Genomic DNA, 71,769 nt, shown 5'->3' on the forward strand with positions numbered 1-71,769 from the left:
AAAAATATGAGGAGCATGAAACGGTCTGAAAATTGGAGGAGCATGAAGCGGTGTTGAAAAACATGAAGAGCCTGAAAAGGTGTGAAAAATATGAAGAGCTTCAAAAGGTGTCAAATATATGAGGAGCATGAAACGGTCTGAAAAATAGGAAGAGCCTGAAGTGGTATTCAAAAACATGAAGAGCCTGAAAAGTTGTGAAAAACATGAAGAGCTTCAAATGGTGTGAAAAATACGAGGAGCATTAAACGGTTTGAAAAATAGGAGGAGCATAAAACGGTGTTCAAAAACATGAAGAGCCTGAAAAGGTGTGAGAAATATGAACAGCTTCAAAAGGTGTCAAAAATAGAGGGGGAATGAAACTATCTGAAAAATTGGAGGAGTATGAAGTGGTGTTGAAAAACATGAAGAACATGAAAGGTTTGAAATATATGAAGAGCTTCAAAAGGTGTCAAAAATAAGAGGAGCATGAAACGGTCTGAAAAATAGGAGGAGCATGAAGTGGTGTTGAAAAATATAAAGAGCCTGAAAAGGTGTGAAAAATATGAAGAGCTTCAAAAGGTGTCAAAAATATGAGGAGCATGGAACGGTCTGAAAAAAAGGAAGAGCATGAAGCGGTGCAGAAAAACATGAAGAGCCTGAAAAGGTGTGAAAAATGTGAAGACCTTCAAAAGGTGTTAAAAAGAGGAGGCACATGAAACTGTCTGAAAAATACGAGGAGCATGAAGCGGTGTGGAAAAACATGAAGAGCCTGAAAAAGTGTGAAAAATATGAAGAGCTTCAAAAGGTGTCAAAAATATGAAGAGCTTCAAAAGGTGTCAAAAATATGAGGAGCATGAAACGGTCTGAAAAATAGGAGGAGCATGAAATCGTGTTCAAAAACATGAGGAGCCTGAAAACATGTGAAAAATATAAAGAGCTTCAAAATGTGTGAAATACATGAGGAGCATGAAACGGTCTGAAAAATAGGAGGAGCATGAAGGGGTGTTGAAAAACATGAAGAACCTGAAAAGGTGTGAAAAATATGAAGAACTTCAAAAGGTGCCAAAAATATGAGGAGCATGAAACGGTCTGAAATAAAGGAGGAGCATGAAACGGTCTGAAAAATAGGAGGAACATGAAACGGTGTTCAAAAACATGAAGAGCCTGAAAAGCTGTGAAATATATGAAGAGTTTCAAAAGGTGTGAAATATAAGAAGAGCTTCAAAAGGTGTGAAATACATGAGGAGCAGGAAACAGTCTGAAAAATAGGAGGAGCATGAAGCGGTGTTGAAAAACATGAAGAACATGAAAAGGTGTGAAAACTATGAAGAGCTTCAAAAGGTGTCAAAATATGAGGAGCATGAACTGGTCTGAAAAATAGGAGGAGCATGAAGCGGTGTTCAAAAACATGAAGAGCATGAAAAGGTGTGAAAAATATGAAGAGCTTCAAACGGTTGGAAATACATGAGGAGCATGAAACGGTGTTGAAAAACATGAAGAGCCTGAAAAGGTGGGTAAAATATGAAGAGCTTCAAAAGGTCTCAAAAATATGAGGAGCATGAAACGGTCTGAAAAATAGGAGGAGCATGAAGCGGTGTAAAAAACATGAAGAGCCTGAAAAGGTGTGAAAAATATGAAGAGCTTCAAAAGGTGTGAAAAAAATGAAGAGCTTCAAAATATGTCAAAAATATGAGGAGCATGAAAAGATCTGAAAATAGGAGCAGCATGAAACGGTGTTCAAAGACATGAAGAGCATGAAAATGTGTGAAAAATATGAAGATCTTCAAAAAGTGTCAAAATATGAGGAGCATGAAACTCTCTGAAAAATAGGAGGAGCATGAAGCGGTTTTGAAAAACATGAAGAGCCTGAAAAGGTGTGAAAAATATGAAGAGCTTCAAAAAATGTCAAAAATGAGATGAGCATGAAACGGCCTGAAAAATAGGAGCAGCATGAAACGGTGTTCAAAAACATGAAGAGCCTGAAAAGGTGTGAAAAATATGAAGAGCTTCAAAAGGTGTGAAATACATGAGGAGCATGAAACTCTCTGAAAAATAGGAGGAGCATGAAGCGGTTTTGAAAAACATGAAGAGCCTGAAAAGGTGTGAAAAATATGAAGAGCTTCAAAGGGTGTCAAAAATATGAGGAGCATGAAACGGTCTGAAAAATAGGAGGAGCATGAAAAAGTGTTCAAAAACATGAAGAGCCTGAAAAGGTGTGAAAAATATGAAGAGCTTCAAAACGTGGCAAAAATATGAGGAGCATGAAATGGTCTGAAAAATAGGAGGAGCAAGAAGCGGTGTTGAAAAAGATTAAGAGCCTGAAAACGTTTGAAAAATATGAAGAGCTTCAAAAGGTGTGGAAAATATGAAGAGCTTCAAAATGTGTCAAAAGCGAGATGAGTATGAAACGGTATGAAAAATAGGAGGAGCATGAAGTGGTGTTGAAAAACATGAAGAGCCTGAAAATGTGTGAAATATATGAAGAGCTTCAAAATTGGTCAGAAATGAGAGAAGCATGAAACGGTCTGAAAAATAGGATGAGCAAGAAGGGGTGTTGAAAAACATGAAGAGCCTGAAAACGTTTGAGAAATATGAAGAGCTTCAAAAGCTGTGAAAAATATGAAGAGCTTCAAAAGTTGTTAAAAATGAGATGAGCATGACACAAGTTGAAAAATAGGAGGAGCATGAAACCGTGTTCAAAAACATGAAGAGCCTGAAAATGTGGGTAAAATATGAAGAGCTTCAAAAGGTGTGAAATACATGAGGAGCATGAATCGGTCTGAAAAACAGGAGGAGCATGAAGTAGTGTTTAAAAACATGAAGAGACTGAATAGGTGTGAAAAATATGAAGAGCTTCAAAAGGTGTCAAAATATGAGGAGGATGAAACGGTCTGAAACATAGGAGGAGCAGGAATCGGTTTTGAAAAACATGAAGAGCCTGAAAATGTGTGAAAAATATGAAGATCTTCAAAACGTGTCAAAATATGAGGAGCATGAAACGGTCTGAAAAACAGGAGGATCATGAAGCCGTGTTGAAAAACATGGGGAGCCTGCAAAGGTGTGAAAAATATGAAGAGCTTCAAAAGGTTGGAAATACATGAGGAGCATGAAACGGTCTGGAAAATAGGAAGAGCATTAAGCGGTGTTGAAAAACATGAAGAGCCTGAAAAGGTGGATAAAATATGAAGAGCTTCAAAAGGTGTCAAAAATATGAGGAGCATGAAACGGTCTGAAAAATAGGAGGAGCAAGAAGCGGTGTTGAAAAACATGAAGAGCCTGAAAAGGTGTGAAAAATCTGAAGAGCTTCAGAAAGTCTGAAAAATATGAGGAGCATGAAACTGTCTGAAAAATAGGAGGAACATGAAGCGGTGTTCAAAATATGAAGAGCCTCAAAAGGGGTGAAAAATATGAAGAGCTTCAAAAGGTGTCAAAAATATGAGGAGCATGAAACGGTCTGAAAAATAGGAGGAGCATGAAACGGTGTTCAAAAACATGAAGAGCCTGAAAAGGTGTCAAAGATATGAAGACCTTCAAAAGGTGTCAAAAATATGAGGAGCATGAAACGGTCTGAAAAATAGGAGCAGCATGAAGCGGTGTAATAAACATGAAGAGCCTGAAAAGGTGTGAAAAATATGAAGAGCTTCAAAATGTGTGAAAAATATGAAGAGCTTCAAAATGTGTCAAAAATATGAGGAGCATGAAAAGATCTGAAAAATACGAGCAGCATGAAACGGTGTTCAAAGACATGAAGAGCCTGAAAAGGTGTGAAAAATATGAAGAGCTTCAAAACGTGTCAAAAATATGAGGAGCATGAAACGATCTGAAAAATAGGATGAGCAAGAAGCGGTGTTGAAAAAAATGAAGAGCCTGAAAACGTTTGAAAAATATGAAGAGCTTCAAAAGGTGTGGAAAATATGAAGAGCTTCAAAATGTGTCAAAAGTGAGATGAGCATGAAACGGTCTGAAAAATAGGAGGAGCATGAGGGGTGCTGAAAAACATGAAGAGCCTGAAAATGTGTGAAATATATGAAGAGCTTCAAAAGTTGTCAGAAATGATAGAAACATGAAACGGTATGAAAAATAGGATGAGCAAGAAGGGGTGTTGAAAAATATGAAGAGCCTGAAAACGTGTGAAAAATACGAAGAGGTTCAAAAGATGTGGTAAAAAATGACGAGCTTCAAAAGGTGTCAAAAATGAGATGAGCATGAAACGGTCTGAAAAATAGGAGGAGCATGAAGCGGTGTTGAAAAACATGAAGAACCTGAAAAGCTGTGAGAAATATGAAGAGCTTCAAATGGTGTCAAAAATATGAGGAGCATGAAACGGTCTGAAAAATAGGAGGAGCATGAAGCGGTGTTCAAAAACATGAAGAGCCTGAAAAGGTTTGAAATATATGAAGAGTTTCAAAAGGTGTCAAAAATATGAGGAGCATGAAACAGTCTGAAAAATAGGAGTGTCATGAAACGGTGTTGAAAAACATGAAGACCCTGAAAAAGTGTGAAATATATGAAGAGTTTCAAAAGGTGTCAAAAATATGAGGAGCTTGAAACGGTCTGAAAAATAGGAGGAGCATGAAGCGGTGTGCAAAAACATGAAGAGCCTGAAAGATGTGAAAAATATGAAGAGCTTCAAAAGGTGTCAAAAATATGAGAAGTATGAAACTGTCTGAAAAATAGGAGGAGCAGGAAGCGATGTTCAAAAACATGAAGAGCCTGAAAACGTGTGAAAAATATGAAGAGCTTCAAAAGGTGTGAAATACATGAGGAGCATTAAACGGTCTGAAAATTAGGAGGAGCATGAAGCGGTGTTCAAAAACAGGAAGAGCCTGAAAAGTTGTGAAAAATATGAAGAGTTTCAAAAGGTGTCAAAAATAAGAGGAGCATGAAACGGTCTGAGAAATAGGAGGAGCATGAAGCGATGTTCAAAAACATGAAGAGCCTGAAAAGGTGTGAAAAATATGAAGAGCTTCAAAAGGTGTTAAAAATATGAGGAGCATGAAACAGTCTGAAAAATAGGAGGAGAATGAAGCTGTGTTCAAAAATATGAAGAGCCTGAAAAGGTGTGAAAAATATGAAGAGCTTCAAAAGGTGTGAAATACATTAGGAGCATGAAACTCTCTGAAAAATAGGAGGAGCATGAAGCGGTGTTGAAAAACATGAAGAGCCTGAAAATGTGTGAAAAATATGAAGAGCTTCAAAAGGTGTGAAAAATATGAGGAGCATGAAACGGTCTGAAAAATAGATGCGGCATGAAATGGTGTTGACAAACATGAAGAGCCTGAAAAGGTGTGAAAAACATGAAGAGCTTCAAAAGGTGTGAAATACATGAGGAGTATGAAATGGGCTGAAAAATAGAAGCATGAAGTCATGTGGAAAAACATGAAGAGCCTGAAAAGGTGTGAAAAATATGAATAGCTTCAAAAGGTGTCAAAAATATGAAGAGCATGAAACGGTCTGAGAAATAGGAGGAGCATGAAGCGATGTTCAAAAACATGAAGAGCCTGAAAAGGTGTGAAAAATATGAAGAGCTTCAAACGGTTGGAAATACATGAGGAGCATGAAACGGTGTTGAAAAACATGAAGAGCCTGAAAAGGTGGGTAAAATATGAAGAGCTTCAAAAGGTGTGAAAAATATGAGGAGCATGAAACGGTCTGAAAAATAGGAGGAGCATTAAACGGTGTTCAAAAACATGAAGAGCCTGAAATGGTGTGAAAAATGAAGAGCTTCAAAAGGTGTCAAAAATAGGAGGAGCATGAAACAGTTTGAAAAATAGGAGGAGCATGAAGCGGTGTAAAAAACATGAAGAGCCTGAAAAGGTGTGAAAAATATGAAGAGCTTCAAAAGGTGTCAAAAATATGAGGAGCATGAAACGGTCTGAAAAATAAGAGGAGGATCAAATGGTCTGAAAATTAGGAGGAGCATGAAACGGTGTTGAAAAACGTGAAGAGCTTCAAAAGGTGTCAAAAATATGAGGAGCATGAAACGGCCTGAAAATTATGAGGAGTATCAAACGGTGTTCAAAAACATGAAGAGCCTGAAAAGGTGTGAAAAATCTGAAGAGCTTCAGAAAGTCTGAAAAATATGAGGAGCATGAAACGGTCTGAAAAATAGGAGGAGCAAGAAGCGGTGTTGAAAAACATGAAGAGCCTGAAAAGGTGTGAAAAATCTGAAGAGCTTCAGAAAGTCTGAAAAATATGAGGAGCATGAAACTGTCTGAAAAATAGGAGGAACATGAAGCGGTGTTCAAAAATATGAAGAGCCTCAAAAGGGGTGAAAAATATGAAGAGCTTCAAAAGGTGTCAAAAATATGAGGAGCATGAAACGGTCTGAAAAATAGGAGGAGCATGAAACGGTGTTCAAAAACATGAAGAGCCTGAAAAGGTGTCAAAGATATGAAGACCTTCAAAAGGTGTCAAAAATATGAGGAGCATGAAACGGTCTGAAAAATAGGAGCAGCATGAAGCGGTGTAATAAACATGAAGAGCCTGAAAAGGTGTGAAAAATATGAAGAGCTTCAAAATGTGTGAAAAAAATGAAGAGCTTCAAAATGTGTCAAAAATATGAGGAGCATGAAAAGATCTGAAAAATAGGAGCAGCATGAAACGGTGTTCAAAGACATGAAGAGCCTGAAAAGGTGTGAAAAATATGAAGAGCTTCAAAACGTGTCAAAAATATGAGGAGCATGAAACGATCTGAAAAATAGGATGAGCAAGAAGCGGTGTTGAAAAAAATGAAGAGCCTGAAAACGTTTGAAAAATATGAAGAGCTTCAAAAGGTGTGGAAAATATGAAGAGCTTCAAAATGTGTCAAAAGTGAGACGAGCATGAAACGGTCTGAAAAATAGGAGGAGCATGAGGGGTGTTGAAAAACATGAAGAGCCTGAAAATGTGTGAAATATATGAAGAGCTTCAAAAGTTGTCAGAAATGATAGAAACATGAAACGGTATGAAAAATAGAATGAGCAAGAAGGGGTGTTGAAAAACATGAAGAGCCTGAAAACGTGTGAAAAATACGAAGAGCTTCAAAAGATGTGGTAAAATATGACGAGCTTCAAAAAGTGTCAAAAATGAGATGAGCATGAAACGGTCTGAAAAATAGGAGGAGCATGAAGCGGTGTTGAAAAACATGAAGTACCTGAAAAGCTGTGAGAAATATGAAGAGCTTCAAATGGTGTCAAAAATATGAGGAGCATGAAACGGTCTGAAAAATAGGAGGAGCATGAAGCGGTGTTCAAAAACATGAAGAGCCTGAAAAGGTTTGAAATATATGAAGAGTTTCAAAAGGTGTCAAAAATATGAGGAGCATGAAACGGTCTCAAAAATAGGAGGAGCATGAAGCGGTGTTGAAAAACATGAAGACCCTGAAAAAGTGTGAAATATATGAAGAGTTTCAAAAGGTGTCAAAAATATGAGGAGCTTGAAACGGTCTGAAAAATAGGAGGAGCATGAAACGGTGTGCAAAAACATGAAGAGCCTGAAAGATGTGAAAAATATGAAGAGCTTCAAAAGGTGTCAAAAATATGAGAAGTATGAAACTGTCTGAAAAATAGGAGGAGCAGGAAGCGATGTTCAAAAACATGAAGAGCCTGAAAACGTGTGAAAAATATGAAGAGCTTCAAAAGGTGTGAAATACATGAGGAGCATTAAACGGTCTGAAAAATAGGAGGAGCATGAAGCGGTGTTCAAAAACAGGAAGAGCCTGAAAAGTTGTGAAAAATATGAAGAGTTTCAAAAGGTGTCAAAAATAAGAGGAGCATGAAACGGTCTGAGAAATAGGAGGAGCATGAAGCGGTGTTCAAAAACATGAAGAGCCTGAAAAGGTGTGAAAAATCTGAAGAGCTTCAGAAAGTCTGAAAAATATGAGGAGCATGAAACGGTCTGAAAAATAGGAGGAGCAAGAAGCGGTGTTGAAAAACATGAAGAGCCTGAAAAGGTGTGAAAAATCTGAAGAGCTTCAGAAAGTCTGAAAAATATGAGGAGCATGAAACTGTCTGAAAAATAGGAGGAACATGAAGCGGTGTTCAAAAATATGAAGAGCCTCAAAAGGGGTGAAAAATATGAAGAGCTTCAAAAGGTGTCAAAAATATGAGGAGCATGAAACGGTCTGAAAAATAGGAGGAGCATGAAACGGTGTTCAAAAACATGAAGAGCCTGAAAAGGTGTCAAAGATATGAAGACCTTCAAAAGGTGTCAAAAATATGAGGAGCATGAAACGGTCTGAAAAATAGGAGCAGCATGAAGCGGTGTAATAAACATGAAGAGCCTGAAAAGGTGTGAAAAATATGAAGAGCTTCAAAATGTGTGAAAAAAATGAAGAGCTTCAAAATGTGTCAAAAATATGAGGAGCATGAAAAGATCTGAAAAATAGGAGCAGCATGAAACGGTGTTCAAAGACATGAAGAGCCTGAAAAGGTGTGAAAAATATGAAGAGCTTCAAAACGTGTCAAAAATATGAGGAGCATGAAACGATCTGAAAAATAGGATGAGCAAGAAGCGGTGTTGAAAAAAATGAAGAGCCTGAAAACGTTTGAAAAATATGAAGAGCTTCAAAAGGTGTGGAAAATATGAAGAGCTTCAAAATGTGTCAAAAGTGAGACGAGCATGAAACGGTCTGAAAAATAGGAGGAGCATGAGGGGTGTTGAAAAACATGAAGAGCCTGAAAATGTGTGAAATATATGAAGAGCTTCAAAAGTTGTCAGAAATGATAGAAACATGAAACGGTATGAAAAATAGAATGAGCAAGAAGGGGTGTTGAAAAACATGAAGAGCCTGAAAACGTGTGAAAAATACGAAGAGCTTCAAAAGATGTGGTAAAATATGACGAGCTTCAAAAAGTGTCAAAAATGAGATGAGCATGAAACGGTCTGAAAAATAGGAGGAGCATGAAGCGGTGTTGAAAAACATGAAGTACCTGAAAAGCTGTGAGAAATATGAAGAGCTTCAAATGGTGTCAAAAATATGAGGAGCATGAAACGGTCTGAAAAATAGGAGGAGCATGAAGCGGTGTTCAAAAACATGAAGAGCCTGAAAAGGTTTGAAATATATGAAGAGTTTCAAAAGGTGTCAAAAATATGAGGAGCATGAAACGGTCTCAAAAATAGGAGGAGCATGAAGCGGTGTTGAAAAACATGAAGACCCTGAAAAAGTGTGAAATATATGAAGAGTTTCAAAAGGTGTCAAAAATATGAGGAGCTTGAAACGGTCTGAAAAATAGGAGGAGCATGAAACGGTGTGCAAAAACATGAAGAGCCTGAAAGATGTGAAAAATATGAAGAGCTTCAAAAGGTGTCAAAAATATGAGAAGTATGAAACTGTCTGAAAAATAGGAGGAGCAGGAAGCGATGTTCAAAAACATGAAGAGCCTGAAAACGTGTGAAAAATATGAAGAGCTTCAAAAGGTGTGAAATACATGAGGAGCATTAAACGGTCTGAAAAATAGGAGGAGCATGAAGCGGTGTTCAAAAACAGGAAGAGCCTGAAAAGTTGTGAAAAATATGAAGAGTTTCAAAAGGTGTCAAAAATAAGAGGAGCATGAAACGGTCTGAGAAATAGGAGGAGCATGAAGCGGTGTTCAAAAACATGAAGAGCCTGAAAAGGTGTGAAAAATATGAAGAGCTTCAAAAGGTGTTAAAAATATGAGGAGCATGAAACAGTCTGAAAAATAGGAGGAGCATGAAGCTGTGTTCAAAAATATGAAGAGCCTGAAAAGGTGTGAAAAATATGAAGAGCTTCAAAAGGTGTGAAATACATTAGGAGCATGAAACTCTCTGAAAAATAGGAGGAGCATGAAGCGGTGTTGAAAAACATGAAGAGCCTGAAAATGTGTGAAAAATATGAAGAGCTTCAAAAGGTGTGAAAAATATGAGGAGCATGAAACGGTCTGAAAAATAGATGCGGCATGAAATGGTGTTGACAAACATGAAGAGCCTGAAAAGGTGTGAAAAATATGAAGAGCTTCAAAAGGTGTGAAATACATGAGGAGTATGAAATGGGCTGAAAAATAGAAGCATGAAGTCATGTGGAAAAACATGAAGAGCCTGAAAAGGTGTGAAAAATAAGAAGAGCTTCAAAAGGAGTGAAATACATTAGGAGCATGAAACTCTCTGAAAAATAGGAGGAGCATGAAGCGGTGTTCAAAAACATGAAGAGCCTAAAAAGTTGTGAAAAATATGAAAAGCTTCAAAAGGTGTCAAAAATGAGATGAGCATGAAACGGTCTGAAAAATAGGACGAGCATGAAGCTGTGTTCAAAAATACGAAGAGCCTGAAAAGGTGTGAAAAATATGAAGAGCTTCAAAAGGTGTCAAAAATATGAGGAGCATGAAACGGTCTGAAAAATAGAAGCAGCATGAAATGGTGTTGAAAAACATGAAGAGCCTGAAAAGGTGTGAAAAATATGAAGAGCTTCAAAAAGTGTCAAAAATATGAGGAGCATGAAACGGCCTGAAAAATAGAAGCAGCATGAAACGGTGTTGAAAAATATGATGAGCCTGAAAAGGTGTGAAAAATATGAAGAGCTTCAAATGGTGTCAAAAATATGAGAAGCATGAAACGGTCTGACAGATAGGAGGAGCATGAAACGGTGATCAGAAACATGTAGAGCCTGAAAAGTTGTGAAAAATATGAAGAGCTTCAAAAGGTGTGAAAAATATGAAGAGCTTCAAAAGGTGTCAAAAATTAGATGAGCATGAAACGGTCTGAAAAATAGGAGGAACATGAAGTGATGTTGAAAATAATGAAGAGCCTGAAAAGTTGTTAAAAATATGAAGAGCTTCTAATGGTGTCAAAAATATGAGGAGCATGAAACGGTCTGACAAATAGGAGGAGCATGAAGCCGTGTTAAAAAACCTGAAGAGCCTGAAAAGGTGTGAAAAATATGAAGAGCTTCAATACGTGTCAAAAATATGAGGAGCATGAAACGGTCTGAAAAATAGGAGGAGCAAGAAGCGGTGTTGAAAAACATGAAGAGCCTGAAAACTTGTGAAAAATATGAAGAGCTTCAAAAGATGTGAAAAATATGAAGAGTTTCAAAAGGTGTCAAAAATGAGATGAGCATGAAACGGTCTGAAATATAGGAGGATATGAAGCGGTGTTGAAAAACATGAAGAACCTGAAAAGGTGTGAGAAATATGAAGAGTTTTCACAGGTGTCAAAAATATAAGGAGCATGAAACGGTCTGAAAAAGAGGAGGAGCATGAAGCGTTGTTGAAAAACATGAAGGGCCTGAAAAGGTGTGAAAAATATGAAGAGCTTCAAAAGATGTGAAAAATATGAAGAGCTTCAAAAGGTGTCAAAATGACATGAGCATGAAACGGTCTGAAAAATAGGAGGAGCATGAAGTGGTGTTGAAAAACATGAGGAGCCGGAAAAGGTGTGAAATATATGAAGAGCTTCAAAAGGTGTCAAAAATATGAGGAGAATGAAACGGTCTGCAAAATAGGAGGAGCATGAAATGGTGTTCAAAAACATGAAGATCCTGAAAAGGTGTGAAAAATATGAAAAGTTCAAAAGGTGTCAAAAATATGAGGAGCATGAATAGGTCTGAAAAATAGGAGGAGCATGAAGCGGTATTCAAAAACATGAAGAGCCTGAAAAGGTGTTAAAAATATGAAGAGCTTCTCAAGGTGTCAAAAATATGAGGAGCATGAAACGGTCTGAAAAACAGGAGTAGCATGAAGTGGTGTTGAATAACATCAAGAGCCGGAAAAGGTGTGAAAAATATGAAGAGCTTCATAAGGTGTGAAATTCATGAGGAGCATGAAACGATCTGAAAAATATGAGAAGCATGAAGTGGTGTGGAAAAACATGAAGAGCCTGAAAAGGTGTGAAAAATATGAAGAGCTTCAAATGGTGTGAAAAATATGAGAAGAATGAAACGGTCTGAAAGATAGATGCGGCATGAAATGGTGTTGAAAAACATGAAGAGCCTGAAAAGGTGTGAAAAATATGAAGAGCTTCAAAAGGTGTGAAATACATGAGGACCATGAATTGGGCTGAAAAATAGAAGCATGAAGTGGTGTGGAAATACATGAAGAGCCTGAAAAGGTGTGAAAAATATGAAGAGCTTCAAAAGGAGTGAAATATATTAGGAGCATGAAACTCTCTGAAAAATAGAAAGAGCATGAAGCGGTGTTCAAAAACATGAAGAGCCTAAAAAGTTGTGAAAAATATGAAAAGCTTCAAAAGGTGTCAAAAATGAGATGAGCATGAAACGGTCTGAAAAATAGGAGGATCATGAAACGGTGTTGAAAAACATGAAGAGCCTGAAAAGGTGTGAAAAATATGAAGAGTTTCAAAAGGTGTCAAAAATACGAGGAGCATGAAACGGTCTGAAAAATAGGAGGAGCATGAAGCTGTGTTCAAAAATATGAACAGCCTGAAAAGTTGTGAAAAATATGAAGAGCTTCAAAAGGTGTGAAAAATATGAGGAGCATGAAACGTTCTGAAAAATAGAAGCAGCATGAAACGGTGTTGAAAAATATGAAGAGCCTGAAAAGGTGTGAAAAATATGAAGAGCTTCAAAAGGTGTCAAAAATATGAGGAGCATGAAACGGCCTGAAAAATAGAAGCAGCATGAAACGGTGTTGAAAAATATGAAGAGCCTGAAAAGGTGTGAAAAATATGAAGAGCTTCAAAAGGGGTCAAAAATATCAAGAGCATGAAACGGTCTGTAAAATAGGAGGTTCATGAAGCGGTGTTCAAAATCATGAAGAGCCTGTAAACGTGTGAAAAATATGAAGAGCTTCAAAAGGTGTCAAAAATATGAGGAGCATGAAACGTTCTGAAAAATAGGAGGAGCATGAAATGGTGATCAAAAACATGAGGAGCCTGAAAAGTTGTGAAAAATATGAAGAACTTCAAAAGGTGTGAAATTCATGAGAGCATGAAACGGTCTGAAAAATATGAGAAGCATGAAGTGGTGTGGAAAAACATGAAGAGTCTGAAAAGGTGTGAAAAATATGAATAGCTTCAAAAGGTGTCAAAAATATGAAGAGCATGAAACGGTCTGAAATTTTGGAGGATCATGATCGGTGTTCAAAAACATGAAGAGCCTGAAAAGGTGTGAAAAATATGAAGAGCTTCAAATGGTGTCACAAATATGAGAAGCATGAAACGGTGTGAAAGATAGGAGGAGCCTGAAACGGTGATCAGAAACATGAAGAGCCTGAAACGTTGTGAAAAATATGAAGAGCTTCAAAAGGTGTGAAATTCATGAGAAGCATGAAAAGGTTTGAAAAGTACGAGAAGCATGAAGTGGTGTGGAAAAACATGAAGAGCCTGAAAAGGTGTGAAAAATAAGAAGAGCTTCAAAAGGTGTCAAAAATATGAGGAGCATGAAACGGTCTGAAAAATAGATGCGGCATGAAATGGTGTTGACAAACATGAAGAGCCTGAAAAGGTGTGAAAAATATGAAGAGCTTCAAAAGGTGTGAAATACATGAGGAGTATGAAATGGGCTGAAAAATAGAAGCATGAAGCCGTGTGGAAAAACATGAAGAGCCTGAAAAGGTGTGAAAAATAAGAAGAGCTTCAAAAGGAGTGAAATACATTAGGAGCATGAAACTCTCTGAAAAATAGGAGGAGCATGAAGCGGTGTTCAAAAACAGGAAGAGCCTGAAAAGGTGTGAAAAATAAGAAGAGCTTCAAAAGGAGTGAAATATATTAGGAGCATGAAACTCTCTGAAAAATAGGAGGAGCATGAAGCGGTGTTCAAAAACATGAAGAGCCTAAAAAGTTGTGAAAAATATGAAAAGTTTGAAAAGGTGTCAAAAATGAGATGAGCATGAAACGGTCTGAAAAATTGGAGGAGCATGAAGTGGTGTTGAAAAACATGAAGAGCCTGAAAAGTTGTGAAAAATATGAAGAGCTTCAAAAGGTGTCAAAATGAGATGAGCATGAAACGTTCTGAAAAATTGGAGGAGCATGAAGTGGTGTTGAAAAACATGAAGCGCCTGAAAAGTTGTGAAAAATATGAAGAGATTCTAAAGGTTTTAAAAATGAGATGAGCATGAAACGGTCTTAAAAATAGGAGGAGCATGAAGTGGTGGTGCAAAACATGAAGAGCCTGAAAATGCATGAAAAATACGAAGAGGTTCAAAAGGTGTGAAATACATGAGGTGCATGAAACTCTCTGAAAAATAGGAGGAGCATGAAGCGGTGTTCAAAAACATGAAGAGCCTGAAATGTTGTGAAAATTTGAAAAGCTTCAAAAGGTGTCAAAAATGAGATGAGCATGAAACTGTCTGAAAAATAGGAGGACCATGAAGTTGTGTTGAAAAACATGAAGAGCCTGAAAAGGAGTGAAAAATATGAAGAGCTTCAATAAGTGTCAAAAATATGAGGAGCATGAAACGGTCTGAAAAATAGGAGGAGCATGAAACGGTGATCAAAAACATGAAGAGTCTGAAAAGCTGTGAAAAATATGAAGAGCTTCAAAAGGTGTCAAAAATATGAGGAGCATGAAAGGTCTGAAAAATAGGACGAGCATGAAGTGGTGCTAAAACACATGAAGAGCCTGAAAAGTTGTGAAATAATGAAGAGCTTCTAAAGGTGTCAAAAATATGAGGACGATGAAACGGTCTGAAAAATAGGAGGAGCATGAAGTGTTGTTGAAAAACCTGAAGAGCCTGAAAAGGTGTGAAAAATATGAAGAGCTTCAAAATGTGTCAAAAATATGAGGAGCATGAAACGGTCTGGAAAATAGGAGGAGCAAGAAGCGGTGTTCAAAAACATGAAGAGTCTGAAAAGGTGTGTAAAACATGAAGAGCTTCAAAAGGTGTCAAAACTATTAGGGGCATGAAGCGGTCTGAAAAATACAAGGAGCATGAAGTGGTGTTGAAAAACATGAAGAGCCTGAAAAGGTGTGAAAATTATGAAGAGCTTCAAAAGGTGTCAAAAATATGAGGAGCATGAAACGGTCTGAAAAATAGGAGAAGCGTGAAGCTGTGTTCAAAAACATGAAGAGCCTGAAAAGGTGTGAAAAATATGAAGAGCTTCAAAAAGTGTGAAAAATATGAGGAGCAAGAAAAGGTCTGAAAAATAGAAGCAGCATGAAATGGTGTTGAAAAACATGAAGAGCCTGAAAAGGTGTGAAATATATGAAGAGCTTCAAAAATGTGAAAAATATGAAGAGCTTCAAAAGGTGTGAAATATATGAAGAGTTTCAAAGGGTGTTAAAAATTAGAAGAGCATGAAACGGTCTGAAAAATAGGAGGAGCATGAAGTGGTGTTGAAAAACATGAAGAGCCTGAAAAGGTGTGAAAAATATGAAGAGCTTCAAAAGGTGTCAAAAATAGGAGGAGCATGAAACAGTTTGAAAAATAGGAGGAGCATGAAGCGGTGTAAAAAACATGAAGAGCCTGAAAAGGTGTGAAAAATATGAAGAGCTTCAAAAGGTGTCAAAAATATGAGGAGCATGAAACGGTCTGAAAAATAAGAGGAGGATCAAATGGTCTGAAAATTAGGAGGAGCATGAAACGGTGTTGAAAAACGTGAAGAGCTTCAAAAGGTGTCAAAAATATGAGGAGCATGAAACGGCCTGAAAATTATGAGGAGTATCAAACGGTGTTCAAAAACATGAAGAGCCTGAAAAGGTGTGAAAAATCTGAAGAGCTTCAGAAAGTCTGAAAAATATGAGGAGCATGAAACGGTCTGAAAAATAGGAGGAGCAAGAAGCGGTGTTGAAAAACATGAAGAGCCTGAAAAGGTGTGAAAAATCTGAAGAGCTTCAGAAAGTCTGAAAAATATGAGGAGCATGAAACTGTCTGAAAAATAGGAGGAACATGAAGCGGTGTTCAAAAATATGAAGAGCCTCAAAAGGGGTGAAAAATATGAAGAGCTTCAAAAGGTGTCAAAAATATGAGGAGCATGAAACGGTCTGAAAAATAGGAGGAGCATGAAACGGTGTTCAAAAACATGAAGAGCCTGAAAAGGTGTCAAAGATATGAAGACCTTCAAAAGGTGTCAAAAATATGAGGAGCATGAAACGGTCTGAAAAATAGGAGCAGCATGAAGCGGTGTAATAAACATGAAGAGCCTGAAAAGGTGTGAAAAATATGAAGAGCTTCAAAATGTGTGAAAAAAATGAAGAGCTTCAAAATGTGTCAAAAATATGAGGAGCATGAAAAGATCTGAAAAATAGGAGCAGCATGAAACGGTGTTCAAAGACATGAAGAGCCTGAAAAGGTGTGAAAAATATGAAGAGCTTCAAAACGTGTCAAAAATATGAGGAGCATGAAACGATCTGAAAAATAGGATGAGCAAGAAGCGGTGTTGAAAAAAATGAAGAGCCTGAAAACGTTTGAAAAATATGAAGAGCTTCAAAAGGTGTGGAAAATATGAAGAGCTTCAAAATGTGTCAAAAGTGAGACGAGCATGAAACGGTCTGAAAAATAGGAGGAGCATGAGGGGTGTTGAAAAACATGAAGAGCCTGAAAATGTGTGAAATATATGAAGAGCTTCAAAAGTTGTCAGAAATGATAGAAACATGAAACGGTATGAAAAATAGAATGAGCAAGAAGGGGTGTTGAAAAACATGAAGAGCCTGAAAACGTGTGAAAAATACGAAGAGCTTCAAAAGATGTGGTAAAATATGACGAGCTTCAAAAAGTGTCAAAAATGAGATGAGCATGAAACGGTCTGAAAAATAGGAGGAGCATGAAGCGGTGTTGAAAAACATGAAGTACCTGAAAAGCTGTGAGAAATATGAAGAGCTTCAAATGGTGTCAAAAATATGAGGAGCATGAAACGGTCTGAAAAATAGGAGGAGCATGAAGCGGTGTTCAAAAACATGAAGAGCCTGAAAAGGTTTGAAATATATGAAGAGTTTCAAAAGTTGTCAAAAATATGAGGAGCATGAAACGGTCTCAAAAATAGGAGGAGCATGAAGCGGTGTTGAAAAACATGAAGACCCTGAAAAAGTGTGAAATATATGAAGAGTTTCAAAAGGTGTCAAAAATATGAGGAGCTTGAAACGGTCTGAAAAATAGGAGGAGCATGAAACGGTGTGCAAAAACATGAAGAGCCTGAAAGATGTGAAAAATATGAAGAGCTTCAAAAGGTGTCAAAAATATGAGAAGTATGAAACTGTCTGAAAAATAGGAGGAGCAGGAAGCGATGTTCAAAAACATGAAGAGCCTGAAAACGTGTGAAAAATATGAAGAGCTTCAAAAGGTGTGAAATACATGAGGAGCATTAAACGGTCTGAAAAATAGGAGGAGCATGAAGCGGTGTTCAAAAACAGGAAGAGCCTGAAAAGTTGTGAAAAATATGAAGAGTTTCAAAAGGTGTCAAAAATAAGAGGAGCATGAAACGGTCTGAGAAATAGGAGGAGCATGAAGCGGTGTTCAAAAACATGAAGAGCCTGAAAAGGTGTGAAAAATATGAAGAGCTTCAAAAGGTGTTAAAAATATGAGGAGCATGAAACAGTCTGAAAAATAGGAGGAGCATGAAGCTGTGTTCAAAAATATGAAGAGCCTGAAAAGGTGTGAAAAATATGAAGAGCTTCAAAAGGTGTGAAATACATTAGGAGCATGAAACTCTCTGAAAAATAGGAGGAGCATGAAGCGGTGTTGAAAAACATGAAGAGCCTGAAAATGTGTGAAAAATATGAAGAGCTTCAAAAGGTGTGAAAAATATGAGGAGCATGAAACGGTCTGAAAAATAGATGCGGCATGAAATGGTGTTGACAAACATGAAGAGCCTGAAAAGGTGTGAAAAATATGAAGAGCTTCAAAAGGTGTGAAATACATGAGGAGTATGAAATGGGCTGAAAAATAGAAGCATGAAGTCATGTGGAAAAACATGAAGAGCCTGAAAAGGTGTGAAAAATAAGAAGAGCTTCAAAAGGAGTGAAATACATTAGGAGCATGAAACTCTCTGAAAAATAGGAGGAGCATGAAGCGGTGTTCAAAAACATGAAGAGCCTAAAAAGTTGTGAAAAATATGAAAAGCTTCAAAAGGTGTCAAAAATGAGATGAGCATGAAACGGTCTGAAAAATAGGACGAGCATGAAGCTGTGTTCAAAAATACGAAGAGCCTGAAAAGGTGTGAAAAATATGAAGAGCTTCAAAAGGTGTCAAAAATATGAGGAGCATGAAACGGTCTGAAAAATAGAAGCAGCATGAAATGGTGTTGAAAAACATGAAGAGCCTGAAAAGGTGTGAAAAATATGAAGAGCTTCAAAAAGTGTCAAAAATATGAGGAGCATGAAACGGCCTGAAAAATAGAAGCAGCATGAAACGGTGTTGAAAAATATGATGAGCCTGAAAAGGTGTGAAAAATATGAAGAGCTTCAAATGGTGTCAAAAATATGAGAAGCATGAAACGGTCTGACAGATAGGAGGAGCATGAAACGGTGATCAGAAACATGTAGAGCCTGAAAAGTTGTGAAAAATATGAAGAGCTTCAAAAGGTGTGAAAAATATGAAGAGCTTCAAAAGGTGTCAAAAATTAGATGAGCATGAAACGGTCTGAAAAATAGGAGGAACATGAAGTGGTGTTGAAAATAATGAAGAGCCTGAAAAGTTGTTAAAAATATGAAGAGCTTCTAATGGTGTCAAAAATATGAGGAGCATGAAACGGTCTGACAAATAGGAGGAGCATGAAGCCGTGTTAAAAAACCTGAAGAGCCTGAAAAGGTGTGAAAAATATGAAGAGCTTCAATACGTGTCAAAAATATGAGGAGCATGAAACGGTCTGAAAAATAGGAGGAGCAAGAAGCGGTGTTGAAAAACATGAAGAGCCTGAAAACTTGTGAAAAATATGAAGAGCTTCAAAAGATGTGAAAAATATGAAGAGTTTCAAAAGGTGTCAAAAATGAGATGAGCATGAAACGGTCTGAAATATAGGAGGATATGAAGCGGTGTTGAAAAACATGAAGAACCTGAAAAGGTGTGAGAAATATGAAGAGCTTTCACAGGTGTCAAAAATATAAGGAGCATGAAACGGTCTGAAAAAGAGGAGGAGCATGAAGCGTTGTTGAAAAACATGAAGGGCCTGAAAAGGTGTGAAAAATATGAAGAGCTTCAAAAGATGTGAAAAATATGAAGAGCTTCAAAAGGTGTCAAAATGACATGAGCATGAAACGGTCTGAAAAATAGGAGGAGCATGAAGTGGTGTTGAAAAACATGAGGAGCCGGAAAAGGTGTGAAATATATGAAGAGCTTCAAAAGGTGTCAAAAATATGAGGAGAATGAAACGGTCTGCAAAATAGGAGGAGCATGAAATGGTGTTCAAAAACATGAAGATACTGAAAAGGTGTGAAAAATATGAAAAGTTCAAAAGGTGTCAAAAATATGAGGAGCATGAATAGGTCTGAAAAATAGGAGGAGCATGAAGCGGTATTCAAAAACATGAAGAGCCTGAAAAGGTGTTAAAAATATGAAGAGCTTCTCAAGGTGTCAAAAATATGAGGAGCATGAAACGGTCTGAAAAACAGGAGTAGCATGAAGTGGTGTTGAATAACATCAAGAGCCGGAAAAGGTGTGAAAAATATGAAGAGCTTCATAAGGTGTGAAATTCATGAGGAGCATGAAACGATCTGAAAAATATGAGAAGCATGAAGTGGTGTGGAAAAACATGAAGAGCCTGAAAAGGTGTGAAAAATATGAAGAGCTTCAAATGGTGTGAAAAATATGAGAAGAATGAAACGGTCTGAAAGATAGATGCGGCATGAAATGGTGTTGAAAAACATGAAGAGCCTGAAAAGGTGTGAAAAATATGAAGAGCTTCAAAAGGTGTGAAATACATGAGGACCATGAATTGGGCTGAAAAATAGAAGCATGAAGTGGTGTGGAAATACATGAAGAGCCTGAAAAGGTGTGAAAAATATGAAGAGCTTCAAAAGGAGTGAAATATATTAGGAGCATGAAACTCTCTGAAAAATAGAAAGAGCATGAAGCGGTGTTCAAAAACATGAAGAGCCTAAAAAGTTGTGAAAAATATGAAAAGCTTCAAAAGGTGTCAAAAATGAGATGAGCATGAAACGGTCTGAAAAATAGGAGGATCATGAAACGGTGTTGAAAAACATGAAGAGCCTGAAAAGGTGTGAAAAATATGAAGAGTTTCAAAAGGTGTCAAAAATACGAGGAGCATGAAACGGTCTGAAAAATAGGAGGAGCATGAAGCTGTGTTCAAAAATATGAACAGCCTGAAAAGTTGTGAAAAATATGAAGAGCTTCAAAAGGTGTCAAAAATATGAGGAGCATGAAACGGCCTGAAAAATAGAAGCAGCATGAAACGGTGTTGAAAAATATGAAGAGCCTGAAAAGGTGTGAAAAATATGAAGAGCTTCAAAAGGGGTCAAAAATATAAAGAGCATGAAACGGTCTGTAAAATAGGAGGTTCATGAAGCGGTGTTCAAAATCATGAAGAGCCGGTAAACGTGTGAAAAATATGAAGAGCTTCAAAAGGTGTCAAAAATATGAGGAGCATGAAACGTTCTGAAAAATAGGAGGAGCATGAAATGGTGATCAAAAACATGAGGAGCCTGAAAAGTTGTGAAAAATATGAAGAACTTCAAAAGGTGTGAAATTCATGAGAGCATGAAACGGTCTGAAAAATATGAGAAGCATGAAGTGGTGTGGAAAAACATGAAGAGTCTGAAAAGGTGTGAAAAATATGAATAGCTTCAAAAGGTGTCAAAAATATGAAGAGCATGAAACGGTCTGAAATTTTGGAGGATCATGATCGGTGTTCAAAAACATGAAGAGCCTGAAAAGGTGTGAAAAATATGAAGAGCTTCAAATGGTGTCACAAATATGAGAAGCATGAAACGGTGTGAAAGATAGGAGGAGCCTGAAACGGTGATCAGAAACATGAAGAGCCTGAAACGTTGTGAAAAATATGAAGAGCTTCAAAAGGTGTGAAATTCATGAGAAGCATGAAAAGGTTTGAAAAGTACGAGAAGCATGAAGTGGTGTGGAAAAACATGAAGAGCCTGAAAAGGTGTGAAAAATAAGAAGAGCTTCAAAAGGTGTCAAAAATATGAGGAGCATGAAACGGTCTGAAAAATAGATGCGGCATGAAATGGTGTTGACAAACATGAAGAGCCTGAAAAGGTGTGAAAAATATGAAGAGCTTCAAAAGGTGTGAAATACATGAGGAGTATGAAATGGGCTGAAAAATAGAAGCATGAAGCCGTGTGGAAAAACATGAAGAGCCTGAAAAGGTGTGAAAAATAAGAAGAGCTTCAAAAGGAGTGAAATACATTAGGAGCATGAAACTCTCTGAAAAATAGGAGGAGCATGAAGCGGTGTTCAAAAACAGGAAGAGCCTGAAAAGGTGTGAAAAATAAGAAGAGCTTCAAAAGGAGTGAAATATATTAGGAGCATGAAACTCTCTGAAAAATAGGAGGAGCATGAAGCGGTGTTCAAAAACATGAAGAGCCTAAAAAGTTGTGAAAAATATGAAAAGTTTGAAAAGGTGTCAAAAATGAGATGAGCATGAAACGGTCTGAAAAATTGGAGGAGCATGAAGTGGTGTTGAAAAACATGAAGAGCCTGAAAAGTTGTGAAAAATATGAAGAGCTTCAAAAGGTGTCAAAATGAGATGAGCATGAAACGTTCTGAAAAATTGGAGGAGCATGAAGTGGTGTTGAAAAACATGAAGCGCCTGAAAAGTTGTGAAAAATATGAAGAGATTCTAAAGGTTTTAAAAATGAGATGAGCATGAAACGGTCTTAAAAATAGGAGGAGCATGAAGTGGTGGTGCAAAACATGAAGAGCCTGAAAATGCATGAAAAATACGAAGAGGTTCAAAAGGTGTGAAATACATGAGGTGCATGAAACTCTCTGAAAAATAGGAGGAGCATGAAGCGGTGTTCAAAAACATGAAGAGCCTGAAATGTTGTGAAAATTTGAAAAGCTTCAAAAGGTGTCAAAAATGAGATGAGCATGAAACTGTCTGAAAAATAGGAGGACCATGAAGTTGTGTTGAAAAACATGAAGAGCCTGAAAAGGAGTGAAAAATATGAAGAGCTTCAATAAGTGTCAAAAATATGAGGAGCATGAAACGGTCTGAAAAATAGGAGGAGCATGAAACGGTGATCAAAAACATGAAGAGTCTGAAAAGCTGTGAAAAATATGAAGAGCTTCAAAAGGTGTCAAAAATATGAGGAGCATGAAAGGTCTGAAAAATAGGACGAGCATGAAGTGGTGCTAAAACACATGAAGAGCCTGAAAAGTTGTGAAATAATGAAGAGCTTCTAAAGGTGTCAAAAATATGAGGACGATGAAACGGTCTGAAAAATAGGAGGAGCATGAAGTGTTGTTGAAAAACCTGAAGAGCCTGAAAAGGTGTGAAAAATATGAAGAGCTTCAAAATGTGTCAAAAATATGAGGAGCATGAAACGGTCTGGAAACTAGGAGGAGCATGAAGCGGTGTTCAAAAACATGAAGAGTCTGAAAAGGTGTGTAAAACATGAAGAGCTTCAAAAGGTGTCAAAACTATTAGGGGCATGAAGCGGTCTGAAAAATACAAGGAGCATGAAGTGGTGTTGAAAAACATGAAGAGCCTGAAAAGGTGTGAAAATTATGAAGAGCTTCAAAAGGTGTCAAAAATATGAGGAGCATGAAACGGTCTGAAAAATAGGAGAAGCGTGAAGCTGTGTTCAAAAACATGAAGAGCCTGAAAAGGTGTGAAAAATATGAAGAGCTTCAAAAAGTGTGAAAAATATGAGGAGCAAGAAAAGGTCTGAAAAATAGAAGCAGCATGAAATGGTGTTGAAAAACATGAAGAGCCTGAAAAGGTGTGAAATATATGAAGAGCTTCAAAAATGTGAAAAATATGAAGAGCTTCAAAAGGTGTGAAATACATGAGGAGTATGAAATGGGCTGAAAAATAGAAGCATGAAGTCATGTGGAAAAACATGAAGAGCCTGAAAAGGTGTGAAAAATAAGAAGAGCTTCAAAAGGAGTGAAATACATTAGGAGCATGAAACTCTCTGAAAAATAGGAGGAGCATGAAGCGGTGTTCAAAAACATGAAGAGCCTAAAAAGTTGTGAAAAATATGAAAAGCTTCAAAAGGTATCAAAAATGAGATGAGCATGAAACGGTCTGAAAAATAGGACGAGCATGAAGCTGTGTTCAAAAATACGAAGAGCCTGAAAAGGTGTGAAAAATATGAAGAGCTTCAAAAGGTGTCAAAAATATGAGGAGCATGAAACGGTCTGAAAAATAGAAGCAGCATGAAATGGTGTTGAAAAACATGAAGAGCCTGAAAAGGTGTGAAAAATATGAAGAGCTTCAAAAAGTGTCAAAAATATGAGGAGCATGAAACGGCCTGAAAAATAGAAGCAGCATGAAACGGTGTTGAAAAATATGATGAGCCTGAAAAGGTGTGAAAAATATGAAGAGCTTCAAATGGTGTCAAAAATATGAGAAGCATGAAACGGTCTGACAGATAGGAGGAGCATGAAACGGTGATCAGAAACATGTAGAGCCTGAAAAGTTGTGAAAAATATGAAGAGCTTCAAAAGGTGTGAAAAATATGAAGAGCTTCAAAAGGTGTCAAAAATTAGATGAGCATGAAACGGTCTGAAAAATAGGAGGAACATGAAGTGGTGTTGAAAATAATGAAGAGCCTGAAAAGTTGTTAAAAATATGAAGAGCTTCTAATGGTGTCAAAAATATGAGGAGCATGAAACGGTCTGACAAATAGGAGGAGCATGAAGCCGTGTTAAAAAACCTGAAGAGCCTGAAAAGGTGTGAAAAATATGAAGAGCTTCAATACGTGTCAAAAATATGAGGAGCATGAAACGGTCTGAAAAATAGGAGGAGCAAGAAGCGGTGTTGAAAAACATGAAGAGCCTGAAAACTTGTGAAAAATATGAAGAGCTTCAAAAGATGTGAAAAATATGAAGAGTTTCAAAAGGTGTCAAAAATGAGATGAGCATGAAACGGTCTGAAATATAGGAGGATATGAAGCGGTGTTGAAAAACATGAAGAACCTGAAAAGGTGTGAGAAATATGAAGAGCTTTCACAGGTGTCAAAAATATAAGGAGCATGAAACGGTCTGAAAAAGAGGAGGAGCATGAAGCGTTGTTGAAAAACATGAAGGGCCTGAAAAGGTGTGAAAAATATGAAGAGCTTCAAAAGATGTGAAAAATATGAAGAGCTTCAAAAGGTGTCAAAATGACATGAGCATGAAACGGTCTGAAAAATAGGAGGAGCATGAAGTGGTGTTGAAAAACATGAGGAGCCGGAAAAGGTGTGAAATATATGAAGAGCTTCAAAAGGTGTCAAAAATATGAGGAGAATGAAACGGTCTGCAAAATAGGAGGAGCATGAAATGGTGTTCAAAAACATGAAGATCCTGAAAAGGTGTGAAAAATATGAAAAGTTCAAAAGGTGTCAAAAATATGAGGAGCATGAATAGGTCTGAAAAATAGGAGGAGCATGAAGCGGTATTCAAAAACATGAAGAGCCTGAAAAGGTGTTAAAAATATGAAGAGCTTCTCAAGGTGTCAAAAATATGAGGAGCATGAAACGGTCTGAAAAACAGGAGTAGCATGAAGTGGTGTTGAATAACATCAAGAGCCGGAAAAGGTGTGAAAAATATGAAGAGCTTCATAAGGTGTGAAATTCATGAGGAGCATGAAACGATCTGAAAAATATGAGAAGCATGAAGTGGTGTGGAAAAACATGAAGAGCCTGAAAAGGTGTGAAAAATATGAAGAGCTTCAAATGGTGTGAAAAATATGAGAAGAATGAAACGGTCTGAAAGATAGATGCGGCATGAAATGGTGTTGAAAAACATGAAGAGCCTGAAAAGGTGTGAAAAATATGAAGAGCTTCAAAAGGTGTGAAATACATGAGGACCATGAATTGGGCTGAAAAATAGAAGCATGAAGTGGTGTGGAAATACATGAAGAGCCTGAAAAGGTGTGAAAAATATGAAGAGCTTCAAAAGGAGTGAAATATATTAGGAGCATGAAACTCTCTGAAAAATAGAAAGAGCATGAAGCGGTGTTCAAAAACATGAAGAGCCTAAAAAGTTGTGAAAAATATGAAAAGCTTCAAAAGGTGTCAAAAATGAGATGAGCATGAAACGGTCTGAAAAATAGGAGGATCATGAAACGGTGTTGAAAAACATGAAGAGCCTGAAAAGGTGTGAAAAATATGAAGAGTTTCAAAAGGTGTCAAAAATACGAGGAGCATGAAACGGTCTGAAAAATAGGAGGAGCATGAAGCTGTGTTCAAAAATATGAACAGCCTGAAAAGTTGTGAAAAATATGAAGAGCTTCAAAAGGTGTGAAAAATATGAGGAGCATGAAACGTTCTGAAAAATAGAAGCAGCATGAAACGGTGTTGAAAAATATGAAGAGCCTGAAAAGGTGTGAAAAATATGAAGAGCTTCAAAAGGTGTCAAAAATATGAGGAGCATGAAACGGCCTGAAAAATAGAAGCAGCATGAAACGGTGTTGAAAAATATGAAGAGCCTGAAAAGGTGTGAAAAATATGAAGAGCTTCAAAAGGGGTCAAAAATATAAAGAGCATGAAACGGTCTGTAAAATAGGAGGTTCATGAAGCGGTGTTCAAAATCATGAAGAGCCTGTAAACGTGTGAAAAATATGAAGAGCTTCAAAAGGTGTCAAAAATATGAGGAGCATGAAACGTTCTGAAAAATAGGAGGAGCATGAAATGGTGATCAAAAACATGAGGAGCCTGAAAAGTTGTGAAAAATATGAAGAACTTCAAAAGGTGTGAAATTCATGAGAGCATGAAACGGTCTGAAAAATATGAGAAGCATGAAGTGGTGTGGAAAAACATGAAGAGTCTGAAAAGGTGTGAAAAATATGAATAGCTTCAAAAGGTGTCAAAAATATGAAGAGCATGAAACGGTCTGAAATTTTGGAGGATCATGATCGGTGTTCAAAAACATGAAGAGCCTGAAAAGGTGTGAAAAATATGAAGAGCTTCAAATGGTGTCACAAATATGAGAAGCATGAAACGGTGTGAAAGATAGGAGGAGCCTGAAACGGTGATCAGAAACATGAAGAGCCTGAAACGTTGTGAAAAATATGAAGAGCTTCAAAAGGTGTGAAATTCATGAGAAGCATGAAAAGGTTTGAAAAGTACGAGAAGCATGAAGTGGTGTGGAAAAACATGAAGAGCCTGAAAAGGTGTGAAAAATAAGAAGAGCTTCAAAAGGTGTCAAAAATATGAGGAGCATGAAACGGTCTGAAAAATAGATGCGGCATGAAATGGTGTTGACAAACATGAAGAGCCTGAAAAGGTGTGAAAAATATGAAGAGCTTCAAAAGGTGTGAAATACATGAGGAGTATGAAATGGGCTGAAAAATAGAAGCATGAAGCCGTGTGGAAAAACATGAAGAGCCTGAAAAGGTGTGAAAAATAAGAAGAGCTTCAAAAGGAGTGAAATACATTAGGAGCATGAAACTCTCTGAAAAATAGGAGGAGCATGAAGCGGTGTTCAAAAACAGGAAGAGCCTGAAAAGGTGTGAAAAATAAGAAGAGCTTCAAAAGGAGTGAAATATATTAGGAGCATGAAACTCTCTGAAAAATAGGAGGAGCATGAAGCGGTGTTCAAAAACATGAAGAGCCTAAAAAGTTGTGAAAAATATGAAAAGTTTGAAAAGGTGTCAAAAATGAGATGAGCATGAAACGGTCTGAAAAATTGGAGGAGCATGAAGTGGTGTTGAAAAACATGAAGAGCCTGAAAAGTTGTGAAAAATATGAAGAGCTTCAAAAGGTGTCAAAATGAGATGAGCATGAAACGTTCTGAAAAATTGGAGGAGCATGAAGTGGTGTTGAAAAACATGAAGCGCCTGAAAAGTTGTGAAAAATATGAAGAGATTCTAAAGGTTTTAAAAATGAGATGAGCATGAAACGGTCTTAAAAATAGGAGGAGCATGAAGTGGTGGTGCAAAACATGAAGAGCCTGAAAATGCATGAAAAATACGAAGAGGTTCAAAAGGTGTGAAATACATGAGGTGCATGAAACTCTCTGAAAAATAGGAGGAGCATGAAGCGGTGTTCAAAAACATGAAGAGCCTGAAATGTTGTGAAAATTTGAAAAGCTTCAAAAGGTGTCAAAAATGAGATGAGCATGAAACTGTCTGAAAAATAGGAGGACCATGAAGTTGTGTTGAAAAACATGAAGAGCCTGAAAAGGAGTGAAAAATATGAAGAGCTTCAATAAGTGTCAAAAATATGAGGAGCATGAAACGGTCTGAAAAATAGGAGGAGCATGAAACGGTGATCAAAAACATGAAGAGTCTGAAAAGCTGTGAAAAATATGAAGAGCTTCAAAAGGTGTCAAAAATATGAGGAGCATGAAAGGTCTGAAAAATAGGACGAGCATGAAGTGGTGCTAAAACACATGAAGAGCCTGAAAAGTTGTGAAATAATGAAGAGCTTCTAAAGGTGTCAAAAATATGAGGACGATGAAACGGTCTGAAAAATAGGAGGAGCATGAAGTGTTGTTGAAAAACCTGAAGAGCCTGAAAAGGTGTGAAAAATATGAAGAGCTTCAAAATGTGTCAAAAATATGAGGAGCATGAAACGGTCTGGAAACTAGGAGGAGCATGAAGCGGTGTTCAAAAACATGAAGAGTCTGAAAAGGTGTGTAAAACATGAAGAGCTTCAAAAGGTGTCAAAACTATTAGGGGCATGAAGCGGTCTGAAAAATACAAGGAGCATGAAGTGGTGTTGAAAAACATGAAGAGCCTGAAAAGGTGTGAAAATTATGAAGAGCTTCAAAAGGTGTCAAAAATATGAGGAGCATGAAACGGTCTGAAAAATAGGAGAAGCGTGAAGCTGTGTTCAAAAACATGAAGAGCCTGAAAAGGTGTGAAAAATATGAAGAGCTTCAAAAAGTGTGAAAAATATGAGGAGCAAGAAAAGGTCTGAAAAATAGAAGCAGCATGAAATGGTGTTGAAAAACATGAAGAGCCTGAAAAGGTGTGAAATATATGAAGAGCTTCAAAAATGTGAAAAATATGAAGAGCTTCAAAAGGTGTGAAATATATGAAGAGTTTCAAAGGGTGTTAAAAATTAGAAGAGCATGAAACGGTCTGAAAAATAGGAGGAGCATGAAGTGGTGTTGAAAAACATGAAGAGCCTGAAAAGGTGTGAAAAATATAAAGAGCTTCAAAAGGTGTGAATTACATGAGGAGCATGAAAAAGCCTGAAAAAAAGGAGGAGCATAAGGCGGTGTTGAAAAACATGAAGAGCCTGAAAAGGTGTGAAAAATATGAAGAGCTTCAAAAGGTGTCAAAAATACGAGGAGCATGAAACGGTCTGAAAAATAGGAGGAGCATGAAGCGTTGTTCAAAAACGTGAAGAGCCTGAAAAGGTGTGAAAAATATGAAGAGCTTCAAAACGTGTCAAAAATATGAGGAGCATGAAACGGTCGGAAAAATAGAAGCAGCATGAAGCGGTGTTCAAAAACATGAAGAGCCTGAAAAGGTGTGAAAAATATGAAGAGCTTCAAAAGGTGTCAAAAATATGAGGAGCAAGAAATGGTCTGAAAAATAGAAGGAGCATGAAACGGTCTTCAAAAACATGAAGAGCCTGAAAAGGTGTGAAAAATATGAAGAGCTTCAAAAGGTGTCAAAAATGTGAGGAGCATGAAACGGTCTGAAAAATAGGAGGAGCATGAAGCGGTGTTCAAAAACATGAAGAGCCTGAAATGGTGTGAAAAATATGAAGAGATTCAAAACGTGTCAAAAATATGAGGAGCATGAAACGGTCTGAAAATTTGGAGGATCATGAGCGGTGTTCAAAAACATGAAGAGCCTGAAAAGGTGTGAAAAATATGAAGAGCTTCAAATGGTGTCAAAATATGAGAAGAATGAAACGGTCTGAAAGATAAATGTGGCATGAAATGGTGTTGAAAAACATGAAGACCTTGAAAAGGTGTGAAAAATATGAAGAGCTTCAAAAGGTGTGAAATACATGAGAACCATGAAACGGGCTGAAAAATAGAAACATGAAGTGGTGTGGAAATACATGAAGAGCCTGAAAATGTGTGAAAAATATGAAGAGCTTCAAAAGGTGTTAAAAATATGAAGAGCATGAAACGGTCTGAAAATTTGGAGGATCATGAGCGGTGTTCAAAAACATGAAGAGCCTGAAAAGGTGTCAAAAATATGAAGAGCTTCAAATGGTGTCAAAAATATGAGAAGAATGAAACAGTCAGAAAGATAGATGCGGCATGAAATGGTGTTGAAAAACATGAAGAGCCTGAAAAGATGTGAAAAATATGAAGAGCTTCAAAAGGTGTGAAATACATGAGGACCATGAAACGGGCTGAAAAATAGAAGCATGAAGTGGTGTGGAAATACATGAAGAGCCTGAAAAGGTGTGAAAAATATGAAGAGCTTCAAAAGGAGTGAAATATATTAGGAGCATGAAACTCTCTGAAAAATAGGAGGAGGATGAAGCAGTGTTCAAAAACATGAAGAGCCTAAAAAGTTGTGAAAAATATGAAAAGCTTCAAAAGGTGTCAAAAATGAGATGAGCATGAAACGGTCTGAAAAATAGGAGGATCATGAAACGGTGTTGAAAAACATGAAGAGCCTGAAAAGGTGTGAAAAATATGAAGAGTTTCAAAAGGTGTCAAAAATATGAGGAGCATGAAACGGTCTGAAAAATAGGAGGAGCATGAAGCTGTGTTCAAAAATATGAAGAGCCTGAAAAGGTGTCAAAAATATGAAGAGCTTCAAAAGTTGTGAAAAATATGAGGAGCATGAAAAGTTCTGAAAAATAGGAGGAGCATGAAACGGTGATCAAAAACATGAGGAGCCTGAAAAGTGTGAGAAATATGAAGAACTTCAAAAGGTGTGAAATTCATGAGGAGCATGAAAAGGTCTGAAAAATATGAGAAGCCTGAAGTGGTGTGGAAAAACATGAAGAGCCTGAAAAGGTGTGAAAAATATGAAGAGCTTCAAATGGTGTCAAAAATATGAGAAGCATGAAACGGTGTGAAAGATAGGAGGAGCATGAAACGGTGATCAGAAACATGAAGAGCCTGAAACGTTGTGAAAAATATGAAGAGCTTCAAAGTGTGTGAAATTCATGAGAAGCATGAAAAGGTTTGAAAAATACGAGAAGCATGAAGTGGTGTGGAAAAACATGAAGAACCTGAAAAGGTGTGAAAAATATGAAGAGTTTCAAAAGGTGTCAAAAATATGAAGAGCATGAAACGGTCTGAAAATTCGGAGGATCATGAGCAGTGTTCAAAAACATGAGGAGCATGAAAAGGTGTGAAAAATATGAAGAGCTTCAATAGGTGTGAAAAATATGAGGAGCAGTATACGGTGTGAAAAATAGGAGAAGCATGAAGCGGTGTTCAAAAATATGAAGAGCCTGATAAGGTGTGAAAAATATGAAGAGCTTCAAAAGGTGTCAAAAATGAGATGAGCATGAAACGGTCTGAAAAATAGGAGGAGCATGAAGCGGTGTTGAAAAACATGAAGAGCCTGAAAAGGTGTGAAAAATATGAAGAGATTCTAAAGGTTGCAAAAATGAGATGAGCATGAAACGATCTGAAAAATAGGAGGAGCATGAAGTGGTGGTGCAAAACATGAAGAGCCTGAAAATGCGTGAAAAATATGAAGAGGTTCAAAAGGTGTGAAATACATGAGGTGCATGAAACTCTCTGAAAAATAGGAGGAGCATGAAGCGGTGTTCAAAAACATGAAGAGCCTGAAATGTTGTGAAAAATTTGAAAAGCTTTAAAAGTTGTCAAAAATTAGATGAGCATGAAACTGTCTGAAAAATAGGAGGACTGTGAAGTGGTGTTGAAAAACATGAAGAGCCTGAAAAGGAGTGAAAAATATGAAGAGCTTCAATAAGTGTCAAAAATATGAGGAGCATGAAACGGTCTGAAAAATAGGAGGAGCATGAAACGGTGATCAAAAACATGAAGAGTCTGAAAAGCTGTGAAAAATATGAAGAGCTTCAAAAGGTGTCAAAAATATGAGGAGCATGAAAGGTCTGAAAAATAGGACGAGCATGAAGTGGTGCTAAAACACATGAAGAGCCTGAAAAGTTGTGAAATAATGAAGAGCTTCTAAAGGTGTCAAAAATATGAGGAGGATGAAACGGTCTGAAAAATAGGAGGAGCATGAAGTGGTGTTGAAAAACCTGAAGAGCCTGAAAAGGTGTGAAAAATATGAAGAGCTTCAAAATGTGTCAAAAATATGAGGAGCATGAAACGGTCTGGAAAATAGGAGGAGCATGAAGCGGTGTTCAAAAACATGAAGAGCCTGAAAACGCGTGAAAAATATGAAGAACTTCAAAAGGTGTCAAAACTATTAGGGGCATGAAACGGTCTGAAAAATACGAGGCACATGAAGTGGTGTTGAAAAACATGAAGAGCCTGAAAAGGTGTGAAAATTATGAAGAGCTTCAAAAGGTGTCAAAAATATGAGGAGCATGAAACGGTCTGAAAAATCGGAGAAGCGTGAAGCTGTGTTCAAAAACATGAAGAGCCTGAAAAGGTGTGAAAAATATGAAGAGCTTCAAAAGGTGTGAAAAATATGAGGAGCAAGAAAAGGTCTGAAAAATAGAAGCAGCATGAAATGGTGTTGAAAAACATGAAGAGCCTGAAAAGGTGTGAAAAATATGAAGAGCTTCAAAAATGTGAAAAATATGAAGAGCTTCAAAAGGTGTGAAATATATGAAGAGTTTCAAAAGGTGTTAAATATTAGATGAGCATGAAAGGGTCTGAAAAATAGGAGGAGCATGAAGTGGTGTTGAAAAACATGAAGAGCCTGAAAAGGTGTGAAAAATATAAAGAGCTTCAAAAGGTGTGAATTACATGAGGAGCATGAAAAAGTCTGATAAAAAGGAGGAGCATAGGGCGGTGTTGAAAAACATGAAGAGCCTGAAAAGGTGTGAAAAATATGAAGAACTTCAAAAGGTGTGAAAAATTAGCTGAGCATGAAACAGTCTGAAAAATAGGAGGAGCATGAACCGTTGTTCAAAAACGTGAAGAGCCTGAAAATGTGTGAAAAATATGAAGAGCTTCAAAAGTTGTCAAAAATATGAGGAGCATGAATAGGTCTGAAAAATAGGAGGAGCATGAAGCGGTGTTCAAAAACATGAAGAGCCTGAAAAGGTGTGAAAAATATGAAGAGCTTCAAAAGCTGTCAAAAATGTGAGGAGCATGAAACGGTCTGAAAAATAGGAGGAGCATGAAGCGGTGTTCAAATACATGACGAGCCTGAAAAGGTGTGAAAAATATGAAGAGCTTCAAAAGGTGTCAAAAATATGAGGAGCATGAAACGGCCTGAAAAATAGAAGCAGCTTGAAACGGTGTTGAAAAATATGAACAGCCTGAAAAGGTGTGAAAAATATGAAGAGCTTCAAAAGGGGTCAAAAATATATAGAGCATGAAACGGTCTGTAAAATAGGAGGTTCATGAAGCGGTGTTCAAAATCATGAAGAGCCTGAAAACGTGTGAAAAATATGAAAAGCTTTAAAAGGTGTCAAAATTATGAGGAACATGAAACGTTGTGAAAAATAGGAGCATCATGAAACGTTGTTCAAAATCATGAAGAGCCTGCAAAGGTGTGAAAAATATGAAGAGCCTCAAAACGTGTCAAAAATATGAGGAGTAAGAAACTGTCTGAAAAATAGGAGGAGAATGAAACGGTGTTCAAAAACGTGAAGAGCCTGAAAAGGTGTGAAAAATGTGAAGAGCTTCAAAAGGTGTCAAAAATATGAAGAGCTTCAAAAGTGTCATATATTAGATGAGCATGAAACGGTCTGAAAAATAGGAGAAGCATGAAGTGGTGATGAAAAATATGAAGAGCCTGAAAAGGTGCGAAATATATGAAGAGTTTCAAAATTGTGAAAAATATGAAGAGCTTCAAAAGGTGTCAAAAATATGAGGAGCATGAAAGGGTCTGAAAAATGGGAGGAAAATGAAACGGTGTTCAAAAACATGAAGAGCCTGAAAAGGTGTGAAAAATGTGAAGAGCTTCAAAAGGTGTGAAAAATATGAAGAGCTTCAAAAGGTGTCAAAAAATAGATGAGCATGAAACGGTATGAAAAATAGGAGGAGCATGAAATGGTGTTCAAAAACATGAAGAGCCTGAAAAGGTGTGAAAAATATGAAGAGCTTCAAAATGTGTGAAATACATGAGGAGCATGAAACATTCTGAAAAATAGGAGGACCATGATGCGGTGTTCAAAAACATGAAGAGCCTGAAAAGGTGTGAAAAATATGAAGAGCTTCAAAAGGTGTTGAAAAAGAAGAAGAGCTTCAAAAGTTGTGAAAAATATGAAGAGCTTCAAAAGGTGTCAAAAATATGAAGAGCATGAAACGGTTTGAAAATTCGGAGGATCATGAGCAGTGGTCAAAAACATGAGGAGCATGAAAAGGTGTGAAAAATATGAAGAGTTTCAAAAGGTGTCAAAAATATGAAGAGCAAGAAACGGTCTCAAAATTCAGAGGATCATGAGCAGTGTTCAAAAACATGGGGAGCCTGAAAAGGTGTGAAAAATATGAAGAGCTTCAAATGGTGTCAAAAATATGAGAAGCATGAAAGGGTCTGAAAGATAGGAGGAGCATGAAATGGTGATCAGAAACATGAAGAGCCTGAAAAGTTGTGAAAAATATGAAGAGCTTCAAAAGGTGTGAAATTCATGAGGAGCATGAAACGGTCTGAAAAATAGGAGGAGCATGAAACGGTGTTCAAAAACATGAAGAGCCTGAAAAGGTGTGAAGAATATGAAGAGCTTCAAAACGTGTCAAAAATATGAGGAGCATGAAACGGACTGAAAAATAGGAGGAGCATGAAGTAGTGTTGAAAAACATGAGGAGCCTGAAAATGTGTGAAAAATATGAAGAGTTTCCAAAGGTGTGAAAAATATGAAGAGCTTCAAAAGGTGTGAAATACATGAGAAGCATGAAACGGTCTGAAAAATAGGAGGAGCATGAAGCGGTGTTCAAAAACATGAAGAGCCTGAAAAGGTGTGAAAAATATGTGGAGCTTCAAAAGGTGTCAAAAATATGAGGAGCATGAAATGGTCTGAAAAATAGGAGGAGCATGAAGCGGTGTTGAAAAACATGAAGAGCCTGAAAAGGTGTGAAATATATGAAGAGCTTCAAAAGGTGTCAAAATATGAGAACCAAGAAACGACTGAAAAATAGGAGGAGCATGAAGCGGTGTTGAAAAACATGAAGAGCCTGAAAAGGTGTGACAAATATGAAGAGCTTCAAAAGGTGTCAAAAATATGAGGAGCAGGAAACGGTCTGAAAATTAAGAGCAGCATAAAATTGTGTTGAAAAACATGAAGCGCCTGAAAAGGTGTGAGAAATATGAAGAGCTTCAAATGGTGTCAAAAATATGAGGAGCATGAAACGGTCTGGAAAATCCGAGTAGCATGAAACGGTGATCAAAAACATGAAGAGCCTGAAAAGGTGTGAAAAATATGAAGAGCTTTAAAAGATGTCAAAATATGAGGAGCATGAAACGTTCTGAAAAATAGGAGGATCATGAAACGGTGTTCAAAAACATGAAGAGCCTGAAAGGTGTGAAAAATATGAAGAGCCTCAAAAAATGTCAAAAATATAAGGAGTATGAAATGGTCTCAAAAATAGGAGGAGCAAGAAGCGGTGTTGAAAAACATGAAGAGCCTGAAACCAGTGAAAAATATGAAGAGCTTCAAAAATGTGAAAAATATGAAGAGCTTCAAAAGGTGTGAAAAATATGAAGAGCTTCAAAAGTTGTCAAAAATGAGATGTGCATGAAACGGACTGAAATATAGAAGGAGCATGAAGTGATGTTGAAAAACATGAAGAGCCTGAAAATGTGTGAAATATAGGAAGTGCTTCAAAAGGTGTCAAAAATATGAGGAGCATGAAACGGTCTGAAAACTAGGAGGAGCATGAAGCGGTGTTGAGAAACATGAAGAGCCTGAAAAGGTGTGAAAAATATGAAGAGATTCAAAAGGTGTCAGAAATATGGGGAGCATGAAATGGTCTGAAAAGTAGGAGGAGCATGAAGTGGTTGTGAAAAACTTCAAGAGCCTGAAAAGGTGTGCAAAATATGAAGAGCTTCAAAAGGTGTGAAATTCATGAGGAGATGAAACGGTCTGACAAAGAGGAGGGTCATGAAGCGGTGTTCAAAAACCTGCAGAGGCTGAAAAGTTGTGAAAAATACGAAGAGCTTCAAAAGGTGTCAAAAATATGAGGAGCATGAAACGGTCTGAAAAAGAGGAGGAGGATGAAGGGGTGTTGAAAAACATGAAGAGCCTGAAAACGTGTGAAAAATATGAAGAGCTTCAAAAATGTGAAAAATATGAAGAGCTTCAAAAGGTGTGAAAAATACGACGAGCTTCAATAGGTGTCAAAAATGAGATGAACATGAAACGGTCTGAAACATAGGAGGAGCATGAAGCGGTTTTGAAAATCATGAAGAGCCTGAAAGGGTGTGAAAAATATGAAGAGCTTCAAAAGTTGTGAAAAATATGAAGAGTTTGAAAAGTTGTCAAAAATATGAGGAGCATGAAACGGTCTGAAAAATAGGAGGAGCATGAAACTGTGTTCAAAAACATGAAGAGCCTGAAAATGTGTGAAAAATATGAAGAGCTTCAAAAATGTGAAAAATATGAAGAGCTTCAAAAGGTGTGAAAAATAGGAAGAGTTTCAAAAGGTGTCAAAAATGAGATTACCATGAAACGGTCTGAAAAATAGGAGGAGCATGAAGCGGTGTTCAAAAACATGAAGAGACTGAAAAGGTGTGAAAAATATGAAGACTCTCAAAAAATATCAAAAATATGAGGAGTATGAAACGGTCTGAAAAATAGGAGGAGCATGAAGCGGTGTTGAAAAACATGAAAGCCTGAAAATAAGTGAAAAATATGAAGAGCTTCAAAAATGTGAAAAATATGAAGAACTTCAAAAGGTGTGAAAAATATGAAGAGCTTCAAAAGGTGTCATAAATGAGATGAGCATGAAACTTTCTGAAAAATGGGAGGAGCATAAAGCGGTGTTGCAAATCATGAAGAGCCTGAAAAGGTGTGAAAAATATGAAGAGCTTGAAAAGATGTGAAAAACATGAAGAGCTTCAAAAGGTGTCAAAATGAGATGAGCATGAAATGGTCTGAACAATAGGAGGAGCATGAAGCGGTGTTGAAAAACATGAAGAGCCTGAAAAGGTGTGAAAAATATGAAGAGCTTCTAAAGGTGTCAAAAATATGAGGAGAATGAAACAGTCTGAAATATAGGAGGAGCATGAAGTGGTATTGAAAAACATGAAGAGCCTGAAAAGTGTAAAAAATACAAAGATCTTCAAAAAGTGTCAAAAATATGAGGTGCATGAAACGGTCTGAAAAATAGGAGGAGCATGAAGCGGTGTTGAAAAACATGAAGAGCCTGAAAACGTGTCAAAAATATGAAGAACTTCAAAAGGTGTGAAAAATGTGAAGAGCTTGAAAAGGTGTCAAAAATATGAGGGGCATGAAACGGTCTGAAAAAGAGAATGAGCATGAAACTGTGTTGAAAACCTGAAAAGCCAGAAAAGGTGTGAAAAATATGACGAGCTTCAAAAGATATAAAAAATATGAGGAGCATGAAACGGTTTGAAAAATACAAGGAGCATGATGTGGTGTTGAAAACATGAAGTGCATAAAAATGTGTGAAAAATATGAAGAGCTTCAAAAAATATCAAAATATGAGGAGCATGTAACGGTCTGAAAATTAGGAGGAGCATGAGGTGGTGTTCAAAAACATGAAGAGCCTGAAAAGGTGTGAAAAATATGAAGAGATTCAAAAGGTGTCAATAATATGAGGAGCATGAAACGGTCTGTAAAATATGAGGAGCATAATCGGTGTTCAAAAACATGAAGAGCCTGAAAAGCTGTGAAAAAAATGAAGAGCATCAAGCTTGTCAAAATATGAGGAGCATGAAATGGTCTGAAAAATAGGAGGAGCATGAAACGGTGTTGAAAAACATGAAGATCCTGAAAAAGTGTGAAAAATATGAAGAGCTTCAAAAGGTGTCAAAAATATGAGGAGCATGAAACGGTGTGAAAAATAGGAGGAGGATAAAGCGGTGTTGAAAAACATGAAGAGCCTGAAAAGGTGTGAAAAATATGAAGAGCTTGAAAAGTTGTCAAAAATATGAGGAGCATGAAACAGTCTGAAAAATAGGAGGAGGAGAAGCGGATTTGAAAAACATGAAGAGCCTGAAATGGTGTGATAATTATGAAGCACTTCAAATGGTGTCAAAATTATGGGGAGCATTAAACGGTATGAAAAATAGGAGGAGCTTGAAACCTTGTTGAAAAATATGAAGAGCATGAAATGGTGTGGAAAAATATGAAGAGCTTCAAAAGGTGTCAAAAATATGAGGAGCCTGAAACGGTCTGAAAAATATGAGGAGCATGAAACGGTGTTCAAAATCAAGAAAACCCTGAAAAGGTGTGAAATATATGAAGAGCTTCAAAAGATATCAAAAATAGGAGGAGCAGGAAGCGGTGTAGAAAAACATGAACAGCCTGAAAAGGTGTGAAATATATGAAGAGCTTCAAAACGTGTCAAAAATATGAGGACCATGAAACGGTCTGAAAAATAGGAGGATCATGAAGCGGTGTTGAAAACCATGAAGAGCCGGAAAAGGTGTGAAAAATGTGAAGAGCTTCAAAAGGTGTCAAAAATATGAGGAGCATGAAACGCTCTGAAATATAGGAGGATCATGAAGCGGCGTTGAAAAACATGAAGAGCCTGAAAAGGTGTGATAAATGTGAAGAGCTTCAAAAGGTGTCAAAAATATGAGGAAAATGAAACGGTCTGAAAAATAGGAGGAGCATGAAACGGTGATCAAAAACATGAAGAGTCTGAAAACGTGTGAAAAATATGAAGAGCTTCAAACGGTGTGAAAAATATCAGGAGGATGAAACGGTCTGAAAAAGATGAGGAGCATGAAGTGGTCTTCAAAAACATGTACAGCCTGAAAAGGTGTGAAAAATATGAAGAGCTTCAAAAGGTGTGAAATACATGAGTATCATGAAACGGTATAAAAAATAGGAGGAGCATGAAGCTGTGTTCAAAAACATGAGAGCCTGAAAAGGTGTGCAAAATATGAAGAGGTTTAAAAGGTGTGAAAAATACGAGGAGCATGAAACGGTCTGAAAAATAGGAGGAGCATGAAACGGTGTTCAAAACATGAAGAGCCTGAAATGGTGTGAAAAATATGAAGAGCCTCAAAACGTGTCAAAAATATGAGGAGGATGAAACGGTCTGAAAAATAGGAGGCGCATGAAGCGATGTTGAAAAACTTGAACAGCCTGAAAACGTGTAAAATATGAAGAGCTTCAAAACGTGTGAAAAATATGAAGAGCTTCAAAAGGTGTCAAAAAAGAGATGAGCATGAAACGGTCTGAAAAAGAGGAGGAGAATGAAACGGTGTTAAAAAAACTTGAAGACCCTGAAAAGCTGTGAAAAATATGAAGAGCTTCAAAAGGTGTGAAAAATATGAAGAGCTTCCAAAGGTGTCAAAAATATGAGGAGCATGAAAAGGTCAGATAAAGAGGAGGAGCATGAGCGGAGTTGAAATACATGAAGAGACTGAAAAGGTGTGAAAAATATGAAGACCTTCAAAAGGTTTGAAAAATAGGAGGAGCATGAAGCGGTTTTCAAAAACATGAAAAGCCTGAAAAGGTGTGAAAAATACGAAGAGCTTCAAAAGGTGTCAAAAATATGACGAGCATGAAAGAGTCTGAAAAATAGGAGCAGCATGAAACGGTGTTCAAAAACATGAAGAGCCTGAAAAGGTGTGAAAAATATGAAGAGCTTCAAAAGGTGTGAAAATAGGAGGAGCATGAAGGGGTGTTCAAAAACATGATAAGCCTGAAAAGGTGTAAAAAACATGAAGAGTTTCAAAAGGTGTCAAAAATGAGATGAGCATGAAACGGTCTGAAAAATAGGAGGATCATGAAGCGGTGTTCAAAAAGATGAAGAGCCTGAAAAGGTGTGAAAAACATGAAGAGTTCCAAAGGTGTCAAAAATATGAGGAGCATGAAACGGTCTGACAAAGAGGAGGAGCATAAAGTGGTATTTAAAAACATGAAGGGCCTGAAAAGGTGTGAACAGTATGAAGAGCTTCAAAAGGTGTCAAAAATGATATGAGCATGAAACGGTCTGAAAAATAGGAGGAGCATGAAGCGGTGTTCAAAAAAGTAAAGAGCCTGAAAAGGTGTGAAAAATATGAAGAGCTTCAAAAGGTGTGAAAAATGAGAGGATCATGAAACGGTCTGAAAAGTAGGAGGAGCATGAAGCGGTGTTCAAAAACATGAAGAGCTGAAAAGGTGTGAAAAATATGAAGAGCTTCAAAAGGTGTGAAAAATGAGAGGATCATGAAACGGTCTGAAAAATAGGAGGAGCATGAAGCGGTGTTCAAAAACATGAAGAGCCTGAAAAGGTATGAAAAATATGAAGAGCTTCAAAAAGTGTCAAAAATATGAAGAGCATGAAACGGTCTCAAAAAGAGGAGGAGCATGAAGCGGTGTTGAAAAACATGAAGAGCCTGAAAAGGTGTGAAAAATATGAAGAGCTTCCAAAATTTTCAAAAATATGAGGAGCATGAAACGGTTTGAAAAATAGGAGGAGCCTGAAACAGTCGGAAAAAAAGGAGGACATTGAAACGGTGTTGAAAAACATGAAGAGCCCGAAAACGTGTGAAAAATAGGAGGAGCTTCAAAAGGTGTCAAAAATATGAGGAGCATGAAACGGTCTGAAAAATAGGAGGAGCAAGAAGCGGAGTGCAAAAACAAGGAGAGCCTGAAAAGGTGTGAAAAATATGAAGAGCTTCAAAAGGTGTGAAAAATGAAAGGAGCATGAAACGGTATGAAAAATAGAAGGAGCATGAAGTGGTGTTGAAAAAAAAGAAGAGCCTGAAAATGTGTGAAAAATATGAAGAGCTTCAAAAGGTGTGAAATACATGAGGAACATTAAACGTTCTGAAAAATAGGAGGAGCATGAAGCTGTGTTGAAAAACATGAAGAGCCTGAAAAGGTGTGAAAAATATGAAGAGCTTCAAAAAGTGTGAAAAATAGGAGGAGCATGAAGCGGTGTTCAAAAACATGAAGAGCCTGAAAAGGTTTGAAAAATATGAAGAGCTTCAAACGGTCTGAAGTACATGAGGAGCATGAAACGGTCTGAAAAATAGGAGGAGAATCAAACGGTGTTCAAAAATAAGAAGAGCCTGAAAAGCTGTGAAAAATATGAAGACTTTCAAAAGGTGTCAAAATTATGAGGAGCATGAATCGGTCTGAAAAATAGGAGTAGCATGAAGCGGTGTTCCAAAACATGAAGATCCTGAAAAGGTGTGAAAAATATAGAGCTTCAAAAGGTGTCAAAGATATGAGGAGCATGAAACGGTCTGAAAAATAGGAGGAGCATGAAACGGTGTTCGAAAACATGAACAGCCTGAAAAGTTGTGAAAAATATGTAGAGCTTCAAAAGGTGTCAAAAATATGAGGAGCATGAAACGGTCTGAAAAATAGGAGGAGCAAGAAGCGGCGTGCAAAAAAATGAAGAGCCTGAAAAGGTGTGAAAAATATGAAGAGCTTCAAAAGGTGTCAAAAATGAAATGAGCTTGAAACGGTCTGAAAAATTGGAGGAGCATGAAGCGATGTTGAAAAACATGAAGAGCCTGAAAAAGTGTGAAAATTATGAAGAGCTTCAAAAGGTGTTAAATATATGAGGAGCAAGAAACGGTCTGAAAAATAGGAGGTGCATGAAGTGGTGTTGCAAAACATGAAAAGGTGTGAAAAATATGAAGAGCTTCAAAAGGTGTCAAAAATATGAGGAGCATGAAACGATCTGAAAATAGGAGAATCATGCAGTGGTGTTGAAAAACATGAACAGCCTGAAAAGGTGTGTAAAATATGAAGAGCTTGATAAGGTGTCATAAATATGAGGAGCATGAAACGGTCAGAAAAATAGGAGGAGCATGAAGCGGTGTTCAAAAACATGAAGAGCCTGAAAAGGTGTGAAAAATATGAAGAGCTTCAAAAGGTGTCAAAAATATGAGGAGCAAGAAACGGTCTGAAAAATAGGAGAATCATGCAGCGGTGTTGAAAACTATAAACAGCCTGAAAAAGTGTGAAAAATATGAAGAGCTTCAAAAGGTGTCAAAAATATGAGTATAATGAAACGATCTGAAAAATAGGAGGAGCATAAAGCGGTGTTCAAAAATATGAAGAGCCTGAAAAGGTGTGAAAAATATGAACAGCCTCAAAACATGTCAAAAATATGAGGAGCATGAAACGGTCTGAAAAATAGGAGGAGCATGAAGCGGTGTTCAAAAACATGAAGAGCATGAAAAGGTGTGAAAAATATGAAGAGCTTCAAAAGGCGTGAAAAATATGAGGAGCTTCAAAAGGTGTCAAAAATATAAGGAGCAAGAAACGGTAGGAAAAATAGGAGGGACATGAAGCGGTGTTCAAAATCATGAAGAGCCTGAAAAACTGAGAAATATATGAAGAGCTTCAAAGGGTGTCAAAATTATGAGGAGGATGAAACGGTCTGAAAAATACGAGAAGCATGAAACAGTGTTGAAAAATATGAAGAGCCTGAAAAGGTGTGCAAAATATGAAGAGCATCAAAACCTGTCAAAAATATGAGAAGCATGAAACGGTCTGAAAAATAGGAGGAGCATCAACCGGTGTTCAAAAACATGAAGAGACTGAAAAGGTGTGAAAAATATGAGGAGCTTCAAAAGGTGTGAAAAATATGAAGATCTTCAAAAGGTGTCCAAAATGAGATGAGCATGAAACGGTCTCAAAAATAGGAGGAGCATGAAGTGGTGTTGATAAACATGAAGAGCCTGAAAAGGTGTGAAATATATGAGGAGCTTGAAAAGGTGTCAAAAATATGAGGAGCATGAAACGGTCTGAAAAATAGGAGGTGCATGAAGTGGTGTTGAAAAACATGAAGAGCCTGAAAAGGTTTGAAAAATATGAAGAGCTTCAAAGGTGTCAAAATTATGAGGAGCATGAATCGGTCTGAAAAATAGGAGGAGCATGAAGCGGGATTGAAAAACATGAAGAGACTGAGAACGTGTGAAAAATATGAAGAGCTTCAAAAGGTGTGAAAAATGAAAGGAGCATGAAACGGTAAGAAAAATAGAAGGAGCATGAAGTGGTGTTGAAAAAAAAGAAGAGCCTGAAAATGTGTGAAAATATGAAGAGCTTCAAAAGGTGTGAAATACATGAGGAACATTAAACGTTCTGAAAAATAGGAGGAGCATGAAGCGGTGTTCAAAAACATGAAGAGCCTGAAAAGGTGTGAAAAATATGAAGAGCTTCAAAAAGTGTGAAAAATAGGAGGAGCATGAAGCGGTGTTCAAAAACATGAAGAGCCTGAAAAGGTTTGAAAAATATGAAGAGCTTCAAACGGTCTGAAATACATGAGGAGCATGAAACGGTCTGAAAAATAGGAGGAGAATCAAACGGTGTTCAAAAATAAGAAGAGCCTGAAAAGCTGTGAAAAATATGAAGATCTTCAAAAGGTGTCAAAATTATGAGGAGCATGAATCGGTCTGAAAAATAGGAGTATCATGAAGCGGTGTTCAAAAACATGAAGATCCTGAAAAGGTGTGAAAAATATAGAGCTTCAAAAGGTGTCAAAGATATGAGGAGCATGAAACGGTCTGAAAAATAGGAGGAGCATGAAACGGTGTTCGAAAACATGAAGCCCTGAAAAGTTGTGAAAAATATGTAGAGCTTCAAAAGGTGTCAAAAATATGAGGAGCATGAAAAGGTCTGAAAAATAGGAGGAGCATGAAACGGTGTTCCAAAACATGAATAGCCTGAAAAGGTGTGAAAAATATGAAGAGCATCAAAAGGTGTGAAAAATATGAGGAGCATAAAACGGTCTGAAAAATAGAAGGAGCATGAAGCGGTGTTCAAAAACATGAAGAGCCTGAGAACGTGTGAAAAATATGAAGAGCTGCAAAAGGTGTGAAATACATGAGGAGCATGAAACTGTCTGAAAAATAGGAGGAGGATGAAGTGGTGTTCAAAAACATGAAGAGCCTGAAAAGGTGTGAAAATATGAAGAGCTTCAAAAGGTGTGAAATACATGAGAGAAATGAAACTATCTGAATAATAGGAGGAGCATGAAGCCGTGTTGAAAAACATGAAGAGCCTGAAAAGGTGTGAAAAATATGAAGAGCTTCTAAAGGTGTCAAAAATATGAGGACAATGAAACGGTCTGGAAAATAGGAGGAGCATGAAGTGGTGTTGAATATGATGAAGAGCCTGAAAAGGTGTGAAATATATGAGGAGCTTGAAAATGTGTCAAAAATATGAGGAGCATGAAACGATCTGAAAAATAGTTGGTGCACGAAGTGGTGTTGAAAAACATGAAGAGCCTGCAAAGGTGTGAAAAATATGAATAGCTTCAAAAGGTGTCAAAAATGACATGACCTTGAAACGGTCTGAAAAATTGGAGGAGCATGAAGCGATGTTGAAAAACATGAAGAGCCTGAAAAAGTGTGAAAAATATGAAGAGCTTCAAAAGGTGTTAAATATATGAGGAGCAAGAAACGGTCTCAAAAATAGGAGGAGCATGAAGCGGTGTTCAAAACCATGAAGAGCCTGAAAAGGTGTGAAAAATATGAAGAGGTTCAAAAATGTGAAAAATATGATGAGCTTCAAAGGTGTCAAATATATGAAGAGCTTCAAACGGTGTCCAAATTATGAGGAGCATGAAACGGTCTGGAAAATAGGAGGAGCATGAAGTGGTGTTGAAAAACATGAAGAGACTGAAAAGGTGTGAAAAATATGAAGAGCTTCAAAAAGTGTCAAAAATATGAGGAGCAAGAAACGGTCTGAAAAATAGGAGAATCATGCAGCGGTGTTGAAAAATATAAACAGCCTGAAAAAGTGTGAAAAATATGAAGAGCTTCAAAAGGTGTCAAAAATATGAGTATCATGAAACGATCTGAAAAATAGGAGGAGCATAAAGCGGTGTTCAAAAATATGAAGAGCCTGAAAAGGTGTGAAAAATATGAACAGCCTCAAAACGTGTCAAAAATATGAGGAGCATGAAACGGTCTGAAAAATATGAGCAGTATGAAACGGTGTTCAAAAACATGAAGAGCCTGAAAAGGTGTGACAAATATGAAGAGGTTCAAAAGGTGTGAAATTCATGAGGAGTATGAAACGGTCTGAAAAATAGGAGGAGCATGAAGCGGTGTTCAAAAACATGAAGAGCCTGAAAAGGTGTGAAAAATATGAAGAGCTTCAAAAGGTGTGAAAAATATGAGAAGCTTCAAAAGGTGTCAATAATATAAGGAGCAAGAAACGGTAGGAAAAATAGGAGGGACATGAAGCGGTGTTCAAAATCATGAAGAGCCTGAAAAACTGAGAAATATATGAAGAGCTTCAAAGGGTGTCAAAATTATGAGGAGGATGAAACGGTCTGAAAAATACGAGAAGCATGAAACAGTGTTGAAAAATATGAAGAGCCTGAAAAGGTGTGCAAAATATGAAGAGGTTCAAAACCTGTCAAAAATATGAGAAGCATGAAACGGTCTGAAAAATAGGAGGAGCATCAACCGGTGTTCAAAAACATGAAGAGACTGAAAAGGTGTGAAAAATATGAGGAGGTTCAAAAGGTGTGAAAAATATGAAGATCTTCAAAAGGTGTCCAAATGAGATGAGCATGAAACGGTCTCAAAAATAGGAGGAGCATGAAATGGTGTTGATAAACATGAAGAGCCTGAAAAGGTGTGAAATATATGAGGAGCTTGAAAAGGTGTCAAAAATATGAGGAGCATGAAACGGTCTGAAAAATAGGAGGTGCATGAAGCGGTGTTGAAAAACATGAAGAGCCTGAAAAGGTTTGAAAAATATGAAGAGCTTCAAAGTTGTCAAAATTATGAGGAGCATGAAACGGTCTGAAAAATAGGAGGAGCATGAAGCGGGGTTGAAAAACATGAAGAGACTGAGAACGTGTGAAAAATATGAAGAGCTTCAAAAGGTGTGAAAAATGAAAGGAGCATGAAACGGTAAGAAAAATAGAAGGAGCATGAAGTGGTGTTGAAAAAAAAGAAGAGCCTGAAAATGTGTGAAAAATATGAAGAGCTTCAAAAGGTGTGAAATACATGAGGAACATTAAACGTTCTGAAAAATAGGAGGAGCATGAAGCGGTGTTCAAAAACATGAAGAGCCTGAAAAGGTGTGAAAAATATGAAGAGCTTCAAAAAGTGTGAAAAATAGGAGGAGCATGAAGCGGTGTTCAAAAACATGAAGAGCCTGAAAAGGTGTGAAAAATATGAAGAGCTTCAAAAAGTGTGAAAAATAGGAGGAGCATGAAGCGGTGTTCAAAAACATGAAGAGCCTGAAAAGGTTTGAAAAATATGAAGAGCTTCAAACGGTCTGAAATACATGAGGAGCATGAAACGGTCTGAAAAATAGGAGGAGAATCAAACGGTGTTCAAAAATAAGAAGAGCCTGAAAAGCTGTGAAAAATATGAAGATCTTCAAAAGGTGTCAAAATTATGAGGAGCATGAATCGGTCTGAAAAATAGGAGTAGCATGAAGCGGTGTTCAAATACATGAAGATCCTGAAAAGGTGTGAAAAATATAGAGCTTCAAAAGGTGTCAAAGATATGAGGAGCATGAAACGGTCTGAAAAATAGGAGGAGCATGAAACGGTGTTCCAAAACATGAACAGCCTGAAAAGTTGTGAAAAATATGAAGAGCTTCAAAAGGTGTCAAAAATATGAGGAGCATGAAAAGGTCTGAAAAATAGGAGGAGCATGAAACGGTGTTCCAAAACATGAATAGCCTGAAAAGGTGTGAAAAATATGAAGAGCATCAACAGGTGTGAAAAATATGAGGAGCATGAAACGGTCTGAAAAATAGGAGGAGCATGAATCGGTGTTCAAAAACATGAAGAGCCTGAGAACGTGTGAAAAATAGGAAGAGCTGCAAAAGGTGTGAAATACACGAGGAGCATGAAACTGTCTGAAATATAGGAGGAGGATGAAGTGGTGTTCAAAAACATGAAGAGCCTGAAAAGGTGTGAAAATATGAAGAGCTTCAAAAGGTGTCAAATATATGAGGACAATGAAACGGTCTGGAAAATAGGAGGAGCATGAAGTGGTGTTGAATATGATGAAGAGCCTGAAAAGGTGTGAAATATATGAGGAGCTTGAAAATGTGTCAAAAATATGAGGAGCATGAAACGATCTGAAAAATAGGAGGTGCACGAAGTGGTGTTGAAAAACATGAAGAGCCTGCAAAGGTGTGAAAAATATGAATAGCTTCAAAAGGTGTCAAAAATGACATGACCTTGAAACGGTCTGAAAAATTGGAGGAGCATGAAGCGATGTTGAAAAACATGAAGAGCCTGAAAAAGTGTGAAAAATATGAAGAGCTTCAAAAGGTGTTAAATATATGAGGAGCAAGAAACGGTCTCAAAAATAGGAGGAGCATGAAGCGGTGTTCAAAACCATGAAGAGCCTGAAAAGGTGTGAAAAATATGAAGAGGTTCAAAAATGTGAAAAATATGAAGAGCTTCAAAGGTGTCAAATATATGAAGAGCTTCAAACGGTGTCCAAATTATGAGGAGCATGAAACGGTCTGAAAAATAGGAGGAGCATGAAGCGGGGTTGAAAAACATGAAGAGCCTGAGAACGTGTGAAAAATATGAAGAGCTTCAAAGGTGTCAAATATATGAAGAGCTTCAAACGGTGTCCAAATTATGAGGAGCATGAAACGGTGTGAAAAATAGGAGGAGCATGAAGCGGGATTGAAAAACATGAAGAGCCTGAGAACGTGTGAAAAATATGAAGAGCTTCAAAATGTGTGAAAAATATGAGGAGCTTCAAAAGGTGTCAAAAATATGAGCAGCATGAAACGGTCTGAAAAATAGGAGGAGCATGATGCAGTGTTGAAAAATATGAAGAGCCCGAAAACGTGTGAAAAATATGAAGATCTTCAAAAAGTATGAAAACTATGAAGAGCTTCAAAAGTTGTCAAAAAAGAGATGAGCATGAAACGGTCTGAAAAATAGGAGGAGCATGAAATTGTGTTCAAAAAAATGAAGAGCCTGAACAGGTGTGTAGTATATGAAGATTTCAGAAGGTGTCAAAATATGAGGAGCATGAAAAGGTCTGAAAAATAGGAGGAGCATGAAGTGATGTTGAAAAACATGAAGAGCCTGAAAAGGTGTGAAAAATACGAAGAGCTTCAAAATGTGTCAAAATTATGAGGAGCATGAAACGGTCTGAAATGTATGAGGAGCATGAACCGGTGTTCAAAAACATGAAGGCCTGAAAAGGTGTGAAAAATATGAGGAGCTTCAAAAGGTGTGAAAAATATGAAGAGCTTCAAAAGGTGTCAAAAATGAGATGAGCATGAAAAGGTCTGATAAATAGGAGGAGTATGAAGTTGTGTTGAAAAACATGAAGAGCCTGAAAAGGTGTGAAATATATGAGGAGCTTGAAAAGGTGTCAAGAATATGAGGAGCATGAAACGGTCTGAAAAATAGGAGGTGCATGAAGTGGTGTTGAAAAACATGAAAAGGTGTGAAAAATATGAAGAGCTTCAAAAGGTGTCAAAAACATGAGGAGCATGAAACGATCTGAAAAATAGGAGGAGCATGAAGCGGTGTTCAAAAACATGAAGAGACTGAAAATGTGTGAAAAATATGAAGAGCTTCAAATGGTGTCAAAAATATGAGGAGTATGAAACGGTCTGAAAAATAGGAGGAGCATGAAGCGGTGTTCAAAAACATGAAGAGACTGAAAAGGTGTGAAAAATATCAAGAGCTTCAAAAAGTGTCAAAAATATGAGGAGCATGAAACGGTCTGTAAAATAGGAGGAGCATGAAGCGGTGTTGAAAAACATGAAGAGCCTGAAAACGTGTCAAAAATATGAAGAGCTTCAAAGGTGTGAAAAATATGAAGCACTTCAAAAGGTGTCAAAAATTAGAAAAGCATGAAACGGTCTGGAAAATAGGAGGAGCATGAAGTGGTGTTGAAAAACATGAAGAGACTGAAAAGGTGTGAAAAATATGAAGAGCTTCAAAAAGTGTCAAAAATATGAGGAGCAAGAAACGGTCTGAAAAATAGGAGAATCATGCAGCGGTGTTGAATTCTATAAACAGCCTGAAAAAGTGTGAAAAATATGAAGAGCTTCAAAAGGTGTCAAAAATATGAGTATCATGAAACGATCTGAAAAATAGGAGGAGCATAAAGCGGTGTTCAAAAATATGAAGAGCCTGAAAAGGTGTGAAAAATATGAACAGCCTCAAAACGTGTCAAAAATATGAGGAGCATGAAACGGTCTGAAAAATATGAGCAGTATGAAACGGTGTTCAAAAACATGAAGAGCCTGAAAAGGTGTGACAAATATGAAGAGGTTCAAAAGGTGTGAAATTCATGAGGAGTATGAAACGGTCTGAAAAATAGGAGGAGCATGAATCGGTGTTCAAAAACATGAAGAGCCTGAAAAGGTGTGAAAAATATGAAGAGCTTCAAAAGGTGTGAAAAATATGAGGAGCTTCAAAAGGTGTCAAAAATATAAGGAGCAAGAAACGGTAGGAAAAATAGGAGGGACATGAAGCGGTGTTCAAAATCATGAAGAGCCTGAAAAACTGAGAAATATATGAAGAGCTTCAAAGGGTGTCAAAATTATGAGGAGGATGAAACGGTCTGAAAAATACGAGAAGCATGAAACAGTGTTGAAAAATATGAAGAGCCTGAAAAGGTGTGCAAAATATGAAGAGGTTCAAAACCTGTCAAAAATATGAGAAGCATGAAACGGTCTGAAAAATAGGAGGAGCATCAACCGGTGTTCAAAAACATGAAGAGACTGAAAAGGTGTGAAAAATATGAGGAGCTTCAAAAGGTGTGAAAAATATGAAGATCTTCAAAAGGTGTCCAAAATGAGATGAGCATGAAACGGTCTCAAAAATAGGAGGAGCATGAAGTGGTGTTGATAAACATGAAGAGCCTGAAAAGGTGTGAAATATATGAGGAGCTTGAAAAGGTGTCAAAAATATGAGGAGCATGAAACGGTCTGAAAAATAGGAGGTGCATGAAGTGGTGTTGAAAAACATGAAGAGCCTGAAAAGGTTTGAAAAATATGAAGAGCTTCAAAGGTGTCAAAATTATGAGGAGCATGAAACGGTCTGAAAAATAGGAGGAGCATGAAGCGGGGTTGAAGAACATGAAGAGACTGAGAACGTGTGAAAAATATGAAGAGCTTCAAAAGGTGTGAAAAATGAAAGGAGCATGAAACGGTAAGAAAAATAGAAGGAGCATGAAGTGGTGTTGAAAAAAAAGAAGAGCCTGAAAATGTGTGAAAAATATGAAGAGCTTCAAAAGGTGTGAAATACATGAGGAACATTAAACGTTCTGAAAAATAGGAGGAGCATGAAGCGGTGTTCAAAAACATGAAGAGCCTGAAAAGGTGTGAAAAATATGAAGAGCTTCAAAAAGTGTGAAAAATAGGAGGAGCATGAAGCGGTGTTAAAAAACATGAAGAGCCTGAAAAGGTTTGAAAAATATGAAGAGCTTCAAACGGTCTGAAATACATGAGGAGCATGAAACGGTCTGAAAAATAGGAGGAGAATCAAACGGTGTTCAAAAATAAGAAGAGCCGGAAAAGCTGTGAAAAATATGAAGATCTTCAAAAGGTGTCAAAATTATGAGGAGCATGAATCGGTCTGAAAAATAGGAGTAGCATGAAGCGGTGTTCCAAAACATGAAGATCCTGAAAAGGTGTGAAAAATATAGAGCTTCAAAAGGTGTCAAAGATATGAGGAGCATGAAACGGTCTGAAAAATAGGAGGAGCATGAAACGGTGTTCAAAAACATGAACAGCCTGAAAAGGTGTGAAAAATATGAAGAGCTTCAAAAGGTGTCAAAAATATGAGGAGCATGAAAAGGTCTGAAAAATAGGAGGAGCATGAAACGGTGTTCCAAAACATCAATAGCCTGAGAACGTGTGAAAAATATGAAGAGCTGCAAAAGGTGTGAAATACATGAGGAGCATGAAACTGTCTGAAAAACAGGAGGAGGATGAAGTGGTGTTCAAAAACATGAAGAGCCTGAAAAGGTGTGAAAATATGAAGAGCTTCAAAAGGTGTGAAATACATGAGAGAAATGAAACTATCTGAAAAATAGGAGGAGCATGAAGCCGTGTTGAAAAACGTGAAGAGCCTGAAAAGGTGTGAAAAATATGAAGAGCTTCTAAAGGTGTCAAAAATATGAGGACAATGAAACGGTCTGGAAATAGGAGGAGCATGAAGTGGTGTTGAATATGATGAAGAGCCTGAAAAGGTGTGAAATATATGAGGAGCTTGAAAATGTGTCAAAAATATGAGGAGCATGAAACGATCTGAAAAATAGGAGGTGCACGAAGTGGTGTTGAAAAACATTAAGAGCCTGAAAAGGTGTGAAAAATATGAAGAGCTTCAAAAGGTGTCAAAAATGACATGAGCTTGAAACGGTCTGAAAAATTGGAGGAGCATGAAGCGATGTTGAAAAACATGAAGAGCCTGAAAAAGTGTGAAAAATATGAAGAGCTTCAAAAGGTGTTAAATATATGAGGAGCAAGAAACGGTCTGAAAAATAGGAGGTGCATGAAGTGGTGTTGAAAAACATGAAAAGGTGTGAAAAATATGAAGAGCTTCAAAAGGTGTCAAAAATGACATGAGCTTGAAACGGTCTGAAAAATTGGAGGAGCATGAAGCGATGTTGAAAAACATGAAGAGCCTGATAAAGTGTGAAAAATAAGAAGAGCTTCAAAAGGTGTTAAATATATGAGGAGCAAGAAACGGTCTGAAAAATAGGAGGTGCATGAAGTGGTGTTGAAAAACATGAAAAGGTGTGAAAAATATGAAGAGCTTCAAAAGGTGTCAAAAATATGAGGAGCATGAAACGGTCTGAAAAATAGGAGGAGCATGAAGTGGTGTTGAAAAACATGAAGAGCCTGAAAACGTGTCAAAAATATGAAGAGCTTCAAAGGTGTGAAAAATATGAAGCACTTCAAAAGGTGTCAAAAATTAGAAGAGCATGAAACGGTCTGGAAAATAGGAAGAGCATGAAGTGGTGTTGAAAAACATGAAGAGCCTGAAAAGGTGTGAAAAATATGAAGAGCTTCAAAAGGTGTCAAAAATGACATGAGCTTGAAACGGTCTGAAAAATTGGAGAAGCATGAAGCGATGTTGAAAAACATGAAGAGCCTGAAAAAGTGTGAAAAATATGAAGAGCTTCAAAAGGTGTTAAATATATGAGGAGCAAGAAACGGTCTCAAAAATAGGAGGAGCATGAAGCGGGGTTGAAAAACATGAAGAGCCTGAGAAGGTGTGAAAAATATGAAGAGCTTCAAGCTGTCAAATATATGAAGAGCTTCAAACGGTGTCCAAATTATGAGGAGCATGAACGGTCTGAAAAATAGGAGGAGCATGAAGCGGGGTTGAAAAACATGAAGAGCCTGAGAACGTGTGAAAAATATGAAGAGCTTCAAAGGTGTCAAATATATGAAGAGCTTCAAACGGTGTCCAAATTATGAGGAGCAATAAACGGTCTGAAAAATAGGAGGAGCATGAAGCGGGATTGAAAAACATGAAGAGCCTGAGAACGTGTGAAAAATATGAATAGCTTCAAAAGGTGTGAAAAATATGAGGAGCTTCAAAAGGTGTCAAAAATATGAGGAGCATGAAACGGTCTGAAAAATAGGAGGAGCTTGATGCAGTGTTGAAAAATATGAAGAGCCCGAAAACGTGTGAAAAATATGAAGATCTTCAAAATGTATGAAATCTATGAAGAGCTTCAAAAGTTGTCAAAAAAGAGATGAGCATGAAACGGTCTGAAAAATAGGAGGAGCATGAAATTGTGTTCAAAAAAATGAAGAGCCTGAAAAGGTGTGTAGTATATGAAGATTACAGAAGGTGTCAAAATATGAGGAGCATGAAAAGGTCTGAAAAATAGGAGGAGCATGAAGTAATGTTGAAAAACATGAAGAGCCTGAAAAGGTGTGAAAAATACGAAGAGCTTTAAAGGTGTGAAAAATATGAAGCACTTCAAAAGGTGTCAAAAATTAGAAGAGCATGAAACGGTCTGGAAAATAGGAGGAGCATGAAGTGGTGTTGAAAAACATGAAGAGATTGAAAAGGTGTGAAAAATATGAAGAGCTTCAAAAAGTGTCAAAAATATGAGGAGCAAGAAACGGTCTGAAAAATAGGAGAATCATGCAGCGGTGTTGAAAACTATAAACAGCCTGAAAAAGTGTGAAAAATATGAAGAGCTTCAAAAGGCGTCAAAAATTTGAGGAGCATGAAACGGTCTGAAAAATAGGAGGAGTATGAAGTTGTGTTGAAAAACATGAAGAGCCTGAAAAGGTGTGAAATATATGAGGAGCTTGAAAAGGTGTCAAAAATATGAGAGCATGAAACGATCTCAAAAATAGGAGGTGCATGAAGTGGTGTTGAAAAACATGAAAGGGTGTGAAAAATATGAAGAGCTTCAAAAGATGTCAAAAATATGAGGAGCATGAAACGGTCTGAAAAATAGGAGAATCATGCAGTGGTGTTGAAAAACATGAAGAGCCTGAAAAGGAGTGAAAAATATGAAGAGCTTCAAAAGGCGTCAAAATTTGAGGAGCATGAAACGGTCTGAAAAATAGGAGGAGCATGAAATGCTGATCAAAAACATGAAGAGCCTGAAAAGGTGTGAAAAACATAAAGAGATTCAAAAGGTGTGAAATACATGAGGAGCATGAAACGGTCTGAAAATAGGAGAAGCATGAAGTGGTGTGGAAAAATAAGAAGAGCCTGAAAAGGTGTGAGAAATATGAAGAGCTTCAAAAGGTGTCAAAAGTATGAGGAGCATGATACGGTCTGAAAAATAGGAGGAGCATGAAGTTGTGTTGAAAAAAATGAAGAGCCTGAAAAGGTGTGAAAAACATGAAGAGCGTTAAAAGGTGTGAAAAAATATCAGGAGCATGAAACGGACTGAAAAATAGGAGGAGCACGAAGGGTGGTAAAAAAAATGAAGAGACTGTAAAGGTGTGAAAAATATGAAGAGCTTCAAAAGGCGACAAAAATATGAGGAGCATGAAACGGTCTGAAAAATAGGAGGAGCATGAAGTGGTGTTGAAAAACATGAAGAGCCTGAAAAGTTGTGAAAAGTATGAAGAGCTTCAAAAGGAGTGAAAAATATGAGGAGCATTAAACGGTCTGATAAATAGGAGGAGCATGAAGCGGTGTTGAAAAACATGAAGAGCCTGAAAACGTGTGGAAAATATGAGGAGCTTCAAAAGGTGTGAAAAGTATGAAGAGGTTCAAAATGAGTCAAAAATGAGAGGAGTTTGAAACGGTTTGAAAAATAGGATGAGCATGAAGTGGTGTTCAAAAACATGAAGAGCCTGAAAATGTGTGAAAAATATGAAGAGCTTCAAAACTTGTCAAAAATATGAGGAGCATGAAACGGTCTGAAAAATAGGAGGAGCATGAAGCGGTGTTCAAAAACATGAAGAACCTGAAAAGGTGTGAAAAATATGAAGAGCTTCAAAAAGTGTCAAAATTATGATGAGCATGAAACGGTCTGAAACATAGGAGGAGCAAGAAGGGGTGTTGAAAAACATGAAGAGCCTGAAAATGTGTGAAAAATATGAAGAGCTTCAAAAGATGTGGAAAAATATGAAGAGCTTCAAAAGGTGTCAAAAATATGAGGAGCATGAAACCGTCTGAAAAATAGGAGGAGCATGAAGCGGTGTTGAAAAACATGAAGAGCCTGAAAAGGTGTGAAAAATATGAATAGCTTCAAAAGGTGTCAAAAATATGAGAAGCATGAAACAGTCTGAACAATAGGAGGATTATTAAACGGTGTCACAAAACATGAAGAGCCTGAAAAGGTGTGAAAAATATGAAGAGCTTCAAAACGCGTGAAATACATGAGGAGGATTAAACGGTTTGAAAAATAGGAGGAGCATGAAGCGGTGCTGAAAAACATGAAGAGCCTGAAAATGTGTGAAAAATATGAAGAGCTTCACAAGGTGTGAAAAATATGAAGAGTTTCAAAAGGTGTCAAAAATTAGATGAGCATGAAACGGTCTGAAAAATAGGAGGAGCATGAAGCGGTGTTGAAAAACATGAAGAGCCTGAAAAGGTGTGAAAAATATGAAGAGCTTCAAAAAGCGTGAAATACATGAGGAGGATTAAACGGTTTGAAAAATAGGAGGAGCATGAAGCGGTGCTGAAAAACATGAAGAGCCTGAAAATGTGTGAAAAATATGAAGAGCTTCACAAGGTGTGAAAAATATGAAGAGTTTCAAAAGGTGTCAAAAATTAGATGAGCATGAAACGGTCTGAAAAATAGGAGGAGCATGAAGCGGTGTTGAAAAACATGAAGAGCCTGAAAAGGTGTGAAAAATATGAAGAGCTTCAAAAGGTGTCAAAATTATGAGGAGTATGATACGGTCTGAACATAGGAGGAGCATGAAGCCATGTTCAGAACATGAAGAGCCTGAAATGGTGTGAAAAGTATGAAGAGCTTCAAAAAGTGTCAAAAATATGAGGAGCATGAAACTGTCTGAAAAATGGGAGGAGCATGAAGCGGTGTTGAAAAACATGAAGAGCCTGAAAACGTGTGAAAAATATGAAGAGCTTCAAAAGGTGTGAAAAATATGAAGAGCTTCAAAAGGAGTCAAAAATGACATGAATCTGAAACGGTTTGAAAAATAGGACGAGCATGAAGTGGTGTTCAAAACATGAAGAGCCTGAAAATGTGTGAAAAATATGAGGAGCTTCAAAACCTGTCAAAAATATGAGGAGCATGAAACGGTCTGAAAAATAGGAGGAGCATGAAGCGGTGTTCAAAAACATGAAGAGCCTGAAAAGGTTTGAAAAATATGAAGAGCTTCAAAAGATTTCAAATATATGAGGAGCATGAAACGGCCTGTAAAATAGGAGGAGCATGAAACAGTGATCAAAAACATGAAGAGCCTGAAAAGGTGTGAAAAATATGAAGAGCTTCAAAAGGTGTGAAATACATGAGGAGCATGAAACGGGCTGAAAAATAGGAGAAGCACGAAGTGGTGTGGAAAAACATGAAGAGCCTGAAAAGGTGTGAAAAATATGAAGAGCTTCAAAAGGTGTCAAAATTATGAGGAGCATGAATCGGTCTGAAAAATAGGAGTAGCATGAAGCGGTGTTCAAAAACATGAAGATCCTGAAAATGTGTGAAAAATATAGAGCTTCAAAAGGTGTCAAAGATATGAGGAGCATGAAACGGTCTGAAAAATAGGAGGAGCATGAAACGGTGTTCGAAAACATGAACAGCCTGAAAAGTTGTGAAAAATATGAAGAGCTTCAAAAGGTGTCAAAAATATGAGGAGCATGAAAAGTTCTGAAAAATAGGAGGAGCATGAAACGGTGTTCCAAAACATGAATAGCCTGAAAAGGTGTGAAAAATATGAAGAGCATCAACAGGTGTGAAAAATATGAGGAGCATGAAACGGTCTGAAAAATAGGAGGAGCATGAAGCGGTGTTCAAAAACATGAAGAGCCTGAGAACGTGTGAAAAATAGGAAGAGCTGCAAAAGGTGTGAAATACATGAGGAGCATGAAACTGTCTGAAATATAGGAGGAGGATGAAGTGGTGTTCAAAAACATGAAGAGCCTGAAAAGGTGTGAAAATATGAAGAGCTTCAAAAGGTGTGAAATACATGAGAGAAATGAAACTATCTGAAAAATAGGAGGAGCATGAAGCCGTGTTGAAAAACATGAAGAGCCTGAAAAGGTGTGAAAAATATGAAGAGCTTCTAAAGGTGTCAAATATATGAGGACAATGAAACGGTCTAGAAAATAGGAGGGGCATGAAGTGGTGTTGAATATGATGAAGAGCCTGAAAAGGTGTGAAATATATGAGGAGCTTGAAAATGTGTCAAAAATATGAGGAGCATGAAACGATCTGAAAAATAGGAGGTGCACGAAGTGGTGTTGAAAAACATGAAGAGCCTGCAAAGGTGTGAAAAATATGAATAGCTTCAAAAGGTGTCAAAAATGACATGACCTTGAAACGGTCTGAAAAATTGGAGGAGCATGAAGCGATGTTGAAAAACATGAAGAGCCTGAAAAAGTGTGAAAAATATGAAGAGCTTCAAAAGGTGTTAAATATATGAGGAGCAAGAAACGGTCTCAAAAATAGGAGGAGCATGAAGCGGTGTTCAAAACCATGAAGAGCCTGAAAAGGTGTGAAAAATATGAAGAGGTTCAAAAATGTGAAAAATATGAAGAGCTTCAAAGGTGTCAAATATATGAAGAGCTTCAAACGGTGTCCAAATTATGAGGAGCATGAAACGGTCTGAAAAATAGGAGGAGCATGAAGCAGGGTTGAAAAACATGAAGAGCCTGAGAACGTGTGAAAAATATGAAGAGCTTCAAAGGTGTCAAATATATGAAGAGCTTCAAACGGTGTCCAAATTATGAGGAGCATGAAACGGTGTGAAAAATAGGAGGAGCATGAAGCGGGATTGAAAAACATGAAGAGCCTGAGAACGTGTGAAAAATATGAAGAGCTTCAAAATGTGTGAAAAATATGAGGAGCTTCAAAAGGTGTCAAAAATATGAGCAGCATGAAACGGTCTGAAAAATAGGAGGAGCATGATGCAGTGTTGAAAAATATGAAGAGCCCGAAAACGTGTGAAAAATATGAAGATCTTCAAAAAGTATGAAAACTATGAAGAGCTTCAAAAGTTGTCAAAAAAGAGATGAGCATGAAACGGTCTGAAAAATAGGAGGAGCATGAAATTGTGTTCAAAAAAATGAAGAGCCTGAACAGGTGTGTAGTATATGAAGATTTCAGAAGGTGTCAAAATATGAGGAGCATGAAAAGGTCTGAAAAATAGGAGGAGCATGAAGTGATGTTGAAAAACATGAAGAGCCTGAAAAGGTGTGAAAAATACGAAGAGCTTCAAAATGTGTCAAAATTATGAGGAGCATGAAACGGTCTGAAATGTATGAGGAGCATGAACCGGTGTTCAAAAACATGAAGGCCTGAAAAGGTGTGAAAAATATGAGGAGCTTCAAAAGGTGTGAAAAATATGAAGAGCTTCAAAAGGTGTCAAAAATGAGATGAGCATGAAAAGGTCTGATAAATAGGAGGAGTATGAAGTTGTGTTGAAAAACATGAAGAGCCTGAAAAGGTGTGAAATATATGAGGAGCTTGAAAAGGTGTCAAGAATATGAGGAGCATGAAACGGTCTGAAAAATAGGAGGTGCATGAAGTGGTGTTGAAAAACATGAAAAGGTGTGAAAAATATGAAGAGCTTCAAAAGGTGTCAAAAACATGAGGAGCATGAAACGATCTGAAAAATAGGAGGAGCATGAATCGGTGTTCAAAAACATGAAGAGACTGAAAATGTGTGAAAAATATGAAGAGCTTCAAATGGTGTCAAAAATATGAGGAGTATGAAACGGTCTGAAAAATAGGAGGAGCATGAAGCGGTGTTCAAAAACATGAAGAGACTGAAAAGGTGTGAAAAATATCAAGAGCTTCAAAAAGTGTCAAAAATATGAGGAGCATGAAACGGTCTGTAAAATAGGAGGAGCATGAAGCGGTGTTGAAAAACATGAAGAGCCTGAAAACGTGTCAAAAATATGAAGAGCTTCAAAGGTGTGAAAAATATGAAGCACTTCAAAAGGTGTCAAAAATTAGAAAAGCATGAAACGGTCTGGAAAATAGGAGGAGCATGAAGTGGTGTTGAAAAACATGAAGAGACTGAAAAGGTGTGAAAAATATGAAGAGCTTCAAAAAGTGTCAAAAATATGAGGAGCAAGAAACGGTCTGAAAAATAGGAGAATCATGCAGCGGTGTTGAATTCTATAAACAGCCTGAAAAAGTGTGAAAAATATGAAGAGCTTCAAAAGGTGTCAAAAATATGAGTATCATGAAACGATCTGAAAAATAGGAGGAGCATAAAGCGGTGTTCAAAAATATGAAGAGCTTGAAAAGGTGTGAAAAATATGAACAGCCTCAAAACGTGTCAAAAATATGAGGAGCATGAAACGGTCTGAAAAATATGAGCAGTATGAAACGGTGTTCAAAAACATGAAGAGCCTGAAAAGGTGTGACAAATATGAAGAGGTTCAAAAGGTGTGAAATTCATGAGGAGTATGAAACGGTCTGAAAAATAGGAGGAGCATGAAGCGGTGTTCAAAAACATGAAGAGCCTGAAAAGGTGTGAAAAATATGAAGAGCTTCAAAAGGTGTGAAAAATATGAGGAGCTTCAAAAGGTGTCAAAAATATAAGGAGCAAGAAACGGTAGGAAAAATAGGAGGGACATGAAGCGGTGTTCAAAATCATGAAGAGCCTGAAAAACTGAGAAATATATGAAGAGCTTCAAAGGGTGTCAAAATTATGAGGAGGATGAAACGGTCTGAAAAATACGAGAAGCATGAAACAGTGTTGAAAAATATGAAGAGCCTGAAAAGGTGTGCAAAATATGAAGAGGTTCAAAACCTGTCAAAAATATGAGAAGCATGAAACGGTCTGAAAAATAGGAGGAGCATCAACCGGTGTTCAAAAACATGAAGAGACTGAAAAGGTGTGAAAAATATGAGGAGCTTCAAAAGGTGTGAAAAATATGAAGATCTTCAAAAGGTGTCCAAAATGAGATGAGCATGAAACGGTCTCAAAAATAGGAGGAGCATGAAGTGGTGTTGATAAACATGAAGAGCCTGAAAAGGTGTGAAATATATGAGGAGCTTGAAAAGGTGTCAAAAATATGAGGAGCATGAAACGGTCTGAAAAATAGGAGGTGCATGAAGTGGTGTTGAAAAACATGAAGAGCCTGAAAAGGTTTGAAAAATATGAAGAGCTTCAAAGGTGTCAAAATTATGAGGAGCATGAAACGGTCTGAAAAATAGGAGGAGCATGAAGCGGGGTTGAAGAACATGAAGAGACTGAGAACGTGTGAAAAATATGAAGAGCTTCAAAAGGTGTGAAAAATGAAAGGAGCATGAAACGGTAAGAAAAATAGAAGGAGCATGAAGTGGTGTTGAAAAAAAAGAAGAGCCTGAAAATGTGTGAAAAATATGAAGAGCTTCAAAAGGTGTGAAATACATGAGGAACATTAAACGTTCTGAAAAATAGGAGGAGCATGAAGCGGTGTTCAAAAACATGAAGAGCCTGAAAAGGTGTGAAAAATATGAAGAGCTTCAAAAAGTGTGAAAAATAGGAGGAGCATGAAGCGGTGTTCAAAAACATGAAGAGCCTGAAAAGGTTTGAAAAATATGAAGAGCTTCAAACGGTCTGAAATACATGAGGAGCATGAAACGGTCTGAAAAATAGGAGGAGAATCAAACGGTGTTCAAAAATAAGAAGAGCCGGAAAAGCTGTGAAAAATATGAAGATCTTCAAAAGGTGTCAAAATTATGAGGAGCATGAATCGGTCTGAAAAATAGGAGTATCATGAAGCGGTGTTCCAAAACATGAAGATCCTGAAAAGGTGTGAAAAATATAGAGCTTCAAAAGGTGTCAAAGATATGAGGAGCATGAAACGGTCTGAAAAATAGGAGGAGCATGAAACGGTGTTCCAAAACATGAACAGCCTGAAAAGGTGTGAAAAATATGAAGAGCTTCAAAAGGTGTCAAAAATATGAGGAGCATGAAAAGGTCTGAAAAATAGGAGGAGCATGAAACGGTGTTCCAAAACATCAATAGCCTGAGAACGTGTGAAAAATATGAAGAGCTGCAAAAGGTGTGAAATACATGAGGAGCATGAAACTGTCTGAAAAACAGGAGGAGGATGAAGTGGTGTTCAAAAACATGAAGAGCCTGAAAAGGAGTGAAAATATGAAGAGCTTCAAAAGGTGTGAAATACATGAGAGAAATGAAACTATCTGAAAAATAGGAGGAGCATGAAGCCGTGTTGAAAAACGTGAAGAGCCTGAAAAGGTGTGAAAAATATGAAGAGCTTCTAAAGGTGTCAAAAATATGAGGACAATGAAACGGTCTGGAAAATAGGAGGAGCATGAAGTGGTGTTGAATATGATGAAGAGCCTGAAAAGGTGTGAAATATATGAGGTGCTTGAAAATGTGTCAAAAATATGAGGAGCATGAAACGATCTGAAAAATAGGAGGTGCACGAAGTGGTGTTGAAAAACATTAAGAGCCTGAAAAGGTGTGAAAAATATGAAGAGCTTCAAAAGGTGTCAAAAATGACATGAGCTTGAAACGGTCTGAAAAATTGGAGGAGCATGAAGCGATGTTGAAAAACATGAAGAGCCTGAAAAAGTGTGAAAAATATGAAGAGCTTCAAAAGGTGTTAAATATATGAGGAGCAAGAAACGGTCTGAAAAATAGGAGGTGCATGAAGTGGTGTTGAAAAACATGAAAAGGTGTGAAAAATATGAAGAGCTTCAAAAGGTGTCAAAAATGACATGAGCTTGAAACGGTCAGAAAAATTGGAGGAGCATGAAGCGATGTTGAAAAACATGAAGAGCCTGATAAAGTGTGAAAAATAAGAAGAGCTTCAAAAGGTGTTAAATATATGAGGAGCAAGAAACGGTCTGAAAAATAGGAGGTGCATGAAGTGGTGTTGAAAAACATGAAAAGGTGTGAAAAATATGAAGAGCTTCAAAAGGTGTCAAAAATATGAGGAGCATGAAACGGTCTGAAAAATAGGAGGAGCATGAAGTGGTGTTGAAAAACATGAAGAGCCTGAAAACGTGTCAAAAATATGAAGAGCTTCAAAGGTGTGAAAAATATGAAGCACTTCAAAAGGTGTCAAAAATTAGAAGAGCATGAAACGGTCTGGAAAATAGGAAGAGCATGAAGTGGTGTTGAAAAACATGAAGAGCCTGAAAAGGTGTGAAAAATATGAAGAGCTTCAAAAGGTGTCAAAAATGACATGAGCTTGAAACGGTCTCAAAAATTGGAGAAGCATGAAGCGATGTTGAAAAACATGAAGAGCCTGAAAATGTGTGAAAAATATGAAGAGCTTCAAAAGGTGTTAAATATATGAGGAGCAAGAAACGGTCTCAAAAATAGGAGGAGCATGAAGCGGGGTTGAAAAACATGAAGAGCCTGAGAACGTGTGAAAAATATGAAGAGCTTCAAAGGTGTCAAATATATGAAGAGCTTCAAACGGTGTCCAAATTATGAGGAGCATGAAACGGTCTGAAAAATAGGAGGAGCATGAAGCGGGGTTGAAAAACATGAAGAGCCTGAGAACGTGTGAAAAATATGAAGAGCTTCAAAGGTGTCAAATATATGAAGAGCTTCAAACGGTGTCCAAATTATGAGGAGCAATAAACGGTCTGAAAAATAGGAGGAGCATGAAGCGGGATTGAAAAACATGAAGAGCCTGAGAACGTGTGAAAAATATGAATAGCTTCAAAAGGTGTGAAAAATATGAGGAGCTTCAAAAGGTGTCAAAAATATGAGGAGCATGAAACGGTCTGAAAAATAGGAGGAGCTTGATGCAGTGTTGAAAAATATGAAGAGCCCGAAAACGTGTGAAAAATATGAAGATCTTCAAAATGTATGAAATCTATGAAGAGCTTCAAAAGTTGTCAAAAAAGAGATGAGCATGAAACGGTCTGAAAAATAGGAGGAGCATGAAATTGTGTTCAAAAAAATGAAGAGCCTGAAAAGGTGTGTAGTATATGAAGATTACAGAAGGTGTCAAAATATGAGGAGCATGAAAAGGTCTGAAAAATAGGAGGAGCATGAAGTAATGTTGAAAAACATGAAGAGCCTGAAAAGGTGTGAAAAATACGAAGAGCTTCAAAGGTGTGAAAAATATGAAGCACTTCAAAAGGTGTCAAAAATTAGAAGAGCATGAAACGGTCTGGAAAATAGGAGGAGCATGAAGTGGTGTTGAAAAACATGAAGAGATTGAAAAGGTGTGAAAAATATGAAGAGCTTCAAAAAGTGTCAAAAATATGAGGAGCAAGAAACGGTCTGAAAAATAGGAGAATCATGCAGCGGTGTTGAAAACTATAAACAGCCTGAAAAAGTGTGAAAAATATGAAGAGCTTCAAAAGGCGTCAAAAATTTGAGGAGCATGAAACGGTCTGAAAAATAGGAGGAGTATGAAGTTGTGTTGAAAAACATGAAGAGCCTGAAAAGGTGTGAAATATATGAGGAGCTTGAAAAGGTGTCAAAAATATGAGAGCATGAAACGATCTCAAAAATAGGAGGTGCATGAAGTGGTGTTGAAAAACATGAAAGGGTGTGAAAAATATGAAGAGCTTCAAAAGATGTCAAAAATATGAGGAGCATGAAACGGTCTGAAAAATAGGAGAATCATGCAGTGGTGTTGAAAAACATGAAGAGCCTGAAAAGGAGTGAAAAATATGAAGAGCTTCAAAAGGCGTCAAAATTTGAGGAGCATGAAACGGTCTGAAAAATAGGAGGAGCATGAAATGCTGATCAAAAACATGAAGAGCCTGAAAAGGTGTGAAAAACATAAAGAGATTCAAAAGGTGTGAAATACATGAGGAGCATGAAACGGTCTGAAAAATAGGAGAAGCATGAAGTGGTGTGGAAAAATAAGAAGAGCCTGAAAAGGTGTGAGAAATATGAAGAGCTTCAAAAGGTGTCAAAAGTATGAGGAGCATGATACGGTCTGAAAAATAGGAGGAGCATGAAGTTGTGTTGAAAAAAATGAAGAGCCTGAAAAGGTGTGAAAAACATGAAGAGCGTTAAAAGGTGTGAAAAAATATCAGGAGCATGAAACGGACTGAAAAATAGGAGGAGCACGAAGGGTGGTAAAAAAAATGAAGAGACTGTAAAGGTGTGAAAAATATGAAGAGCTTCAAAAGGCGACAAAAATATGAGGAGCATGAAACGGTCTGAAAAATAGGAGGAGCATGAAGTGGTGTTGAAAAACATGAAGAGCCTGAAAAGTTGTGAAAAGTATGAAGAGCTTCAAAAGGAGTGAAAAATATGAGGAGCATTAAACGGTCTGATAAATAGGAGGAGCATGAAGCGGTGTTGAAAAACATGAAGAGCCTGAAAACGTGTGGAAAATATGAGGAGCTTCAAAAGGTGTGAAAAGTATGAAGAGGTTCAAAATGAGTCAAAAATGAGAGGAGTTTGAAACGGTTTGAAAAATAGGATGAGCATGAAGTGGTGTTCAAAAACATGAAGAGCCTGAAAATGTGTGAAAAATATGAAGAGCTTCAAAACTTGTCAAAAATATGAGGAGCATGAAACGGTCTGAAAAATAGGAGGAGCATGAAGCGGTGTTCAAAAACATGAAGAACCTGAAAAGGTGTGAAAAATATGAAGAGCTTCAAAAAGTGTCAAAATTATGATGAGCATGAAACGGTCTGAAACATAGGAGGAGCAAGAAGGGGTGTTGAAAAACATGAAGAGCCTGAAAATGTGTGAAAAATATGAAGAGCTTCAAAAGATGTGGAAAAATATGAAGAGCTTCAAAAGGTGTCAAAAATATGAGGAGCATGAAACCGTCTGAAAAATAGGAGGAGCATGAAGCGGTGTTGAAAAACATGAAGAGCCTGAAAAGGTGTGAAAAATATGAATAGCTTCAAAAGGTGTCAAAAATATGAGAAGCATGAAACAGTCTGAACAATAGGAGGATTATTAAACGGTGTCACAAAACATGAAGAGCCTGAAAAGGTGTGAAAAATATGAAGAGCTTCAAAACGCGTGAAATACATGAGGAGGATTAAACGGTTTGAAAAATAGGAGGAGCATGAAGCGGTGCTGAAAAACATGAAGAGCCTGAAAATGTGTGAAAAATATGAAGAGCTTCACAAGGTGTGAAAAATATGAAGAGTTTCAAAAGGTGTCAAAAATTAGATGAGCATGAAACGGTCTGAAAAATAGGAGGAGCATGAAGCGGTGTTGAAAAACATGAAGAGCCTGAAAAGGTGTGAAAAATATGAAGAGCTTCAAAAAGCGTGAAATACATGAGGAGGATTAAACGGTTTGAAAAATAGGAGGAGCATGAAGCGGTGCTGAAAAACATGAAGAGCCTGAAAATGTGTGAAAAATATGAAGAGCTTCACAAGGTGTGAAAAATATGAAGAGTTTCAAAAGGTGTCAAAAATTAGATGAGCATGAAACGGTCTGAAAAATAGGAGGAGCATGAAGCGGTGTTGAAAAACATGAAGAGCCTGAAAAGGTGTGAAAAATATGAAGAGCTTCAAAAGGTGTCAAAATTATGAGGAGTATGATACGGTCTGAACATAGGAGGAGCATGAAGCCATGTTCAGAACATGAAGAGCCTGAAATGGTGTGAAAAGTATGAAGAGCTTCAAAAAGTGTCAAAAATATGAGGAGCATGAAACTGTCTGAAAAATGGGAGGAGCATGAAGCGGTGTTGAAAAACATGAAGAGCCTGAAAACGTGTGAAAAATATGAAGAGCTTCAAAAGGTGTGAAAAATATGAAGAGCTTCAAAAGGAGTCAAAAATGACATGAATCTGAAACGGTTTGAAAAATAGGACGAGCATGAAGTGGTGTTCAAAACATGAAGAGCCTGAAAATGTGTGAAAAATATGAGGAGCTTCAAAACCTGTCAAAAATATGAGGAGCATGAAACGGTCTGAAAAATAGGAGGAGCATGAAGCGGTGTTCAAAAACATGAAGAGCCTGAAAAGGTTTGAAAAATATGAAGAGCTTCAAAAGATTTCAAATATATGAGGAGCATGAAACGGCCTGTAAAATAGGAGGAGCATGAAACAGTGATCAAAAACATGAAGAGCCTGAAAAGGTGTGAAAAATATGAAGAGCTTCAAAAGGTGTGAAATACATGAGGAGCATGAAACGGGCTGAAAAATAGGAGAAGCACGAAGTGGTGTGGAAAAACATGAAGAGCCTGAAAAGGTGTGAAAAATATGAAGAGCTTCAAAAGGTGTCAAAATTATGAGGAGCATGAATCGGTCTGAAAAATAGGAGTAGCATGAAGCGGTGTTCAAAAACATGAAGATCCTGAAAAGGTGTGAAAAATATAGAGCTTCAAAAGGTGTCAAAGATATGAGGAGCATGAAACGGTCTGAAAAATAGGAGGAGCATGAAACGGTGTTCGAAAACATGAACAGCCTGAAAAGTTGTGAAAAATATGAAGAGCTTCAAAAGGTGTCAAAAATATGAGGAGCATGAAAAGTTCTGAAAAATAGGAGGAGCATGAAACGGTGTTCCAAAACATGAATAGCCTGAAAAGGTGTGAAAAATATGAAGAGCATCAACAGGTGTGAAAAATATGAGGAGCATGAAACGGTCTGAAAAATAGGAGGAGCATGAAGCGGTGTTCAAAAACATGAAGAGCCTGAGAACGTGTGAAAAATAGGAAGAGCTGCAAAAGGTGTGAAATACATGAGGAGCATGAAACTGTCTGAAATATAGGAGGAGGATGAAGTGGTGTTCAAAAACATGAAGAGCCTGAAAAGGTGTGAAAATATGAAGAGCTTCAAAAGGTGTGAAATACATGAGAGAAATGAAACTATCTGAAAAATAGGAGGAGCATGAAGCCGTGTTGAAAAACATGAAGAGCCTGAAAAGGTGTGAAAAATATGAAGAGCTTCTAAAGGTGTCAAATATATGAGGACAATGAAACGGTCTAGAAAATAGGAGGGGCATGAAGTGGTGTTGAATATGATGAAGAGCCTGAAAAGGTGTGAAATATATGAGGAGCTTGAAAATGTGTCAAAAATATGAGGAGCATGAAACGATCTGAAAAATAGGAGGTGCACGAAGTGGTGTTGAAAAACATGAAGAGCCTGCAAAGGTGTGAAAAATATGAATAGCTTCAAAAGGTGTCAAAAATGACATGACCTTGAAACGGTCTGAAAAATTGGAGGAGCATGAAGCGATGTTGAAAAACATGAAGAGCCTGAAAAAGTGTGAAAAATATGAAGAGCTTCAAAAGGTGTTAAATATATGAGGAGCAAGAAACGGTCTCAAAAATAGGAGGAGCATGAAGCGGTGTTCAAAACCATGAAGAGCCTGAAAAGGTGTGAAAAATATGAAGAGGTTCAAAAATGTGAAAAATATGAAGAGCTTCAAAGGTGTCAAATATATGAAGAGCTTCAAACGGTGTCCAAATTATGAGGAGCATGAAACGGTCTGAAAAATAGGAGGAGCATGAAGCAGGGTTGAAAAACATGAAGAGCCTGAGAACGTGTGAAAAATATGAAGAGCTTCAAAGGTGTCAAATATATGAAGAGCTTCAAACGGTGTCCAAATTATGAGGAGCATGAAACGGTGTGAAAAATAGGAGGAGCATGAAGCGGGATTGAAAAACATGAAGAGCCTGAGAACGTGTGAAAAATATGAAGAGCTTCAAAATGTGTGAAAAATATGAGGAGCTTCAAAAGGTGTCAAAAATATGAGCAGCATGAAACGGTCTGAAAAATAGGAGGAGCATGATGCAGTGTTGAAAAATATGAAGAGCCCGAAAACGTGTGAAAAATATGAAGATCTTCAAAAAGTATGAAAACTATGAAGAGCTTCAAAAGTTGTCAAAAAAGAGATGAGCATGAAACGGTCTGAAAAATAGGAGGAGCATGAAATTGTGTTCAAAAAAATGAAGAGCCTGAACAGGTGTGTAGTATATGAAGATTTCAGAAGGTGTCAAAATATGAGGAGCATGAAAAGGTCTGAAAAATAGGAGGAGCATGAAGTGATGTTGAAAAACATGAAGAGCCTGAAAAGGTGTGAAAAATACGAAGAGCTTCAAAATGTGTCAAAATTATGAGGAGCATGAAACGGTCTGAAATGTATGAGGAGCATGAACCGGTGTTCAAAAACATGAAGGCCTGAAAAGGTGTGAAAAATATGAGGAGCTTCAAAAGGTGTGAAAAATATGAAGAGCTTCAAAAGGTGTCAAAAATGAGATGAGCATGAAAAGGTCTGATAAATAGGAGGAGTATGAAGTTGTGTTGAAAAACATGAAGAGCCTGAAAAGGTGTGAAATATATGAGGAGCTTGAAAAGGTGTCAAGAATATGAGGAGCATGAAACGGTCTGAAAAATAGGAGGTGCATGAAGTGGTGTTGAAAAACATGAAAAGGTGTGAAAAATATGAAGAGCTTCAAAAGGTGTCAAAAACATGAGGAGCATGAAACGATCTGAAAAATAGGAGGAGCATGAATCGGTGTTCAAAAACATGAAGAGACTGAAAATGTGTGAAAAATATGAAGAGCTTCAAATGGTGTCAAAAATATGAGGAGTATGAAACGGTCTGAAAAATAGGAGGAGCATGAAGCGGTGTTCAAAAACATGAAGAGACTGAAAAGGTGTGAAAAATATCAAGAGCTTCAAAAAGTGTCAAAAATATGAGGAGCATGAAACGGTCTGTAAAATAGGAGGAGCATGAAGCGGTGTTGAAAAACATGAAGAGCCTGAAAACGTGTCAAAAATATGAAGAGCTTCAAAGGTGTGAAAAATATGAAGCACTTCAAAAGGTGTCAAAAATTAGAAAAGCATGAAACGGTCTGGAAAATAGGAGGAGCATGAAGTGGTGTTGAAAAACATGAAGAGACTGAAAAGGTGTGAAAAATATGAAGAGCTTCAAAAAGTGTCAAAAATATGAGGAGCAAGAAACGGTCTGAAAAATAGGAGAATCATGCAGCGGTGTTGAATTCTATAAACAGCCTGAAAAAGTGTGAAAAATATGAAGAGCTTCAAAAGGTGTCAAAAATATGAGTATCATGAAACGATCTGAAAAATAGGAGGAGCATAAAGCGGTGTTCAAAAATATGAAGAGCTTGAAAAGGTGTGAAAAATATGAACAGCCTCAAAACGTGTCAAAAATATGAGGAGCATGAAACGGTCTGAAAAATATGAGCAGTATGAAACGGTGTTCAAAAACATGAAGAGCCTGAAAAGGTGTGACAAATATGAAGAGGTTCAAAAGGTGTGAAATTCATGAGGAGTATGAAACGGTCTGAAAAATAGGAGGAGCATGAAGCGGTGTTCAAAAACATGAAGAGCCTGAAAAGGTGTGAAAAATATGAAGAGCTTCAAAAGGTGTGAAAAATATGAGGAGCTTCAAAAGGTGTCAAAAATATAAGGAGCAAGAAACGGTAGGAAAAATAGGAGGGACATGAAGCGGTGTTCAAAATCATGAAGAGCCTGAAAAACTGAGAAATATATGAAGAGCTTCAAAGGGTGTCAAAATTATGAGGAGGATGAAACGGTCTGAAAAATACGAGAAGCATGAAACAGTGTTGAAAAATATGAAGAGCCTGAAAAGGTGTGCAAAATATGAAGAGGTTCAAAACCTGTCAAAAATATGAGAAGCATGAAACGGTCTGAAAAATAGGAGGAGCATCAACCGGTGTTCAAAAACATGAAGAGACTGAAAAGGTGTGAAAAATATGAGGAGCTTCAAAAGGTGTGAAAAATATGAAGATCTTCAAAAGGTGTCCAAAATGAGATGAGCATGAAACGGTCTCAAAAATAGGAGGAGCATGAAGTGGTGTTGATAAACATGAAGAGCCTGAAAAGGTGTGAAATATATGAGGAGCTTGAAAAGGTGTCAAAAATATGAGGAGCATGAAACGGTCTGAAAAATAGGAGGTGCATGAAGTGGTGTTGAAAAACATGAAGAGCCTGAAAAGGTTTGAAAAATATGAAGAGCTTCAAAGGTGTCAAAATTATGAGGAGCATGAAACGGTCTGAAAAATAGGAGGAGCATGAAGCGGGGTTGAAGAACATGAAGAGACTGAGAACGTGTGAAAAATATGAAGAGCTTCAAAAGGTGTGAAAAATGAAAGGAGCATGAAACGGTAAGAAAAATAGAAGGAGCATGAAGTGGTGTTGAAAAAAAAGAAGAGCCTGAAAATGTGTGAAAAATATGAAGAGCTTCAAAAGGTGTGAAATACATGAGGAACATTAAACGTTCTGAAAAATAGGAGGAGCATGAAGCGGTGTTCAAAAACATGAAGAGCCTGAAAAGGTGTGAAAAATATGAAGAGCTTCAAAAAGTGTGAAAAATAGGAGGAGCATGAAGCGGTGTTCAAAAACATGAAGAGCCTGAAAAGGTTTGAAAAATATGAAGAGCTTCAAACGGTCTGAAATACATGAGGAGCATGAAACGGTCTGAAAAATAGGAGGAGAATCAAACGGTGTTCAAAAATAAGAAGAGCCGGAAAAGCTGTGAAAAATATGAAGATCTTCAAAAGGTGTCAAAATTATGAGGAGCATGAATCGGTCTGAAAAATAGGAGTATCATGAAGCGGTGTTCCAAAACATGAAGATCCTGAAAAGGTGTGAAAAATATAGAGCTTCAAAAGGTGTCAAAGATATGAGGAGCATGAAACGGTCTGAAAAATAGGAGGAGCATGAAACGGTGTTCCAAAACATGAACAGCCTGAAAAGGTGTGAAAAATATGAAGAGCTTCAAAAGGTGTCAAAAATATGAGGAGCATGAAAAGGTCTGAAAAATAGGAGGAGCATGAAACGGTGTTCCAAAACATCAATAGCCTGAGAACGTGTGAAAAATATGAAGAGCTGCAAAAGGTGTGAAATACATGAGGAGCATGAAACTGTCTGAAAAACAGGAGGAGGATGAAGTGGTGTTCAAAAACATGAAGAGCCTGAAAAGGAGTGAAAATATGAAGAGCTTCAAAAGGTGTGAAATACATGAGAGAAATGAAACTATCTGAAAAATAGGAGGAGCATGAAGCCGTGTTGAAAAACGTGAAGAGCCTGAAAAGGTGTGAAAAATATGAAGAGCTTCTAAAGGTGTCAAAAATATGAGGACAATGAAACGGTCTGGAAAATAGGAGGAGCATGAAGTGGTGTTGAATATGATGAAGAGCCTGAAAAGGTGTGAAATATATGAGGTGCTTGAAAATGTGTCAAAAATATGAGGAGCATGAAACGATCTGAAAAATAGGAGGTGCACGAAGTGGTGTTGAAAAACATTAAGAGCCTGAAAAGGTGTGAAAAATATGAAGAGCTTCAAAAGGTGTCAAAAATGACATGAGCTTGAAACGGTCTGAAAAATTGGAGGAGCATGAAGCGATGTTGAAAAACATGAAGAGCCTGAAAAAGTGTGAAAAATATGAAGAGCTTCAAAAGGTGTTAAATATATGAGGAGCAAGAAACGGTCTGAAAAATAGGAGGTGCATGAAGTGGTGTTGAAAAACATGAAAAGGTGTGAAAAATATGAAGAGCTTCAAAAGGTGTCAAAAATGACATGAGCTTGAAACGGTCAGAAAAATTGGAGGAGCATGAAGCGATGTTGAAAAACATGAAGAGCCTGATAAAGTGTGAAAAATAAGAAGAGCTTCAAAAGGTGTTAAATATATGAGGAGCAAGAAACGGTCTGAAAAATAGGAGGTGCATGAAGTGGTGTTGAAAAACATGAAAAGGTGTGAAAAATATGAAGAGCTTCAAAAGGTGTCAAAAATATGAGGAGCATGAAACGGTCTGAAAAATAGGAGGAGCATGAAGTGGTGTTGAAAAACATGAAGAGCCTGAAAACGTGTCAAAAATATGAAGAGCTTCAAAGGTGTGAAAAATATGAAGCACTTCAAAAGGTGTCAAAAATTAGAAGAGCATGAAACGGTCTGGAAAATAGGAAGAGCATGAAGTGGTGTTGAAAAACTTGAAGAGCCTGAAAAGGTGTGAAAAATATGAAGAGCTTCAAAAGGTGTCAAAAATGACATGAGCTTGAAACGGTCTCAAAAATTGGAGAAGCATGAAGCGATGTTGAAAAACATGAAGAGCCTGAAAATGTGTGAAAAATATGAAGAGCTTCAAAAGGTGTTAAATATATGAGGAGCAAGAAACGGTCTCAAAAATAGGAGGAGCATGAAGCGGGGTTGAAAAACATGAAGAGCCTGAGAACGTGTGAAAAATATGAAGAGCTTCAAAGGTGTCAAATATATGAAGAGCTTCAAACGGTGTCCAAATTATGAGGAGCATGAAACGGTCTGAAAAATAGGAGGAGCATGAAGCGGGGTTGAAAAACATGAAGAGCCTGAGAACGTGTGAAAAATATGAAGAGCTTCAAAGGTGTCAAATATATGAAGAGCTTCAAACGGTGTCCAAATTATGAGGAGCAATAAACGGTCTGAAAAATAGGAGGAGCATGAAGCGGGATTGAAAAACATGAAGAGCCTGAGAACGTGTGAAAAATATGAAGAGCTTCAAAAGGTGTGAAAAATATGAGGAGCTTCAAAAGGTGTCAAAAATATGAGGAGCATGAAACGGTCTGAAAAATAGGAGGAGCTTGATGCAGTGTTGAAAAATATGAAGAGCCCGAAAACGTGTGAAAAATATGAAGATCTTCAAAATGTATGAAATCTATGAAGAGCTTCAAAAGTTGTCAAAAAAGAGATGAGCATGAAACGGTCTGAAAAATAGGAGGAGCATGAAATTGTGTTCAAAAAAATGAAGAGCCTGAAAAGGTGTGTAGTATATGAAGATTACAGAAGGTGTCAAAATATGAGGAGCATGAAAAGGTCTGAAAAATAGGAGGAGCATGAAGTAATGTTGAAAAACATGAAGAGCCTGAAAAGGTGTGAAAAATACGAAGAGCTTCAAAGGTGTGAAAAATATGAAGCACTTCAAAAGGTGTCAAAAATTAGAAGAGCATGAAACGGTCTGGAAAATAGGAGGAGCATGAAGTGGTGTTGAAAAACATGAAGAGATTGAAAAGGTGTGAAAAATATGAAGAGCTTCAAAAAGTGTCAAAAATATGAGGAGCAAGAAACGGTCTGAAAAATAGGAGAATCATGCAGCGGTGTTGAAAACTATAAACAGCCTGAAAAAGTGTGAAAAATATGAAGAGCTTCAAAAGGCGTCAAAAATTTGAGGAGCATGAAACGGTCTGAAAAATAGGAGGAGTATG

Source organism: Dama dama, chromosome 3 (assembly GCF_033118175.1).
Source record: "Dama dama isolate Ldn47 chromosome 3, ASM3311817v1, whole genome shotgun sequence".
NCBI lineage: Eukaryota > Metazoa > Chordata > Mammalia > Artiodactyla > Cervidae > Dama > Dama dama.